We start from the raw sequence: 72,089 nt of genomic DNA, 5'->3' as shown, positions 1-72,089 counted from the left end.
TCACTAACATTAAAATGCTGTATGTTAGTTGATATATAGACTAGTGTGATCCTGTTTGTCCTAGAATATCACTTTCCATTATTAACCACACCTCAAAAGTAATGAATAGGACATTCCACTTCCCAGAGGCAGCAAATAGGGCAAAATATTTGAATTGGTAGTAACCAAGGATAATAGTAAAATTTGTATGTCAGTTTAGCATGGATAAAAATTGGTATATTTCAGGATGAAATAAGTTATATTATAACTGGTAATAATATTGGAAGAACATTAACTTTCTTCTACATAGACCAAACAAACGGTCAAATATTTGTCCGTCGAAGTCTGACTGGCACTCAAATCTCAGAGCAGTTTAATGTAAGTATATTTCATTGTTACTTATTTCTTATTTTGATGCAGGTAGTATCATATCTTATACTAAAATGGACATTATCTGTTCTAGAAAAAGGCAGAGAATCTTTAATTAGACTTACATGGCTTACTAAAAAGCTAGAATTTTCTCTCAGAATTTACACTCTGTATTGTACTGTTGGGGATGTCAATGTTAAGAATATAATTTAGATAGTTTGCTGTAAGAAATACAAGCTTATGCCCTGCTGGAATTTAAAATTATGATTTTCAAATGTTTAAATTCTAAGAGATCATCAGAGATAATGTGAAACTGCGGGCTGTATCCTTGATTAGCAAGTTTTGGGGTTCTGTGCGGAGATAGAACCACATACAGCAGCTAAAGATAAAACAAATGGAGGTGTGTTTGTGTCACTGTCCTTACATCATTTCTTATTACATGGATGTCATATCTGAATGTAATCCATGCATGACAATTCCACGCAATTCCATTCTAATCAGATTGTTTAAATACAAGTCCACTTTATTTTATATTAGATTGCATGGAAGGGAGGGTTTTATTCTACCAAATATACAGGCCGAGGATAGAACAATTACTTCAATCAGAAATTGGAATTCATTCATCATTTGTTTGTTTTTCTACTGAAATATAAAACAAGGCTGAAATGTTTTTTTTAGTTCCAAGTACAAGCCACTGATAATGGACGACCTTCTAAATTTGCTGTGACTAATGTTAGGATAATAGTAACAAAATCATCTTTACCTGTGTTTAATGGTACACCATATAAGGCTGCAATTAAAGAAGATATTGGCAATAACACTAGCATCTATTCAGTTCAGGCCTCAGACAGCGATGCCACGGTAAATATCAGTTTAGCTTGTTTAATAATATTATTGAATAAATGGGCTAAAAATGAAGTATGAAAATCTTGAAAGTGAAGTGTGGAAAGCATCACATTGAAGTAAATTAGATATCTGTGAAATTTTTCTTAAATGTTGTATTTTAATTTTTGTAATAAAAAAAAGTTCAGTTTCCCTTGAAAACAATGGTCTTGTTTTTTTTTTCTATTTTTAGAGACCAATGGCTTATGAGATCGTTGGAATCAATACAGCTCCAGATTATTTCTACTTGGGATCAAATGGTCAATTATTTGTTCGCAGTACTATCAAGAATGATAACATACTTCAGTATATTGTAAGTACTTTTTGTTAATATTTTGTAGTTGTCAATGTATCTTGTAGAACGTGTCCTATACCACATGATGCATCCAGTCTGTTTGATTGAAATGAATTTCTTTTGTGATATTACAGCTACGTATTAGATCGTATGATCCAGACACACCTAACCAGTGGGTAGAAGAGAATGTGATTATTGATGTTGAAAGAAATGTGTATGAGCCAGTATTCACTAGAGAGGACTACTCTGTCAGGATCAGCGAACGAACACTAGTAGGACAGTCTGTTATTTCAGTACCTGCTTCCGATGCTGATAATGTAAGTCAAAAGTGACAAATTTTATTGCTTTAACATTTATCATTGTCTAAAAGTTGACTTTTCTTAGATGATCAATATCAGCTATCCATAATGCTTTTCAAATAGAAATTATGAAGTCTTGTTTGTCTGTAATTAAGTAAAGCAAGTGATGACTATAACAAAAAACTCAAGTGATGACTATCTTAGTTTGCATGAGTATCTCATACAGATAATTCACTAATATGATATTATTGGTTATGGATTGCTGAAATTGAATTTTCTCGCATTACAAATATTTAGCCGTCTGTATCAATTATTGATCTTTCAATGAAACTAGCTATGGCATATTTTGATTAAAGAGAGGTTTGAGGTTTATGTTTGAGGCAATATGCAAAACAAATTATTGTTAGACCTTTGATATGAAGATGTAAATTGTGTCTGCTGTGTTACATTATTTCCTCAGTTTATTTCTCTTGCAATGATATTACCATTATATTCTACAGGATGTTTTATTGTATTCTATAACTGGTGATTTAAGATGTCAAGAGTTTTTCTTTATGAAAACAGATAATGATTCAACAATATATCTAAAACAGTCTGTTTTAAACACTCAAGATATATCATTTAATGTAAGTATATTTTCAATCTAATCAAAATAGATGTCTAGAATTTTCATTTAGTTTCTATGAGTTACTTCTCACTCAGGATTCAATGATATTTATAAAGGTCTGTTCTGGCTTCTCAAATGATTGATACAGTCAGCTGTGTTGTTTATGATGTTAGTGTGTACATAGGACGTACCCGGGTGTAAAATTACACCAAGAATTACAATGTTAGAGTCATTATGCATGCATGTAATATATCAAACAGTTCCAATTAATTTCCATTATTATGATGTAAGATGTCACATGGCAGGAGGGAAGTTGAATACCTTGACGATAGCATTATTTTAAATACTGCTAAAAGTATGGGAACCTGCAGTGATCTAAGTGAATATTTAACATTTTAGTGTAGAGTAGAAGTAAATGACAATGGATATCCAGTAGTAAGACGAGATCAAGCTAACGTATTGATACAGATTACTCGAGGTGGAGTTAGACCAGTATTTCAACCTACTTCCTATGCTCAAAACATTAATGAGAACCTTGGCACTGGAACATCAATAGAGCAAGTATCAGCTACAAGAACTGGTCAGGTAATTATTTCATATATATTATATGTATATTAGTAATGATGGGTTCCCTTATTTTCATTTATAAAAATGAAAATTCTAGTACTTATATGAATAGAAAGTAGAGGTGTCTTATGACTTGGAAAAATACCAGTTTGTCTCAGATGTCCATAATAAATTCATAATGAACTAAATTCGGAAAGAATTATCAACAAAATTCAAATGAGTGACAGATAAATATCAGATTATTAAAGCTGGTACAAACATGTGGTTTGTATAATCTCTGTAACTATTTATTTTACCCCTATTAAGTTAGACACCCTTTTTAAGTCAAAATATGTTTGCCCAATTCTAAAACATCTGATACAAGTTACATATTGTTTGTACAGTTTCTATCCTCTTATATTTAGTTAAACTTATGTTTTTTTAAGTTTGAGAATATCCTGGTTGTATAATGATATCTTTATGTATTTATAAAATAATAATACTAATATTATCAAAAGGGTAAAAAATAAAAACATATAATAGTGATGAGCATCAAGATGAGGTCCTGAGTAGCCAACTAATAGGCCTGTGTAAACATCTGTGTTACACAGGGTTACATTAGGATGTTAGGCATTGAGATAGTATTAAAATTTTGTCTATATTGTAGACTAGAATGGTATATGAAGCAATAGGGGATTATCCAGCCAGAAATTTCTTTAGTGTAAACAGTTCAACTGGTATTGTTACAGTGAAGGATGATTTACGCAAAGATGCCTTTAGATTAGCTCTATATCAAGTAAGTGAATACAGATACCCTTCATGTTCCAGACTTACAGCAGTTACAAGTCAAGTATGGTGTTGAAAATTGATTGAAGGGGGATTGTGTTCCACTTTCATAAAAACAATTAGAAAAATTATGACAGGAATTCTTTCTCAGAGTGTTCCACAATAGTATTAACATTGTGAAGTTAACTTTGGTTTTTCTTTAATGGAAAACATAATTTGGTTATTTTAGATATCAAATGATTTAGTCTGTCGCTGATATTTTCATCTTATAACATGAGCAAGCCATTCTCTGTATGGTTTAGTGACTAAAATAATGTTGTTGTATTTATTATAGTTCCGAATACAAGCATACGACACTGGAGCACCATATTTTACAGCAACAGCTGTAGTTAGTATAACTGTAGGTCGTAACCTCAATAATCCTGTATTCAATCCAACACGCTATGAAGTGGAAGTAAATGAGAATGTTGCTGTTAATACGTATCTGGTTAGATTAAATGTCACTGATAGAGATGGGGTATGTTAAAAATAATATTATTCAGTCAAAAACTTAAAGAAATACTACCTCTTAGGTTGGTCTTGCAAGTTAAAATCTCAAATTGGACCAATATGAGTATATATCCATCACTGGACTTACCTGGTGCCATCAATTAATAGCATAATCCCTGTATAGGATGTTCGTCCAACAAAGTAATTATTGAAACGCTTCATAATTATTTAGCATTTTTACAGATTTATCGTCATTTACAGGTATTATTTTAATCTGTTGTATATTTATGACACCAGATAAGTCCACTGATGAATATAGATTCAGTTTGGCCCAGTCTAAAAAATTAATTTTTTGGTCATCCTAAAAGTTCAGTCTCCCTCAGATAACTGTTCTATGTATCTTGTTTCCTATATTTTCTGTGACTTAGCTCTTGAATTATAGTTTTCACATTGACAATAAGTTTTAATCACCAGATTTTATTTCTAATGTTGTTTTTCTAATTATTTTTAGTCTAAAATCACCTGCAGTATTAATAGTGGAAACCAAATTGTTAATGATTTCTTCCAAATTGATGCTGAGACTTGCCTCTTATCTACACGTGGCAATTTATCTCAAACACCTGACCAGGCTTTAATCTACACGGTAAAACTTCTTATGAATGTTCTAAAATCAAATGTACTAAAACTTGGGCAACTAACCTTCGACTCAAAGAACAAAAACTAGGAACGTATCATATTGATCTGTTACGGCATTGGCCACTATCCTATGATCCAATCAACAATAATTGGCCACATAGCCTATTGGAAAAACTTGTGTGATGACATCAGCAACTATCCTATGGTCAAATCAACAAAAAACTAGGAACACAGCATAGGGAGAATCTCTTGAATAGAAACTCAATTTTGAAAAGAACACAACCTCTGTTCTCAAGTTGAAAGTTTGATAGATCATTTTGCTAATCTGTTGATTTAATCTTACTTGTAGTTCAATGTGATAGCCAGAGATAGTGTACCAACTGAACGTACTGCCCAAGCTCAAGTTGAAGTGAAAGTATTAAGAGATCTGTTTGCTCCAACCTTCACAAATCTTGATGATGAAACTACTCTGTCTGAAAACATTCCTATCAATACAGTAGTCTTCACTGCCTCTACTGTAGATCAAGACTTAAAGGTAGGTTAGAAATCAATGATTATGTACCATTGTGAATGAGATTTAAAAGCTAATTCTTTCCTATAGACTGATTTATTTTTGTACGGCCACATGAAGGGTATATTGGTATCTGTCTGGCAATTGCTCGTAAACACTCTAGAAGGCATGATCAGTAGGGTATTTAGGGAGAGGACCATTAGGCCATGCTCCCCCATCCCCAGACCTGTGAAAGGTCTTATTTTAAAGCCTCTTAATGCTTAAAATTTATCTCTGGCCTTCTGAAATCTATTGGCTTCTGAAAAATAAAGATTGATGTTAACTTGTATTCCAACAAAAGCACGTTAAAAAAGTGGTGTTGAATATAGCAGTATGTATGGGAGATAACTCTATAATAATCTAAACAAAATAAAATTTTTGTTTTACTGCTCTACATTGCTTTACTGCTCTACATTCTCTTTTCAGCTCAGTTTAAATTGTGATTATTTAGAATTTTTATGTATAGAATACTGATGCCACTCACATTTTTTATTATCCCACCACCTTTTCAGAGAACTGTCTCAACTATAGATGTTCATTGAATTAGACACTGTATATTCCTATTGTTTTTATATAATAAATAAATTTAATTACAGGGCCAGTTCAGATATATGATGATAGGAGATTTTCCTGCCAGTAGTTATTTTACTGTCAACTCTAGCAATGGACAGATTAGTGTACAGAATACTTTACGATCAGATTTCACAGCCCGCCTCAGATACACTGTAAGTTTGTTATTAAATGTAATTTTGAAAAAAAAAAACATAGTGATTTTGAGATAAAAGTTAGGACAATATTCCGCAGGTGATTGTGTGTATTATTACTATTATTATTATTATTATTGTCTTTATATCTTTGATTTTGATATTGGTTAATTGTGAAGTTTAATGTACTGGTCTGGTTATTCTATTCCCATCTATTGATGACTTATCCGCAATATAAAAAATATTTGGTATGCAAAGCAGTTAAAATCTTATGCTGCCCAATTCTATGATTAATAGTTTCTTGGTACCATGGGATAGTCATTGCTATACATCTCGGTCATGAGGGGGATTTTAAATTCTCCTAGATTTTAGTTTCTACTGTGACATATATATACCTTTATTATATGTGTTTTTTAGATTCGACTACAGGTCTATGACACAGCCTACCCTGATAATAGAGACACAAACAACCTCATTATTAACGTACAGAGAAACCAGAATGGTCCTGTGTTTAATCGTACTAGATATGAACAAACTATATCAAGTAATTTTGTTGTTGGACAACAAGTACTAGATACAGAAGCTACTGATAATGATGAGGTAATGTATTTATTTTTCAATTGTTTGTGATTCTATCAAGTTGCGTGACATTTAACCATTTGAACACTGAGCATAGATTAATAAAATGTAATATACTCCGAACATCAAGTACTATATTTCAGAGCATATGAGGTTTAACTTTATGTGCCATACTTGGTAATAGAAGTTTCACTGGTTTCTCAGATATTATTTCACAAAACAAATGTGGCTGGGAGAACGGCTGCTAATGTTAAAAGGGTTAACCCGGATTTTTATACTAGTAGCAGCTCTTCTTTCACATTATATTATAATTCTGAAGCGACTTTTAGAGATCACATTAAATATTGAACACAATATTATGGTATACCACTCCTTTTTTTTTAATAGTAAAGAGTTGTATGCCATAAAATTGTGTATATTGTTTTAATAATATCATGGATATTTCCAGACCAATATATGTTTAATTTGAAATATTTCAATATAGGATAAGATAACCTATATGCATACTGGAGACATCACTGCACAGAAATATTTCTATGTTCAACCAGATACAGGTTCTATTATACTACAAGAGGCATTACCAGCTACTCAAGGACAATATAGTGTAAGTTACCATTTTCTCTGCCAATTGGCAATTCGAAAAACAGATTTCAAGGGGTAATGCTCAGAAGATGCAACATCTACCAAATTTTATTGTTCTGCATTGTTAATCATTTGAATCCTCAAATCTATAGGCTAGCTCCAGGACTAACTTTGTAGTTTCATTTTGAATGACAAGTATATTTCAATTCATATTCTTAAAATATAAATATATTTTATACAGTGTGCTAAAGCAGAATGTATATAAAGACAGCACAAAAAGAATCAGTGAATATGTTTAAATATAGAATAATGATGGATATTTAATTGTTATATTTTAGTTTAATGTGATAGCTGTAGATGACAGACCAGCAAGCATACAACGAACTGGTACAACAGAAGTTAGGATAACTGTACAAAGTGTCTCAGCTCCATCCTTCACTCAAACTTCCTACCAATTTAATGTAGACTATAACCAAGGCTTAAATACCAACTTTAACTCTGTTCAATGTACCTATGCTATAACCAATGTAAGTTCTGAATTTCATCATCTTAAAATTAAACTTGCTTCACGACATTTTTAGCTTAGCTGGTTAAAACACTTGTATGTTAACATTACAGTATACTCTGTGTAATCGGACATACATTAGGACCGGGAAACAATGTTGGATTAGCAAGAGTGTCGGAGTCTCAAATTTTCGAAATCGCATGAAGCTCAGGCATTCTTATTAAAAAGCTAGCTTGAGAATTGTGATAAAACACTTAACAAACCATGGCCAAGCTGTATATACGGTGTAATGAATGACGAGTACCTAGAATCTTGAAGCGAGGTCATTGGCAGTGATAAATCAGCAGAATTTAAATCAGCTATCTTTTGTTTTCGTGTGATTTATCAATAGTACAAGTCATTTAGATGACAAGATGTCGGATTATACAGATTTTTTTGATTACGCAGAATGTTGGAGTGCTCAGATGTCAGATATCACAGAGTACACTGTATTTTTAAAAGTAGCAATAAGATTGTGTGTGTTTACTAATTTGAAATAGACTGGAGTTAGACCAAACCAGAGATCTATTACATTCAGGCTTAAACTTAGCCTAGAATTACCCAGACAGTCCACTGATATGTGTTCATATTAACAGTGAGAGAATCCATATGCCTATTCAAGTCTAATAATTTTGTTTGTAATTTATAGAGTCAAATACAGTACAGTTTATTAGGCTATCCTCCAGGATCCAACTATTTTGGTTTGGATGTTAATACTGGCGGTATATTTGTGAAGTCCACTTTACCAATGGTCAATGTTGCACAGACTAGAGTTTACAACGTAAGTAAATTGTCTTGTGAAGGGGTATTCTCGATTCTCGGGAATATTTGTCAGACTGGGACAGAAAATGATCAGATATTTTATCATTTTAAGATGAAATTTATTGCTTCTGAGGACCCTTTTTACGCCTGTCACCCACACAAATTTTGAGTGTACATTGTCATCTACATCCTTTTTGGCTTGTACATATTCTAAGATGATCCCTAGCTTTTTAGTTTTGATTTGACTTCCACAAAACAAATGAAGTATGGTCTGGTACCATCATGTGCTAACTCTGCTGTTTTACTGATCTGAATAGCATCTTTATTTTTTCCCTAAATTTGGTGTGTATGTCAAGTCATATGACCAATAATATGCTGATCAAGTTAGAGAGACACTTGTTTCACTAACAGTATGCCAAAGTGAGCATATTTGAACTTGTTCCACAATTTATACAATGATCATAAAATTATTTTTTCAGTTACAAATTTCCTGTTATGAGGTGAACACACCAAGTATATTATCATCTGTTATTGTTCAACTTGTTGTTAATTATAACCTGTATGATCCTGTATTTAGTGGCACACCTTATTCCGCTTCTGTGCATAATTATGAACCACTTGGCTACAGTATTCTTCAATTGATTGCAACAGATAGTGACACTACAGTTAGTTTCATTTTAATTTATTTATATTTCATGTCAATTATCTAACATGTATTTTCAATTTGAATTTTTGCAACCTTTAGAATGGCTTAACAGAATGACCCTCTAGTAATTGTGTATTTTCCTTTATTTTCAATTAATTAAAAACTATGTCTGTGCTCATTGCAGAGCTGTTGATATTTCTTTTTTACCTATTAGACATCTAACTGCTTGTGAATTCTGTCCACAAAGTAAAAATTCAATATCATCCTATATTTTTAAAAGCCTCCTAGGTAAACGATATTTTACTTTATATATATTGAACTCTTTATTATTTATAGATATATTCTGTATCGTATATTATAACATTGATCTACATCTATAATACTTGATATTTTCAGACCACAGTAAACTAATATATTGTATATTTGTAGGTACAAGAGAGCAGTATTGTCTATAGTTTAACCAGTGATTCCTCAACTGATGGTTTTATTGGAGTTTATCCTGCAACAGGTGTAGTTTTTATCAAGAAAAGGCTTACAGAAGATCCTCAACAGAGAAGGCAATTCCAGGTTTGTTGAAAATGAACACTGAACAATCTGCAAACATTATGATGTATAGGTTCAATGATGCGATACCTGAAAAATTCAATATAAATCGTGTAAATCCCTGTTCTGTATTCACTGTTACACATTAATTAAATCACAATATTATTCCTAGAGGATAACAATAACATTACTACCAATATACAAACAAACTTTATTCAATAATCATGGTAAATTGAAACTGTAATAAAATATCTGTCCTTCTTCAACAAACTTTAAGATAAAACTATGAGTAACATGTTGGATTAATGTATACAAGGTTCCATAGACTTGAACTCTTCTTCAATTGAAAGTTTCACACCATTTCCAATGACGTCAATGGTTCTCTGTCAGTTTCTGGACAATCTGCACAATTAGTAAAGGTTGTATTCACAGATAAATAATTAAAATTTGTAACAGATCATTGGTTTTTTTTTTTCAGTTCAATGTTATAGCAGAAGATATAGGCACTCCAAGACGAAGATCACAGGAAGCAAGAGTTACAGTTACTGTTTTAATGAATGATGGTCAACCAAGATTTATTGATAATGGTGACTATACAGTGGAGGTATCAGAGACCAGACCTATTAATGATATCTTGATTGATGTCAATGCTACAGATTCAGATACACAGGTAAAAATATCAACCATAACTTGATATATTAGTTACTGTAAAACAATGGTGGCACAACTAGTTAGTCACTTGTTAGACACTTGCTACATCAAGAGTTATCGCAGCTGTTCAGACAAAGTTTCCATCATTGCACACCCAGTATGTCAAGTTCCAATTCAATACTTCATAAGCTGAAGAGTGAAAAGCAATTCATTTTCTTTGTATCTTGGTGAGACAGAGAGAATCATGAAAATAGTGACAATCTAGTCACCTAGTAATTGAGGGCAGAATTGGAACAGACAGAACCTTTTCTGAATTCTCCATTCCAGTGCCACCATTGTTTGACAAGTAAAGTTGTGAAGTTATTGTAACAGAATGGTAATGACTAATAATGAATAATGATTATTATATTTTGTAGGGTACACTACATTCACAACTTCTATATATATTGATTGGAGAAGATTCTACATCATTCAGAATTGATGGAAATGGTGCTATAAGATCTCGTTTTGATCTACGTACATTGTCTAAAGATAGCTATACAGTAAGTTGTTCTTGTATTTTTTTCTCATGAGCCAGGGATCAATACATGAAGATTTGTATATCAAATTATATAAAATTTTCGTTGTGCATCGCACGAATTTATTTGGTCTTCTATCCATCAGAGAGTAAAGTCGTTCAGGTAATGTTATTCAGTGTACAATAAGGGGCATTTTGTCTTCAATGTCTACAAGCAAGAGTGTTTAGTGTATACATATTTCTTTTAATATTATAGTTTACTGTCAGAGTAGAAGATAGAGGTACACCAAGTAAAAATGTCGAGGCTCCAGTTAATATTAGAATTTTACGAGCTGGATTCCCTAGTTTTATTGATGAGGATATCAGTGTAACACTAGATGATAATACCGTCATTAATACCTTCTTACAACCTGCATTACAACCACAAGATCCTTTAAATGTGAGTTTTATTTGTTTTTATGAACTGTACAAACTGTTGAGACTTACATGTAATGGTCTTTTAACAATAAATATTATTATATTAGTCAGTGATTTTTGTTTTGACACCTTTATCAGCTAAAGTTTGATATGTTTTTTTTATGTCCATGGCTTTATTTGAAGTTTAAATCTTTTATATGAATGTTTGAATATTACATATTTTCATAAGGCCTTATCCTGTAATTTTACATTTGACTGCAGAAAAGAAATTATATGTTTCAATATTTAAAAAATTTACAGAAAGCTTTGTTAGTTGAAACAATTAACAACATTGTGTTTTCTTCCTAAAACTTAAATTTCTCTTAAGTGATTTCTTTTGTGTTTGTAGGAAAAACTAGTATTTGAAATAACTGGAGGTGATAATGCAGCAGAAGTGTTTACTATTGATAAAGATACAGCACAAATACGTCTCACTAAATCTCTTTTAACAACAACTGAAAACTCTTACTTGGTAGGTATTCTAAGTTATGGGAGCGCATCTCATATTGTCTACACATGTTTTAGATACTCAATCGTTAATAAAATGAAGCTAACTTTATTTGAAATGTAACAATACATTTCCTATGTTAAATGATACAAACTTTATTCTAATGATGTGTTGGAGGATACAGACCATGGTAATGTGTATTGTTATTATTTAGATACGTGTTGGAGGATACAGACCATGTTAATGTGTATTGTTATTATTTAGATACGTGTTGGAGGATACAGACCATGGTAATGTGTATTGTTATTATTTAGATACGTGTTGGAGGATACAGACCATGGTAATGTGTATTGTTATTATTTAGATACGTGTTGAAGGATACAGATCATGGTAATGTGTATTGTTATTATTTAGATACGTGTTGGAGGATACAGACCATGGTAATGTGTATTGTTATTATTTAGATACGTGTTGAAGGATACAGACCATGGTAATGTGTATTGTTATTATTTAGATACGTGTTGGAGGATACAGACCATGTTAATGTGTATTGTTATGTGTATTGTTATTATTTATTATTTAGATATGTGTTGGAGGATACAGACCATGTTAATGTGTATTGTTATTATTTAGATACGCGTTACAGGATACAGAATAAAGACTATGTTATGATTTTATTATTTAGATTCGTGTAAGAGGATACAGATTAAGCAATAGTAATATTCAAGCTACAGCAATTGTACGTGTCACAGTTATCAGAAATAGAAACACACCAAGATTCTTACATGATAATATTACTATAACCATTGATGAGAGCCAAATGCTTGGTGTAGCAATAGCTAATGTGAATGCTACAGATGATGATAGTGTAAGTCTGTATTCATTTATTATAACTTACCAATCTTGATAATGATTACATACCCTACCCTGAAAATTGGTACTGTGTTCATGTGATTTCCTATCAGAACAACTGGTGTCATTTTGTAACTGGGTTTGTCAACTTGACATCTGTTTCAGTCTGCACAATTACATGTTTCTCTAAAAGAAACAAAAAATACATATTGAAAAACACAACTAGGATCACAAGGAAACTATCTACCAGCTCGTTCTTGGCCAAACCACATGGCATTGATCTTTCCTTGATTATTTGTACCCATTGACAGATGTTTTGACTGCAATAATGAGGAAAGGTCACCAGACTTTCACTCATAACAATTGTATGCATAGGAATATACCATGTCTTATGATATCATAGCCATGGAAAGGGCATTAAATATTTGATAAAAAGAAAACAAACAGTTTGAGTCTATGTGTTTTAAATATACAATAATAAAATATTTTCACTGTTAAAATAGTGCTCAATATATCAATTGTTTTTTAGATCCATATGAATTTGTATTTTAGGGTGATAATGGAAGAATAGAATATTCTATCAGTTCTCTAACGACAGAACCAACATCCTCCTATTTCTATGTTAATCCTGATAATGGTGTTTTATCTGTGAAACGAGTTCTGACTTCTAACAGTGAAACTGTATATTATGTAAGTTTTGTTGTTACTGAATTTTAAGAATTTTAGAGCAAAATATTTTGATGACTGAAAGCCAGAATCTCTGCTAATCTATTAAACATAAAGTAATAAGTTGGCTAATTATTTTTTTGAAAGTAATTTCTGATTTCAATCCATTTTCGTAGCACCTTTCCTGGTGGTTGAAATTTGTTGAATTTTAATGTGACCACAATCATGATGTAGTGGATGTAGGTCTACAGATGTGGTGGATTGGATGTAATAAAGCAACTAAATCCAATCCTTTGGAGCTGCAGAAGATCCCCTAAAAATGGCTGCTGTTTCTGACTACACAAGTCGCCAAACTTTTTTGTCAAAGTTTCAAACTTCTCACTAGTTTTGTTTTATAAAATCTCTATTTTAGATGCAACATCAGTCATCAGAAAAAATGATTATAATTATTATCTGATTTTATTTAGGTATTTGTTACTGCTACTGATTTTGGAATAGAAAGAAAATCAGCGTCTGTTTTAGTGACAGTCAATGTGAATCGTAACAGAGCTGGACCAGTATTTGAACGTGATTATAATATAACTATCAATGAAAACAGACCAATAAATTCTGTTGTTTTAACAGTAACAGCTACTGAAGCAACCAATGTAAGTAATAAGCTGATTGCTAAATAGGATATTTTAAGGAATATTACCTCTTAGAATGAACATAAAAGTAATGTCTCGAACTGTGTAAATTTTATGGATTTATCTGATTATACAGGGATACTGTTGTATATTTATAACACCCAGTAAGTCCACTGATGAATATAGATAATTGACCAAGACAAGAGAATCAAACGTTTTGGATTCAAAGTGATACCATTCCTTTAAATATATCCTGTATATTGTTGTTATTATAATTATAATTTATAATGTTTACAGATATCCATATACAATACCTTATTAAATGATCTAGTTTTTTTAGTTACATTAAGCATGGCATTTTTATCAGATTTGATTTAACTTATCTCTGAGTTATTTGCCTGATTAATTAAAGTGATCAAGGGGATTTCTGGTAAAATAATATTTTTTTGGTAAAATCATCTGATGATGACCTTGAATAAATCCTCTATATAATTGTTTCTAAATGATCAAGATACCCAGTTCAAGACCTGCTAGTAGACAGAAATAAGAATCTTAATATTATTTATAGATAATAACGTATTAGATGTATTACTGAATTGTAAAGGTGCATAGATTGTAAATATAATACAAGTTATATATTGATGTTAATATTTGTTATATTGTATGTTACAGGAACCAATAGAATATTCTATATTGGAATCTCTACCAGGATCTTTATATTTTAATATTGATAGAACCAGTGGTGAAATATCTATTAAAACCAGATTAACTTTAGACAGCTCCCCTTTTTATCTGGTAATGTATTTATAATAATGAATCAAATTGATATGTATAATATTCTTTCTAGGTCGTATGTTTCAGCATGTTGACCAGTATGTTTTCATTAACTTCTTTTATTTTGATCCTTCAATACAAGTAAAAAATTTCTTATTTTATAGATATTTTATAATTGAACTAGATATAATAAACAAAAAACAGTTTATTACTTTATCAATCATTTAACAGACATTTTTCATTGAGCATCTTAGACTCTATTTCTATTAAATATTAAAGAATTACATAACCATAATGATGTTTTCACTGTTTTTCAGTTAAATGTACAAGCATCTGATGTACCGCGTCAATCCTCCATTCCACGCAGTCAGATATCACAAGTGTATATCTATGTAACACGAAATCCCAATGCTCCAAGGTTTACTATCAACCCAATCAATATAACCATATCAGAATACAGAAGAGTTTTGGACAAAATAGCTCAAGTTAACGCTACTGATGCAGATCCTATAGATGTAAGTTAAATAACAATAAACAGGGATGTTGTTTTCACTGTTTGCCGTCAATTTGACAATGGCTTTTACTTGTGAGTTATATTCAAAAGTTATATGACTTTGTTTACATTAAAGACAGAATAGAAAATCTTAACATTTAGTATCGTTTTATAAATCATCATGTACCTTGAGCTCCAAGCAAATGAGATTATTAAGCGTCACTCAGTTACAGTCTTTTCACAGACCACTCATATAGCATATATATGATGAGACGCTGAACTTGATGAGATTCTGAATTTGATGAGACGCTGAACTTGATGAGATTCTGAATTTGATGAGATGCTGAACTGCATGAGGTTCTGAATTTGATGAGATACTGAACTTGATGAGATTCTGAACTTGATGAGATTTCTTTGTTATTTTTAGACACCAAGTGGTAACTTAACATATGATATTTTAAGTATTACAACCAGCAATAGTAATCCATTCAACTTCAATCTACGTGACTATTTCGTTCAGAGTCCTACAACTGGTGACGTTTATATAGCACAGGCTTTGATTAATGAAGGTGTACCAAGTAACTATAATGTAGGTTTATACTGACAAAATCTTTACATTCGATATTCAAATATTATTTAAGTGTGTTAAAAATTCAGATGGAAAGCCTTAATAGTTTGCAATGATTTTCATGCAACTTGGTGAAAGTATGTAGTTTTACCACCTGCATTCGGAAGTAGTGAGAAGCAGCTTCATGAAAATGAATATATTTTTTGATTATAGTTGACGTTACGTGTACGAGATCAAGCTGTGCCACCTAAATCTGACATAGGAACAATGTTAATAACATTAGTACGTAATATCAACCCACCAAGATTTGCTGCTTTAAACTATAATGGAACAGTAGATACAACATGGCAGATTGGTCGAGTCATTTTCAACGTTTCTGCTTTCGATGAGGATAGAAATGTTCCCCTCAATCGAGATGTAAGTTTTATATTCTTTTTTTTTTTAGTAAAAATTTGATAGCAGTAATTATAGGTCTAGTTTCTCAAAATATCCTTACATTTTGTCTGAATTTTAATATGGAATTAAATAAAATGATTGTAAGACTCTTTGAGAAACAGACGACAATCGTTTACAATGAATTTTTATTCGCCCACATCGGCCTATCCGTCCGTCTGTCCACAATTGGCTTGTGAACGCGATAGAGACTACAGTTTTCATCTGATTTGAATGAAATTTGGTATGATCATTTATAATGATAAGATCTTAGTCAAGATTAAATTTGACAATTTTTCGATCATTGCCCATGACTTAGTAAAAACGCATCAAAATTTGTTAGCGTTAGAGGTGACAGTTTATGTCAGAATTTTATTGAATAATGTGTGTTTGTTTAAATCAACAATATCTTGCACAAATTAAATTTTTGGTATGATTTGACACAGATAGGTGACTGCCCATGATATACAGAAAATGTATCAAGAAAGTAGGCGTATCTTGCTAGGCAACCACTTCTTTGAGTCTAACAGATCCGTTCAAACAAATATTTTTGAAGGTTCAGGTTCAAACAAATATTTTTGAAGGTTCAGCAAGAGGCAACTGATATATTAGCAAATTGAATAAGTTATAGTGGTAAAATTTTCTGTCCTTTGCATCAAAATGAATTGAAAATTTAACGAAAATATCAACATTTTATAGCTAATAATATTTAAGAACAATATATAATTGACAATTTAAATTTCTTTCCTTTTTCAGACCCTAAATGCTCTGTTTGATTATTATATTGATCCAAATGATGCTAAAGCTAATCAATATTTTGGTGTAAATGAGAATGGTATAGTATATGTAAAAGATAGTTTATTGAATATAGATCAGTCAGAATTTCAGGTAAAAAACATATTATTACTATCTATACATATAATGTATTGTAAACCATTCATTGGTGGATTTGATTGTTGATCTTTTCAATTTAAGCAGTATCACATTACATTGTTGATCTATGAATAGTACAAGCTTACTGAGCTCATTACATGCTGTTGTACACAAGTTTACTAGGACAGTTGAAAATAGGGAGTTAGAATATAGGCTAAACTTCTTTTAATTTCATTTTCAGTTTTATATTGTGGCAACTGATAGGAGTTGGGCTCCATTAAGTAGTAGAGTGCCAGTAACAATCAGTGTGGTACCAGTCAAACTTCCAGCTAATAAACTTGGTTTTATACAACCAATCAAATTGTAAGTTATTCCATATTACAGCATCCTTCAGTGTTTTTAAAACCTGTGTCTCACTAGACAGAATTCTAATTCACAAGAAAAGTGTTGAAGCTTTAATGGTCACTTTCATTGGAACAATCTATTTTGCAATTTTGGACAAATTATTTACATATTTTGTTATGATTGTTTTTGCGGCATATTGATTACTTCTTAGCCCCATACATTATAATGATCTATGAATCAAAAGGTTTGGAAATAATAGATTACCAATTCGCATTCAATTAATACCAATATTTTGGAATTATATTTCAGTGTTGAAGTTCCTGAGACAATAGCTGTATCTACCAATCCTGATGATTATCCTCTACTAACTACAATAGAAATAGCTAATAATAATAAGCAGTCAATACAATGTGTTATACTTACTATTAATGGTATTGAGAACTACCCTAATAGTCCCTTCTTAGTACGACCAAATCAACAGAATACAGCTTGTAATTTATATCTGACCAGAAATCTGGATAGAGAAACAGTATCTAAATATAATGTATCAGTTGGTATACGATTTGCACCCATTACTAAACGTGATGTTATTATTAGTAAGTATATTCTATTTATCTATAATGATTTTATGTGAGTCGCCTCTATAAACCCATACTTACTAAGCTGAAGGTCAATCTTACAATTCATTTTAAGTATGATATTTCTCAATGTAAAATTGTCCTTTTAAAATGGATTTACAATCCAGATGTGTGTTGAAAATGCAGGTAAAAATCAAATTCAAAAATATTAGATGTTTCTTTTAAAGTTGAAACTTGATTTTCAGATCCCAATACATGGGAAATAGTGAATGTTATTGTCACGGTGAATGATGTCAATGATGAAACACCAACCTTTAATGTAACCAAACCACCATCAGTAGTCGCTGATAGACGTGTTATACTACTAGCTGTGGACTATTTTACCAAACCGTTTACTAAGATTGGTGAACTCCAGGTAATATTGGTGTCACATTGTTTTAAAATCGACAGACATATAGAACAGTCATGTCTTGCTTAACTCTGCATGACTCTACTATGACTTGATAATAGGCAATATGTTTCATTAGAAGTGATATGAAAATATTTCTCCTCATACAATCCTTTGATTATTTATCAAAACTACTAACAATATGGATATGATGACTTGCTCGAATATTTTGATAATAATGTTCAAGATATGATTTATTAACTATAGGCAATGGATGGAGATAGTGGTCCAAATGGTGAAATAGAATATGAAATGGTGTCAACAGAAGGAATGCCATTATCAGTTAATCCTACAGATGGAACATTGATCACAACCCGTCATTTTGTCAATGCACCAAATAATCGACAGTATAGATTTAACGTTATAGCCAGAGATAAACCAGTTAATGCCAGCCTCTCTCGTTCCTCAACTGTTTTAGTTGTGGTAAGATTTCTGCCTTTTGCTCATATCTGCACAGGATACGAGCATAGCCTAAGATATTTCAGATGGTTTCAATAATGATTTTATCATTCAAAAAGACCAGGATTCTTGAAAATTATCATGCTATGAATTTTTGTAGTTATTTTCCTGAGTATTTCCTACAAAATTGGAAAAAGGATATTTTTTATTAGACACCCAATTGCAAAAGACAATCTTCCCTTAGATCTTACTGATGCTGTATGAAATTATCTCTAAATTTAAACTTTTAACATGAATTGATCACGTGTTTTGTGCTCTATTCTAGCCTTAATAAATTGCCATGCCCTAATTAATGGAAATTTAAAATTAAGTTGAATTTTTTTTTTATATTTCAGGTGAATTTGATTGAGAGTAAAAATCGGTTTGTTTTTACAGTCATGAATAAAGCACCTACTGTGGTTCAAGAACAGTTAGATGAAATGATAACAACTATGCAAGAAGCTTTAAATGCATTTGTATTTGTTGAGAAAGTACAACCTAGAGAATTTTTGACTTCTGCAAATGAAGTAGATGTAGACTATGAAAGGTAAATAGTGTGCTATTGTAATCTTTTGATTTGTATATTTCTGCATCTTCACAATGTCAAGCTATTACAAACTTATACCTAGACTACAATAGGGAATAAAGTAATTCAGAATCCTAAACAGGAAGTATAATAAGTCATAATGTTTACAGTGTGTCTGTAAATTGCAGTCAAGGTATAAAACAAAGTTTGTAATGGCATAACACTGTGAAGATGTGGCTTCTGTAACTTACATGATACAAATGTGAGTGCCTATTGTTAAACTATGATTTTTACTGGGTACATTTGATATCAGAAGGAAACAGATAGATTGAACTAGATAATACATCTAATGCATTTTATATAACAAAAAAAAAACCAGCAGTTATATATTAATGTGATATTTTCAGTACTGATATTGTACTAGTGGTAGCTAGAAGTGATGATTTAGTACTCTATGATAACGCTAATCTTAAAATGTAAGTAGAATATCTATTTGTTGATTTTTAAGTTCATATTGTCAATATAGGATTGTCCAGAAACTTCAATTATACAAAATGTTAAAAAACATTGTATCTGAAATGATAGAAAGAAAGAACAAAGATAACAACTTAGGTTCACAAAGAACCTGTTTACCAGATGGTCCTTGGTCTGGTCTGGTTACTGATCTTTCCAAGATAATCTGTACCCATTTTCTTGATCGACTACAAAGGAAAGATTACGTATTCAAGGTCACCAGACTTTAAAGTGTAAAGTTTTTTATTTCACCTGTATTCTTTGCATTCCAGTTTAACAGCAGAAGATACTGATGAATCAAGAGATATATTAGATAAACTAAGTAATATACAGGGATTGAAGGTTGAAAGTGTTAAAAAACCTATTGATGAAACAGTTATCACTGGATACTCTGATAGATTTGTACGAAATAGAGTGGCATTTACTAAACAGAAATCACATGTATGGTGGCAGGATAACCCATGGATAGGTTTGATAGCTATAGCTGGTGTCATTATTGTGTTTGGAATTGGTGCTGTTATTTTATTCAATACTAAATGGAAAAAGTGAGTTGTCTTTTTTTCTGACATTATGTGGAACTGGTAGACAACCTACATCCTGGCAGAATGATTTGGAATTTTTTGAATGGGAATTCCACACTGTATAGTCTAGCAGACAACAAAATAATTCAATACAATTAGATAGAAAAGAATCAGAAAAAAAAGACACAAAAATTGTAATCTAATTTTAATAAAATTGGTGTCAATCCAGCCATTTTTAGCAGTCTGGTTATAATCTAAACAAGGACAATAGATCATCTTATTGTTTGGTATGTTTTAGTATAGTGCTCTCAAATTACAACAAATAACATGATCAATATTATTCTGCAAAATGCTATTTGTTGACATGTTTTTGTATGACTTGTGTTTATTTGTCCAGGTATATTGGTTACCTTCAAAGATACCAACTGTACCAAGCTGCCATGTCCAGACCTCATTTCCATGAACAGCCAAGTTATATGAGAGATTATGAGAACCAGAGTATGAGTATGTTTTTACCACCAGATGAAAATGTGCAGGAACTAGGGGAGATAAATATGGGTTTTGACAGTACGATAAATAGAGGACCACAACGGAGACCACCTGTAGATGACCCTGTCTTTGCACCGTAATTAACTCTAATTAATTCTCTAAATTTCTCTTTTTATGTATATTGCTGCCATTTATAGCTTCTAGTTGCATCATTCCAATTCCAAGTTTAATGCCTGTGGCTCCTGAAGTGTAAGAAATGCTAAGCCAAGTATGACAGCAATATCACAATAGCGCCTTATATTATCAGTTATATTTTCTAAAGGCTTTCCGCTTAGTTTTAGTGAAATTGCCAGACCTGCAGATGTCCTTCTGAAAATTGGAATGGTGTAAGAACTTTTTTACAAACCTTTTCATGTGACAATGTCTATTTTCCTGCCATATTCAGTGAAAAACAGTTGGTTTATCACTTCTTAGACTAACTCTGAATAAAATAAACTGAACTGTTTGTGTTTTGAATCAATTTCAGAGCTGAGCCAACAGAACCATCAACCGAGGCTACTGAAATAAATACAGCAACTGAACAATAGATACCTTCTCTAACAGTATCTTCTACTTACATTATATATTTTACACTAACATAATTGCTCATTTTGTATTTTTTGATAAATTTTCCATTTTTTTTTTCTATTTTTGTCACATCTTCCCAAAATATTACAATTTTACATTTTTGAATTTAAATTGTTTTTTGTTTTGTTTTGAATCTCAAATATGTGTATTTTCTATAAATGTTGCATTTTCAAATTGTTATATCTCTGTTGAATTTAGAATATATATATTTTTATTTGTTAATTTGTTCAAATATTTATGTATATTTTATTGTATTGCAATAGTTAAAAATCAAAATCATATTTTTTTAAATAAATCTGAACACTTATTTTTCAAACAGAACTTCTTTTTTGATAATTGGTTTTCGTATTGGAGTTTGAAATCTGTTATTGCAAAATCAATATCAATATATTTTTTGTAAAAATTAAATCTAGTGATCAATGAGTCCGAATCAAAATCAATTAAATTTGTTATGAAATAATTTTATTATAGTCTATTGTTATTAAAGTTGAAATTTCATACATTCCAAATATTTTATTGTTAGTTATACAATTTTTACACAAATTCTACAAATTAGGTTGTTATATTATATTCATATCATATATTTTTTTTTAACAAGATACTATCATAATCCTTTTTCTAATAAAATTTATTTCTTTAAACTTTTTTTTTACCTCTGATATCTTCTATATGAGTGTTCTGAAATGTGATTTAAACTAATGTTTCAAAAACAAAATCACTGCAAATTATTTTATTTTATTATTATAAATCCTGTCATGGAAGTCAATCTTTCTGGTGGCTACATATCAATATTTCTATCAAGGAAAATACCCCAAACCCTACAAAATACCCCACAGCCCACAAAATACCCCACAGCCCACAAGACATCTTATGAATCCACCTCACTTTGTCCCCATATGCTAAAGATAGAAGAATTGTTCATGTGGACAAAAGGTCATTTAAAGTTGCTTATTTTATCAGCAAAATATAGATACTAGCTACTTATTACTAAATTTCTGTCTCTTATTGAGCTAATGAAGTCTATACTGGGTATTAGCCAAGATAATTTATAGTTTAATTAGTGTAGGGTCTATAAGATTATAATTAGTATATAAAGTAATTATTAGTATATAAAATATTACTGGTAACAATTACATAATTGATATTTTGATCATTTTGCTGTATGTTCTGATGTAACTTGTTCAAATTACTTGATTACACAACTACACACATTCTTATACAATTCAATCAACTTGTTTTGAATTAAACTTCAAAGTGAATTTCATCTACACACAAATAGAACACTAAACAATTCCAATAAAATGCTGATATTATTGCAATGTGTAATTTGATTTCTGAGTTCTGGTTTGATTTAGATTATTATATCTAAACTTCATCATTGCCATTTTGTAGATTATATCAGACATGACTGGTAAATACAGCAAAATGAAAAGTCCTGCAGGTCTTTCGTATCGTATCAATCGTCGAATCAGTAATAGTGTTCACAGTCAGAAATTTGTTCTCTAGTACTTCAGAAGACTATTTACATCCAAGACTCAAATAACCCCCCTCCCCCCCAAAATGGTGCACCTGGCCCTTTAAACTGTCAAAATGTGTTTCCCCTGGACTACCAGGTAATTGAAAGTAGATACACATGGTAATTGCTATTGTATGAAGTTAATGATAGAGAGAAATAAGTATGAAATTTTCACAAGGGAACCTAACTGTTTAATATAACATTTCTAAACTAGTTCACCTTTACAATTATAGGTCTATATCAGTTCCTATCTGTATACTGTTGGTAAAGGAACATGAGATCTATTTAGAATGAAGAGGGTTTGACTCAGTCATTCACAAACTCATTTGTATTCACACGTACTCACATGTATTTCAATTTCTGGTTAGCAATCATTTCTGTAGAGGGATCAGATCACACATCTGAGAATATATTCAATCAGACACACTAAAAATAAAATTTTGGTGAAATGTGCAAGAAAATAATATAAATTTTTGAACTGTAATGCTTTTCTTATTCATCTTAATGACCAAAACTTAAAGGGACAGATGCGCCATTTTGGGGGTTGATTTGAGTCTTGAATATATGTAAATAGTCTTCAAAAGTACTAGAAATGTACAAATTTCACATAATTCCTTAAAAATACTTCAAACTAGGAATTTAACTAACTATTTCTATATATATGTCTTTTCTATCACAGAGTATCTTAAAATGACAACTCACAAGTCGTTGTGTTAACTTTCAAACAAGGATAATTCTGGATACACATGGATTTAATGGCTCAAATTTCGACAGTGAGCTGTGAGCACTAATATTAGCTAAAAAAAAATTCTTACTTCTGAGACTAAGGTAGGATTGCTCAAAAAAATGGAGCATCTGTCCCTTTAAGTAACAACTAACTATATCAAACCAATCATAATCACTAGACTAGGCCTATAAACAAATATTTATCTTACTTAGCTAGAATAATCTGGATTAATAGATTACAAGTTTATCAGATATTACTAGGTTATTTATCAAAGTTTACCTTACTTCTTGATAATAATTGTTGAAATGTAGGCCTAATTGTAGCTAATGGTAGGCCTACCGGTACGGTATCGTACTTAAAAAATAAATATTTTGGAAATTGTGGTACAGTATCCCTTTTAAGTCGAATTGGCAAACAGAAACCTTAAATAGGGGCAGATTAATAATTTATCACATTCATTCATGTAATCAGGGATTTAAATAACTACGAAAATATGTTTAATGAGTTGAAAGCATAGATGTATAATAACTCTATGGTGGACAGCAGCTGTCAATGTCACGTGATGTCCTAAAATAGTAACATTATCACATGGTTTCTACTACGTCAGTGATGATTCCACAACAAGACGTAACAGAGCGGAACGATTTAATTGATTACTTGTAATCTGCCTACCAGCTCGTTACATTTTAACAACCTTATATAGCGGTTGACTGTTGTAGGTCATATAAACCATAATTACATATTTTTGTGACTTGGTGTTTTGGAAGGTTGCCGAGTTTTGTCTTTGTTGACATTGGAATTGCCAGCTAATTATCTCTATCCTCAGTCAACTTTCGATTTATATGGTACTGCTCAGTTATTGCATGCAGTCATTTACTGCATAATTACTGTTGCATTCACTGCCAAACTCCTATTATATTGAGTGATGGAGGGATTAACCAAGAATGAAACCATAGACTTGAGACGGATGCATATTGGGTAAGTTTATACTGAAATAAAAACAAGTTAACAAGTGAACCATTTGATTGGCATTAAGTATCAATGGTTTTATTGTATCTTAGATATATAGGCATAGGTTATATAATGCACATAGGTTATATTATATTGGCACGCTCATTTACACTGATATCCCCAAATAAGCTTTTGGATTAGAGAAGAATGCTCTTAACAGATTGTTCAGGTCATTTTCTATTTCCACTGTGCAATCATATGATCAAAAGTCCATTACCAGGGAGTCTATAATGCATCAAGACACTCTCACTCTCAGAACATGTAAGGCATTATTGTCACCTTGGTAGATTGATTTCTAGAAAAATTCAGAATCATGTTTTATTATCTAGTCTGATAAAATTGCTCTATTCTACCTTCTGTGAGATAAAGGCTGGAGTAAAGTTATATGTTTTATTTTTCACACCCGAAGATGCGTTTTTTCTTACTTAATATTATTTTACTTTTATGATGACTTTAAATTAATGTTACCATAGCTCACCTTTGTTAGTATTACATGAATCTTAAACTTTTTGCTGCACTGTTGGAGAGACCATTTTCATTAAAGAAAAAGTTGATGGAACTGCAGACGTGACATAAACGGTGTAGGGGGATTATAATGGTATGACTGAACTAAGAAAATATCCATCTTTTTTCCATCTTAAATAAATATGTTTAAATATACCCATAAGACAGGGCTTAGTTTTTCTGTCTCTACACCAGTCTACTATTTTCACAATAGAGGGAAATGTTTCTGTCTAGCAAGCATCTAGCTTACTGGTTCAAGGTGGAAGTTGAGTTTGTTTCTTTTTGCGAAGTGTTACTATTTCAAAAATTGTATTCATGCAAAATAATGAATTGACATAAAAAAAATGAAAGCTACTTTAGTACTTTATAGTACAGTACATATTGTCAAGATCTTTCAAGAAAAAGTTTTTAAGTCAGTCTGTTAGGGATTTTTTTAGCAAATCACGTCTTAGCCCTGTACGCTAAATTAAGATTCATATATTGCTGAATGAATGGTAAAGGTGTAGATGTCTAACATACAGGTATCCTAAAAAATTTTTTTGTTTAGAAAGAAAAAACTTATCAACTTGTTTTGTTAAACTCCAGAATAATAGCCATTGATATTTCTATACAGAGGTTATTTATTCTGAAACATGACAATTTTATTATTATTATCATTATATAGGAAAATATAGTATTTTGGTAGGTCTTATTACTTTTAGTATATAAGCTTACATAAATCTACCACAATGTAATGTTCAAACCAATGAATAGGCCTACATGTATTTTGAGAACTCAACTGTCACTGACCTGACATTTCTCATTTAAAACTGTCAAAATATTTACATTATTGTCCTTTAAAGGGCGAGTTTGTGTGAATACTGTTTCCCAATTGCTGTCTCCAAATCTTTTAATAAAAAAAAGGTTCTTTATGAAATTCATAAAGCAGTTACCGTATTTGATTATATCAAATGTCAGATTCAAATTATATAAAATGTATCAGATTCAAATTATATCAATTATATCAGATAATAATAATATTTTTTTCACTGTTGAATAGTGCTCAATACATCAAATGTAGATCAATACAAAAATACATTAACAGATTCAGTTTATATCAAAAATATTATATTCAGATTATATAGATATATCAAATTCAGATGGTATAATAATATCAGTTTCAGGTTGTATCAAATATATCAGATTCAGATTATATTAAATGTATCGGATTCAGATTATATAAATATTAACAGATTCAGATTATATCAAATATATCAGATTGTATATCAGATTATTCCCCTAAAATGGGATTCAGATTATTTCAAATATGAAATTATTCCAAATAAACAGAAGATGTAGGATATAAATCAGATTCAGATTATATAAAATATAACAGATTAAAAAATATATATCAGTTTAGCCCTATATCAAATAAATCAGATTATACAGCAAATATGAGATTAAATCAAATATAAGCTAAATCAAGTTTTGTGTTTCTATTAGAAATCAGATATACAGAGAAGTAAAATAAAACATGTGAAAGATAAAGTTACTATAATTAAATTGTAAGGAAATTATCTGGTCACACTGACATCTTGAAATAATTGAAATCTTAAAATAGACAATAGTTATCTTAGATCTTTTCTCTTCCAATTATTTTGATATCATTTTAAATCTTCCTTTTAATAATCTGTAATAAAACTTATGATCTGTAACAATCTTACTTTTTATACGTGTGATCTCTTTAAGCAGTGGTTCCCAACCTCTTTCATTTATTCTCAAATCAAATCATTAAAACCCCTCTCACACAAAAAACATTGGGCTTTCAAAACATTGTAAATTTTGTTATTTCTCATTTAAGCTAAACAGAATACTGCCAAATTTCCCAACTGTGCTAGGTTCCGTTGTCATGTCTGTTATACTTCCATCAATTGAAAAACATCGCATTTCCTGAAACCATATTGATCCTCAAAGATAAATTCTTCTCCTACAACAGTTGGACACACCCCAGACACCTCAGTACCCAGGGGGTGAAAAGGAGACATATTGTCTGCACCCATGTCTGTCCATCTGTTCGTTCACATTTCCATGTTAACACTCTAGAATCTACAGTTATTATCCAATTTTGATCAAACTTGACGTATGTATACTTAAACATTATTTTTCAAGTTCAAAATTGAGCTGTCTCTCAATATCAAGCCAAGAGTTAGTTACCCCTGAAATATCTGACTCATATTGAAAACACTACAGTTCCTGCTCTAGCATTTTGCAAGTGATTTTCATGTAGGTATTTATCAAAAAATGTTATTTGAACTTATCCACTATCTTAAAATTTGTTATTCCTTAGTGTTAGTAATGCTCTATTTTGTTTTGGTTTTTGTGACATTTGATTTTATTGAAAAAAGGGTTTTCACCCCCCTGGCTTGTTTCATATTTATTACTATGAAAAATGTGCTGCAATATAAATATATATATCATTGAATTCCTAAATCAATAAATCATTTAGAAAGGTAGTTTTTTTTTTGGAAGTAAAAAGTGAAAGACAAATAAATGAACATGCTTTAGCAGAAAACAAAATAAGATAAAATTATAATATAAGAGATGGAATTTTATTGATTATTAAGGAATAAAGATGAGAATATTTAATCTTCTTAAAGAGAGATATTAATATTTTATTGGTAGATGGAATGTATATGTATAATGATTTTAATCTCTGTGTGATATCAATAGAATCACGTCTTGTTGACTCCAGTGTTTGACCATGTATTATCTGGATAAATATGAAAAGACAGTAGAAACGTTGACAATTATTATATTCTTGTTAATTATATCTGTACCTGTATAATTCTTGCTATGTTGTTAACTTGTGGTTGTTGATGTGTAAGTTAGCTAGCTGTGGTGTCAGAGTGTGTTTTGTGAAAATCTTCATTTGATTGAGTTATTCTGCTACATATTGAACAGTGCTGCAAATTACAGTTTTTGTGTTTGATTCCTTTTTTGTTCCTTATGACGTAGATAGAATTGTTTTTACATAAGACATCTGCAACTTTCTCGACATGTATTTTCAAGACAAGTAAGGAATTTGCTTTTTCAAACTGTGAATTATCACGTCTTTTGTTTGTGTTGAATGTATAATTTCAGTATTATAACTTGATATAGATGTATATTTTATGTGACAGATTAGGAAATTATTCTGATAGTTTTTGTCTGCAGAATATTTTATTTTGTCTTATTATATTTTACAAGATTGAGTTCATTGATTTTAAATATACACTTGTCTTTTTAAAGTCTGTCTAAAATGTAATTAAATATCAGTATCAGAATAGTCTACCTTTAGGCGTAGAGATCATTAAATAATGAACACAATAATATTATATGCTACTCCTGGTTTTTATTGTGCACAAAATGTGGGTATTTTCCACACTGCCAAATATTGAATTACCTTTACGCTGACTGTTAAAATAAGTGTTTGGATTACCTGATGGGAGATCAGTTTTGTTTAAAAAAAATCTGATGGAGCCAGTGACATAAATGGTGTAGGGAGAAAATGATGGTTTGACTGAATTACAAAAATGTGCGTCTTTCTAAATGTATCTTGGTTTTGCAGATCTGAGGTATCTGAATAGGTTTAAAACCCCCGCACCTGTAGATGCAAAAAGTCCTCATTTAACAGGCCTATTTTTTCTGTCTCTACACTACCTGACATCTGTCCAAATAGGTATAAGAGGCTGGAATAGAGACAGATATTTTGGTCTCACTGATGACCTGAGCTAGATGAGACACTATAACTATAACATTTGTGGACACAAACCTTTGGTTGGAAATTAGTTTAAAGAAATAATAATAGAAAGTGGTAGAAGCAATAAAAACTTTGATTCCAAATGTATCTTGTAAACTTTAGTAATCTGATTTTATTATCAAGATTTAGATGTTGAGTTTCATTGACAGTAGCTTTATCATGATTTGAAACTTTTAACCATTAAAAAATGGTGAGTTAACAGTGAGTTGACAAAATTGTATATCCTTGACATGTAACAGATATATTGTTTTCAACATATTGTTTGATTGAATATTTGAATGACCTAAAACATTTGTGCATATATTTGCAGTTTGATAACATTAAAACAAAAAATACGAAATATGTTACATGTAATGCGTGAGAGGAAAATTTTATTACCACTACAACAACATGTTTAATACAAACAAATTTGTATCTCATTAGGAAGTTGACTGTTTTCTGATTTCTGATAGTTAAGGGTTGTTGTTTGGGTGTATTGAGACAAGGCTCAATAAAAGCACTGGGCTAGGTCACAGAGCAATAGATACGCTTATTAATTATGTGAAAATTGGTTATTCCTTGGTATGATTTTAGTTGAAAAGACACACACACAAACATACACTGCATGTTATATAATATACTGTATATAGCCATGGCACCAGTCCTGAATTAAGTATTCCCTGAAATCTAACTTAGAAATCGATCAATCTATTGATATAACATGATACATTTATATAAAGAAATATCCGTTCCTAGGATAAATGAGCATTGTTCAATGGTTCAAGTCTACTGTGAAAGAAAATTACTAGTTTTAGACTATTACAGGCTTAGCCGAAAAAAAAAAACAAACATTAGGTCAATGCTTATAAAAGAAATAATATTCTTAGTAAAGTGATTAGATCCCCTTTCATCAAGTCATTGAAGAAATTACATCAGATATTTTCAAGAATCATTTGTTTCAAAATCTCACCAGAAGTAATTATATCATGTATACTTTTCAGTAAAAAGTGTTCCTACAGGAGAGCAGGCTATCTCCTTTAACACCGTATGTTTTGACTTTTTTTTGACATTTATATTTCAGGAAATCATGTGCATTATTTTTTGCCCATGACCCTATAAAAATAGTACGAGCTAAAGGCCAATATATGTATGATGAAGAAGATAATGAATATTTAGATTGTATAAATAATGTTTGTCACGGTTAGTAAACATTTTCAAAATATATTTTAAACTCATTGCATTATATTACACAGTAGTAATTGGTATGTTTTTTCTGTAATGTGACAGTCAAAAGCTACAGACCTGTATGTTCAAGTGTTCAGAGCATCAGTTCTCAACAACTTCATTTCTCACAGGTATTACAGTTGGTTACAATATATCTGGCCAGTAGATATTGATATTGATAATGAAGTCCCCAATTCACCAAGGATTGTTTTTGCCAATCAGCTTGATCTGGACCAGATTGTCCCTGATGAACCAATTTTTTTGATCAACCCAAATGGCCTCCAATTGTCCCTATGTTTGATCTGATTAAGTCACTACCAATGGACGATGGCACAGACAAGGTGCAATATTGTGGATCTTCCTCTTGCGATGTGCATGTCTCAAGTGCTTGCAACTACTGCACAGGCCTGGTATAGACCAACTTCTTGATAAAATGATTTTCCTATGTTCTTCTGCCTACCAAATTTGCCTAGACATTTTTGATCCACTAATGCTTTTCAACTTGTTTTAAAACTACAGGTGATTACTATTATAAGTAGTGCTTGATTGTGCTCGCAGGGTCCTGATTATATTCACAAAAATACCCCAGATCAACAAGAGGATTGGGCACTATCTGTACCAAAAGATTCCTTGGTAAAATCGGCCTATATGATTTGGTTAATATATATTTCAGTTGGACATTGTCATCCCCATGTTGTTGAAGCTGGATCAAAACAGATGCAGATTTTAAATACTAACTCAAGATTTCTTCATGATAATATTGTTAAACTCGCCAAACGATTAACTGAAACTCTGCCTTCTGAATTATCAGTAGTATATTTCACTAACTCAGGGTAAGATATCTAGTTCATTACTATATAAGCTTATTGTTATTAAATAATTGAGACCAGCGCTTGATATGGCTTTACTGTGGAATCTCAAGTGAAAAAGGGACTCTTTTTCTCTAAAAAACCAGTTCCCAACCAATGTATTGATTACACTCCTGACAGAGACCACATTGAAGCTTGGTTCTTTCCAATTAACAAATAAGCAATTTGCTTACTTACATTTGTACATGAACGTATAGGTGATTTAAAGTGCATAATAGGCAGTAAATTTATTTTCTAAGATTATTACTATGTTCATGTCAATGAAGGTTATAATATGAAACATTTCTCTACAGATCTGAAGCTAATGACCTTGCCTTAAGACTTGCTAAACATCATACGAAACAATCTGATATGATAGTTTTAGAAGGGTAAGTAATTATCATATTGAGTATATATATCAAGAAGGACAATGATATCTTATGATCTCTTTTGTTATTCAATATTCAGTTTAATCTTTGAAATCTTCATTAACTTTATAATGTGACAATTTTTTTTAGAAAGACTATCTTTGAAATCTGAAAGTATTTTGTCAAGAGTTAACTCTTTGTTGACAATATAGTATGTGAAAGAGTACATAAGGTTTTCAGCCAAACCTCACCACAGATACTATAAAATTTCAGCTCATCTTCTTAATATCAGACATTTTGAAACCAAAAAATTGTAATGGGTTACCAGATTTTGATTACAAACTCAAAAAGACACCACTAAGTTATGAATTTTATTGTGAATGTCAGTGACATTATGTCACTGCCATGGTTCCACAAAATATAGAAAGGTATCATCCTAGTGCACAATCAAGGTGTGTACTTGAAGTCTACAGAAATTTATACAAAAAATGAAATGAAATTTATTTTTTCAATTGTACATACTTTTATAATGGTTACCTTAAATATAACTGACAATAATATATATTTGCAATTTCAGAGCATACCATGGTCATGTGATATCTTTAATAGATTTAAGTACATATAAACTTGATGATATGAAAGATGGTGTTCATAATAAACCTAAATCTGTTCATATGGTAGGTATATCTATGCTAATCTGTGCCATCATAAAGTTTAATGTTATAAGATTGTAATTATGTGATGATCTCATTGAGCATTGGTTTAATTATTGAGGAAAATTACAGTACTGGTATTTAATTTCGACATCATATTTTTTGACAAGGAATTTTAAAATGGTTGCTATTTCAAAATGGTTCAACCTATAAAGCTGTAATTTGCTGAATATCTAATATATAAGGTCAAATTATCATGATCTGAAAAATATCTGAAAGTGTTGTCATTTTTCTGGGTCACCCAATATAGTCCTGATGGTACCTGTTGATATACAATTGTCTTATTATATTATATTTGTTATATCAGAGTCTATATTTTTGATCTGATGTGGTTTGTAAGAATTGCGTAGATCTTGGACGAGTTTGATGTTCTATTAGTTTTGTAGTTGCTATCCTCTGCTGAGTAATAATGATTCAAATTGTTACATTATAGTTCTTCAGGTAATCCAAAAGTATCCAGACCACTATTTGTACCTTCATGATAAAGGATGTTTATTTATAGCATATTGAGCCATATGACAGATAGGTTAATCAGGTAATTTGTTCAGTTAACAAAGTTAATTTGTTAGTAATTACATATTTATCATTGAAATATTTATCAATTGTATAGGTTGCCTGTCCTGATATCTACCGTGGTAAATATAGAGATGATGAACATCCAAAAGAAGATCTAGCTAAGTTATATGCTGATGATGTTAAGGAACTGATAGATGTGATACACAATCATGGTGATACAGTTAGTGGTTTTATAGCTGAATCCATGCAGAGTTGTGGTGGACAAATCATATATCCTGATGGATATTTACAAAAAGTTTTCAAGTATGTTTATTTTCTTATTTCCAAACGAATAGTTAATTGTCCAGTTAATTGTAATTGCTTATTATTTATATAACTCAATTACACCTTTTATTTCTATTTGCATATGTGCAGCTTTTGGGACACATTTGCATGATGACTGATTGACAAGTCCAAAAAATTGTTATGAAATTTGTCCACATGTATATTGGTCAAAAAAATGGTGCATCTATTCCTTTAACAAAGCATCAAATTGTAATAACTTATGATTAATATTTTTTAAATGAAATTTAAAAAGTAAGTGAAAATTGTGGGATTAAAATAAAGTGATAAATACTATATTCTTAAGACATGTTCATGATGCTGGTGGAGTTACTATTATGGATGAGGTTCAAGTTGGTTTTGGAAGAGTTGGAAATCATATGTGGTCTTTTCAAGATCAAGGTATTAGAACAGAATTATTTTTAACATTTTGTACAAATCAGAATTTGGCATTGCTGTATTACAATTTAAACAAGTTAGAAAGGGTGGGTTGAATTTGTAGAGTAGGTTGCTAGGTGCCTTCAGTGTGGACTCTCTCTAACTTCCATGAATTGGCTCTGGACTGATAAGCAGTGATGAATCAGGAAAATTGCCATGTGATTATGAATATCATCAAATTGACAATGATCTTAGTTGATTTTGAGATTGTTTCTAGTAGTTTAATCTTATTTTTTTCTGTTAATGATAGGTGTGATACCAGATATTGTGACCATGGGTAAACCAATGGGTAATGGTCATCCTATTGCTGCTGTGGTCACAACTAAAGAGATCTCTGCTAGTTTTGCTTCTTGTGGTGCTGAATATTTCAATACTGTAAGTTATTGCATATTTCCCTTTTTTATGAGAATAAGCTTTGCTTTGAGAAATCTTTTTATACATCCTCATAAAATGTGGAATGTACATTGGCGTCACCCTTGTCCAATTTTGTAATTAAAGAGTTTCTATCAATCTTTCCAACCTTGGATATCATTTCATTGATGTAGATCACTGGAGCTGATATCTCAGTAACATCTGAAGTTTGAATTAAAAGGAAACACGGTTTGTGTGCTTTAGACTGTTAAAGGTCGGAAAGCATTTGGAAACTAATAAAGAGTTAATTGGCAAAACTAATTCAATTCTAAGTAGGTAAGAAAGATGTAAACAATATTGTACTATTTCAGTATGGTGGAAACCCAGTGTCTTGTGCTATAGGTCTAGCAGTATTAGATGTTATTGAGCTTGAAAAACTAAAAGAAAATGCTTTAAAAGTAGGAAACTATGTGTTGGTAAAATTTCGACAATTGATGGATAAACATCAGATAATAGGTGATGTCAGGTGCGTGTCATGCAGTAAATATTTTACTTTTCTTTGCAAATTATATACCTAAAGCTAAAGGCTACCATTTCAGCTGACCATAGGCAGTACTAGTCAGATGAAGATGCACTTGGAGAATCTGACTATTTATGAATAAGTTATAACCAAATAGAGTTTATAAAAAAAAGATTACTCCACATATATAACCTTCATATAAAAAAAAATGTTAAAACAATTCATGAATTATTCTAGATAATAATGTATACAGTGGTGTAAAAACTATTTTCGTGGATATAAGGATTCAACACCGAATTTCGTCAAAGTTAAAAAAACGAATTTTTTTTTTATGTCTTAGATGTTTCCTCAGATATTCTACAAAATAATTAAAATTGGTTTATTTCAATTTTCTTTATGAATCCTTCACTTTGACCCATATTTCATGAGCAACCAACTCAGCAACGGCAGCAGAATGTGTCACCTATTTTCGTGTACAGTGTTTGATCTATAAATAAGTCTAGAAAGACACGTTGTATAGATACCGGGTGGTATAATTAACTTCTCTTAGTATTTATCTTTAATATCAACTATATTAATCAATTATCAATTATCAATTATAACTAGTGACAATTCCTTCAAAGAACCACAATTTAAAAAAAAATAGCGACTGACAAACTAAGATACGTAGCGTGATTTATTGCTAAAAGTCAGTGAAACAACATAAGAATATGGTCCACTTTGTGTTCCATAAAAATTTTCTGCCGACATGGAATCCGCTAGTTGATCGCGTGACTTCATTCGTTGGAATACATTCTAGCAGACGACACTTGGAATTCCGATTGCAGCTTCGGATTAAAAGGAAATTCGGCCGATAAAAAATGGTGACGTTTGGTAATAAGTGAAATCCGCCATTTTGTATTTGTCAAAGTATACATTAATACATTTTACCTTGCTTGAAACTACTGAATTCATTCTGCTAGCTGATATTGTACAGAAAACCCATGTTTATCAAAACAAGCAAATGCAGAGGTCACGAGAATTTGCACATGTAGATTATTAATCATTTCCGGAAATCCATGAAAAATAGGTTACCACGAAATTATGTTACTTGACTGTAGTATTATTCTGAATAATGATGAAGTTTTTTCTACATCTAATTAATTTGTGATTGTAATTTATCTAATCTAGATTTCAACTAAAAACATTCTTTATTGATGTGACCTTTCTTTATAATTTTCCTACCAGAAGTTCTCAGAAGATATTTGCAATGAAATTATAATTTTTAGTAATAATTAGTATTTATACCTATGTGGATAGGAATTTTATCTGATATATATATATTATTATAGAGGTAAAGGATTATTTGTGGGACTGGATCTAGTAAAAGATAGAAAAACACGAGAACCAGCATCTGAAGAAGCCAAGTATGTTATAGCAAGGTAAAGAAATTAATTGTTATGATTTTTGTTCTTTTCAATTGCAAAGTGTAGGCAGACAAAGATAAGCATAACTTGAATCGTAAATGAAAGAAAACTGCTTTAGCTATGTTAAGATATATCCTTAGATATCATGGAAAGCTTGTTTGACAGTACTTTACAATAGTTCAAAGAAAAAGTTATCTCTCTGCTGCCTGAGTGAGATTGGGTTTGTCTAAGATTAATGCGAAACTAGCTATATGAGGCTATGAAAATTGTGGAAAGCAGCACATCAAATGGAAAGTTTGATGGTATTTCAGATTAAAAGAAGAACATATATTATACAGTAGAGATGGTCCACACAGAAATGTTTTAAAAATGAAACCACCAATGTGCTTCACAGAACAGAATGTAGATCATTTATGTGAGAAATTAGATATGATATTTAAAGAAATTAAAAGTGGACAGGTTAAACTAGATGCCAACAACAGTAGTAGTGCTATTGAAGAACCTCCATTGAAAAAACTGTGTACTGGAATAGGTATTGATACTTCTGTTTTAAATGGTACCAAACAGTCTTAAAGAATACCAAAATTTATTTTATATTTGTTTCCACAGAAGCATTAAATTATGCTAAAACACAATTTAATGTCACAAAATGAATAACTTGTGTGATTAGAGTAGTAACCATGGTGATCTATTTGCTGCTATAAAAGTAGCTGTTTTTATTGTCAGGAATGAAAGTCATAAGCTGTTTGTTTTGTTACAGTAATTATAATTGGATATGGGATATATCAAGACCTATAATTAATTATTATCGTTATGGATTGATTTTACTGATCAATTGAGTTTTAATTATTTACAAGTTTGCATTAATGAATTATTATATTTGACATAAATTTTTGAAGTTTGAATTGAAATTTTATTTCATAAGCGAGGTATTTAATCTATTTATACATGTACCAAATGTTCTTGTACATGATGATTTATATTCAGTTCAGAAATATCAGTGGCACGTTTTTGCAGCGTTCTTTATTAAGTGTATCAGATTGCCAAACCTTGGAGTTTGTTTTAAACATGTCCAAAAAAAACACTGTGGCTCAATGGCGTGTCTGGTGTGTCTTACATAACGCTTATAGCAACTTTAACAGGCTCTGAACTAATTTTCAGTTGCTTTAGCAGTGCAGTAGGAATGCCTTTCAGGTGTGGTGGGTCATTAAGTGACTTATACTGGGTGTATTTCACAATAAGAGATTGTAATATTTGATGTTCAAAAGCTGAATTCATTGTACTCTTTATATAGACCCACCTCAATATACTGTTATAAGAAAGATAATTCATTTTAAAGATTTTAAAGTTCAAATTTTATGATCCCTATATTTTGATGAAACAATAATTGTAAATAATTTGGATGTCAATTCCCTTTAAATTATCTTATAATATTTATTAGATATACTATAATATATAAAATAGTTTTTATATATTCCATATGCTTTAAGACACTAATGTCATAGCATCACAGTTAACCAATTGTTGTAAGATTATTGTGAATGTATTTTGGACTACAGCATGATTTTGTTTTGTCAGTATTAAGATCTGTTGTTAAATGGGACATAGTCATCTAACTATTCACTGATCTAGTTCAATTTTAGCTGTTATTAGTCATTTCAGGTTTAAAATCTCTTTGTCAACCAAATATCCCTTTAATCTCATCATATTGTCATTAAGTGGACCTTTCTCATTATTGTTATATTATGTAATAGTCATTTTTTTCTCTGTTTTAAAACTTTAGTTTATTGATAATGAATTTTAAAGCTTGCTTTACAAAATTTGTTATAATTTTGAATTGTTTTTTTTCTTTGAGAAATTTTTTTGTAAGTCAAGTCAAATGCATCCATTGTTTTAGATGTGCTGCTTTGAGGTTGTTTAATGTTTCATATGTTTTATCAAATGCTTTAAGTTTTTCATATTTTGCTTTAAATTTTTAATTGTGATGCTTTTAGGTTTTATGCTAAATATTATTTATGTTATTATATGCTTGATTTTAGTAATTGTCTGCATTGAGATTGTAACACTATATTTTAAATTTGCCATGCTTTAACTTTATGTTATACATGTATATTTGTTTTAAATACCAGTTAGATCTTATCACAATATTTTTGTTTTCTTCTTTACATTTTTACTGTTAATATATGAGATATGTCTGTAGACTCTCTGTGTCAAACCTGTTCAGTTTTCAAAACTGGAAACTGTTGACATTGTGGTTTGGAAGGATTTCTGTTTTCTAATTCTGAATGGTGTTGTCCCTATGCCAGGCATATCTTGGATATTTCAGAATTAAGCCCCACATCTCTCAGAGTGATGCACCCAAATTTCAAAGTGCAATGACCAAAACAGCCTCAGCGATACCTCTGTATTGAGTGTTGCTCAAATGTCAGGTCTATGCTCGTATATGTGAAAATGATACCCCTTTCGGTTACAGTGGTGCAAATACATATTTAATTTCTGCCAGTGATGCCAATATCTGTCAAAGTGATACCCATCAAACTTTGGTGCAAATTCAAAGTTGTTGGCTGAAGACACTAGAGAATATTCTATTTCAAGAAATACCAAAAGTATACGGTTCTTGAGGTTAAAGTTTACTCGTTCGGGACTCTGAAAGACCATCAGGGTAACTATTTTGATAAATCGGGTAATATTTGTAAAAAGTGTTGCCTAATTAAACGACCGACCCACAAATGGTTGCAATTGCAACGTCAAGAATATGTTTGTAAATAAATTACATTGGGGAATAGTCTTTTTGGTGTTGCTGAGCTTCACAATATCAGATAATATTGATTTCGAGGATTTAAAACTGTGTCAAGGGGAATAACTCTCTTGAAAGAGTTAAGTCCCTTTTCAAAATGGCCACCTTACAAGTTTTGTGTCCGAATGGGAGAAGACAAAATGTGAAAATTACACCAAATTCAAAGCTTTTACAAGTAAGTAATGAGTATTTTAAGTAATGGCCACAATCGGCCTATATCAATGTATTCCTTGATTGAATATACAAGAGATGACACATTAAAGAGAGATATATCTTCGCTTAGTCTAAGACCTTCACTCAGCTATTATTTATTATTTGTTGATGATATTTCACTTTTGTCATGTTACTTTCACTGTCATGTTCGTGTTTGTTCTTTTAAAATTTGATGTTTTTTCATTTTGACGAAATTGGAGTTGAATCCTAATACATGTATTCACGAATATAGGTTACACATGGTCGGGAGTCGCACATGTCAATTATTTATCATTTTCGGAGCTAGGTTAGCACGAAATTAGGTTATTTGACTGTATATCATATCAGTATTGGCATGATGTTTGGCAAAAGAGAGGTCAGCTGTTTTACCAACAGTTCTACTTTTCCACTCATTATCTTTACAAATCCACAGCCTTGGTAAGTAGGCATATCAATTTAGTCCTACCCTAACTCAGTCTTTTAAGGGTTACAATCTCTCAGTTTTCGAAATTGAATCATATATGTATTCTGTTGTAATCTGAATTCAGTTCATTATTTCAGGTGCTTGAGGAAGTTTGTAAGAAACAAGGATATCTGCCCCCTGAAGACTATAACTTGATGTACGTATCAATCAGTATGGTAACTCTATAAACTTAGCTTAAAGGTTTTGTTAAATCTATTTCATTTTAACAGTCTCTTCAAAACTTTAGATAAAGGTTGATACATATCCTGAGATAACGGTACATGATCTTATATTCCATTATTCCATTATCTTATATTCCATGCCATCATATCAGTTAACATTGTTCACTTTGTCAATAGAAGATTGTATTTATGTGGAAATGATACTTAATGAAGCTCATTTTTTTAAGCCACTTCATATGATTATATCTTTATTATTTGAAGTGCAATACTGTAGAAATAGGCAACATTTATGTACATGTTGGAGATAATTCATAGAAAAAAGTCAATAAAATAAATCAATAGATTTGAACGCTATCTAGTAGTGACTGCCTGTAGTTTTATGAGATATATCATATTTCAGACAGGGCAGAAAGACCCTAGATCTAACACTAGCCTTTAGATACTGTGGTTTGGTGAATAACAGTAAGTTAGAATTAGTCAAGTCATCAAGTTCCAGGGCAGAAGAAGATGTGCTGATAGCTTTACAATTAGAAGATGGAAGTCGACAACAAGCTTCATTTAAACCTTCTATTACATTATGGGATATTTTATTACACTGGGAAAATCAACCTAATAGGTATTAATTATTAAATTAGACACAGAACTCACACTATATCATACATGGATGTTCTCTTAAAACAAGTCATTAAATATCCTCGAATAGGCCTGTTTTAAATTAATATTCAAATTTTGTTAATCTCTTATGTTCATGATTATTATATTTTGATGTTGATGCATGCCATATTTTGAACTGGAAATGTGATGCATTTCATATTTTTCAGGAACTGTTTCAGCCCTTTTTTAATTCGATTGTTTAAATTAAAACTCATTTCATTTGATAATGGATTTTCATTTCATTTGATAATGGATTTTCATTTCATTTGATAATGGATTTTCATTTCATTTGATAATGGATTTTTCATTTGCAGCCCATATAAAGATAAGCTGACCACTATAAATGACAGTGAAGCTAGTGTTAAACATCCTGTGTGCATTTACATGAGAGAAGAGGTATATAACTTTAGATTAATAAGATAGATTAAGAGGCAAATTTCTGATGTAGAACCCAGTAATTTAGGAAGTTGATTTATACTGCATGTAAAATAATATAAGTTATCATTGCAAAGTTTTCTTATAAAGCTCAATAAAAAAAAAATGATCTTTTAATTTTAGGTTATAGGTGAAACAGCACTAAGAAATACAACTTTAAAACAGTTAGGTCTTACTGGTGGAAAAGCTGTTATCAGGTATTTTTAATGCTATTTTTTTCAAATAGTGAAGGCATAATCTGGTCAATTTTATCAGGATTTACAGAAATGGTATAAGAAATTATGATATGCAAATAGAAAAAATAAACAAAGAATGGGAAAGATCTATTAAACCAACTTATTCTGGCACAGCATCTTTTATCAGCAATATGTCATAGGTTTTTTTCTCAAAGTTGGGAACAGAAAATGTTTCTAATGGTACCAGGGTGAGAGAATTTGGTATTACTTTGAAATTTTAAACTTGGAAGAGGTAGTATGTATGACTAACCTGTGTGGCAATTCTATATTTCAGAATGGTACATAGAGCAGTTGATGATCATACTTTAGCTAAAATCATTCAAGACGTGGAAAAATCTAATGCTAAAAAAGTAAAATTAGAGGATATAGCCAGTCAAAAATACCTTGAACAACAGAATCAACTAGTTACACAGTTAACTAGTAGTGGTGACAAGACAACCGATACTAGTAGTGAAACTAGAGTCACTCAAAACATGGACACTACATCTCATAGTGAAGCTAGGCCTAATATTGGTAGTGAAAATCTAGAACCAATGGAGGTTGATTCTATGACTAGTAACCGATCTGGGTCGAGTTTGTCCATGACTAATCAACCAGATAGTACTATTAGTACAACCAGCACTACCACTGATAATAGTATCAATAGACTAAGGGAAATGAATATACCTGGTGTAGACATTTTTACTCCTCAGGATTTTGCTGATTTATCTCCTCAAGAACAAGCTGTAAGTTTTTATAACATTATTCTTTAAAACATTTGCCAGTCATTCACTGATAAAACTCAGTTAGTGTATACTCTGTCCTTAGTGTCTTTGATCATCTGATGAATATTGGAGGGGCTAAACATTAAAAGTTTCTTGCTATTTCTATTAGAAAAAAGGTACGTACTGGTCGTTAGATTAAATTTTTTTTATTTTTTATTTTGGTTGGTATATTTCAGATAGCTACTAGATTAGCTCATAGATTTGTACCAGGTTTGATGAGAAGTAATCATCAGACAGCAGTATCTTCCTCTACCCAATCACGACACCAGCCTAGACAGATAGCTCCTAATTTGACTGAATTCAAGGTATTTTTTTCTTTCTTGAAATGAATGATTTCGATTTTGCATGGAATTTCACAAAAATCATCTTGACAAATTTAACTGACTTTCAGGTATTTTTTATTTGAACTTAAAGAAATATTGGATTTGCTACATGACAGTTCAGATCCATTACAAAAATCGTTTTGACAAATAACAGATTTAATTTTAATTTTGCTTTGGATTTCTAAGTAATTTTTGTGTTTATAGCAACCTTAATTGACCTTCATGAAGTATTTGTTCTCTTTTTTCTCTAACTGAAAATTAAAAATCTTCAATTTTTCATTCTCTGTTAATTCCCAGTTTATTTCCTTCTGCAATCATTTGATTCGTTCCATAGATGTTGGTCTCTTCTACATTTCCACTTCAATGTATGTTATCTATTTCTAGTTTCCTGAAGAAACCAAGGGTAAAGATGTCTATCACAATGAATTGAGGTAAGTACAGTTTTATTACCTTCAGTATAGATTTACAGATAGAATATTACTGTTGAATTAAATCACTATATTTGAAGCTGGAAAAACATAAATTGATTCTTGGATGATAGAAATTGAAATAGAGATTATGCCTCAATGTAAGAAATTCTGTTGTTCTTTGAGTAATTGGAAATAGGGACAGGTGCACCATTCTTTTTCACCAATTATAATTTAATCTCAGAAACTGGAAATCTTTAACTTAGCCAATCAGTAATAATCTTCACAGCTCACCTTTAAAATTTGAACCTTCAAATCCATGTGTTTCCAGAATTATCCGCGTTTCAATGTTAAAATGATTTTAAGATACTCTGTGATATATATGACAGACAAATATAGAAATAGTGAATGAAATTCCCAGTTTCAGATGTTTTTGAAGGAATTATGTGTTTTTCGTACATTTTTAGTACTTCTGAAACCAATTTACACATTTTCAATTAAACCTCTAAAATGGCGCATCTGTCCTTTTAAGTTATTTTAAAGTTCTGTGATATTTATTTTTGTATTGTTATAGCTGCATGACTTTAGATTACAACCATCCTTATTGGAATGTTTTAAATTATCCAGTAAGTTATAATTTAGTAGATATCTTTATATTTATCCTCTTTATTTCATTCTGTTTTTATTTCTATATTGTAGTGCTGTCAATAGAGAGGAATTTAAGGTACAATATTTATCTTTACTTTATTTTAACACATTGTTTCTATTCTGTGAAGTCTGAACTTTGAGGTACACAGATTTTATAACTTTGGTTGGAATTTTTTATATAGAAAACTATCTCGTCACATCGAATAACCAATCGAGGCTCCGTGTATAACAGACTGTCCATGTCAAAGCACATTTATGAGGAACTTGTAAAAAAGGAAGCCAATCCAGCTGCCTTGGTAGCTATTAACATGCCTCTCTCTGTCAGTATTTATTAGTTTACAATAAACACGTTGTACAATAAGGGATCCAAGTTGAATTTAAATATTTGCTTACAGTATTGTGCATTGTTTATTTATTATAGCCATGTGATAGAGAGAGTATCTTATATTCATTAGAAGAAACATTGATAACATCCAAGGCTGCAGCAGAAGGTATTAATATTATATGTTGACCAAGTGTAATAAGGGGGAAAAAAACAATTATTTTGAGAGGGATTCGATGTTAAAGGCAATGACCATAATATTAGATGGCATACATTCAACCTCCTAGCATCTTAATGCCTTGCCAACAAACCAATTTAAGGCTGATGTACAGAGAACTGATACAAAAACTTGTTTACAAACATATAATTTCAAACATTTTTTTGTTCTTTCAGAATTGTCTGATGATTTTTTTGAATTAAATGAGAATGATTTAAGAATAATGATGACAGATTTACAGAAAAAAGTGTAAGTCTCATCTTTTACTACAGGGTCTTCCCTACGTCTACAAGTCTACAAGCATAGAAAATGGTGCAAGCAGACTGACCATGTATCCAATGTTTGATCTAGTTTAGTTTGAGCTAAGATCTTTAGTCTATGGTTTCCAGTTTTATGGTTTTTCATGTTTAACTATAAAAGTTAATAGTGTATAACACAAACGATCATTTGGCTTGAATGGTTTATGTGATAATTTACGAATCTCATCAAGTTTGACAGTATTTCAAAAGGAATACTGTCTCTTTAACATGCATAATCTAAGGAAATTGTCTTCAAGGCAGACATTTGTGAGCTATTGAGCCAGCACAAAGTATATTGTCCATTAAGTGAAGGTGTACAGGGAGCGTCACAGGGCATTTAATAATGCAGTCCTGATATTTTTATTTTTGAAAATATTATATTTATAGTGAATCCATGGATAATGAAATGTTGATGACGAAAGCTTTAAGACAAGCTGCTTTAGAAGAAAAATATAATAAATATGAAAAAGTTATAATTAGAATACAGTTTCCAAATAAATTAGTTTTACAAGGTTTATTCCGACCCAGAGAAACAGGTGAGACTTACTGCATGTTATTTAATTGAATTACAGCGAGCAACCTTAAGACTGGCATAATCTTATGTATTATGGCCCTGTCACACCAGTAGGGTGTTCTTACTAGGCTGCTATCAAGATTGAAAATTGACTCAAAGCGTGTTAAGGTTGCCATTAGTGTGTCATAGGTGTGCAGGCTATTCCAGACAGCATTCAATCATCGCCATTGTCGCCACTACTCTCAAAGTCACAGCATTTATTTTGGACATGTTCAAATCAAATACCAAGGTTAGACTATCTGTTCCTAGACTTGTTGAGAACTCTATGGGATGGAGAATGTCATGAGACAAGCGTTGTAACATCTCCTTGAGTGGTATAAAAGAGCATTACAAGTGAAGCAAGACACTGCAAAAACATAAGAATGCAATGTCAATTTTCCTAACAAACATGTAGGTCTATAGAGACAGTACCTTTAAACTGTAATAGTAAACAATAAAGAATTTTCCAACAGATGTCCCTTTGATAATTGTAAGGTCTGACATGGGAAAAACCTACATTGTATGGAGCAATTGGTTTCCAATTCAGTTTTGATGAATATGAAAATTTATATTTTAATAAATTGTATTTTAGTGTTTGCAATAAATAAATATGTGAAAGAAAACTTAGAAGATAAAAATATGTCATTTTATCTGTGTAAGTCCTTAATTTTCTATTATTAGTGTCCTAAAGTCATTTATAATGTTTATAATTGTAATCATCTCTCTATGAAAAAAAAGTTTTGGTGAAAAAGGCCTCCAGAGTATTTATACTATCAAAGAAAATCATGTCACATGTGGCATCTTTTAAACAGATCTCATATAAATATTTTACTAAGAAATTTTTAATACATTTTGTCAGTACTTTGACCTGAACCTAACAATTCAGATGATTGACATTTGATGATAGAAAATAATGTAATAAATATTATTTGAATTTTTATTGTTTTCTTTACAGATACTACCCCTCCTAAAACTGTTTTAAAAGATCAAAGTCAAACTTTATTAGAGGTAACAATGTATTTTATATTAAGCTAACTGTCTGTTTTTTATACAATTTTTATCCATGCACACCATACATAAATATTATTGGCTATGGCAAGTATATATAGTACTATTTTGTTGGACCTGTTGGACATTTGTTGTATAATTTTTGCACACCAATAGGCCTATCAATCTCTTAGTGAATAATAATGTTCTTGATTCATTCTTCAACCCATGCTCCACTTCTATAACAGGTGTAAAGCAAGGTAATGTTTTGAAGTTTACAAACTCAGCTTCCCTTTAGGTGATATTTGGTATAATTATTTAATATTACTTGTGTTGCTTAGGCTGACAAAATACATAACATTCTATTTCAGGCTAATTTAGTACCAGCATCTTTAATACATTTTGGTTCTGATATGGAGCATGGTAAGTCTATTATTATCAAAACTCTTTGGATTTATTTATTACAGCTAAAAAATTCTTTTTTCAAACACAAATTTGATTTTTGTGATTGATTATCACAGCTCAAATTTTACTGTAGTGATCATTTATTATTGAGCACAAAATGAGTGTGCAATATTTTTATTCACATTTTTTGTAGCCAGTCTATTATTTTTGTGATCTATTTTACCATTAAGGAATGTAGGATCAGGCTGTCCTCATATTAAACATCTGTAATAGTTTACATCAGTTAATAAACAAGACTTACACTTAAAATGATAATTTCTTATTATAATTGTAGATAGCTATGTTACTTTACCATTAATAAGTTCTATATCACCAAGGTTAAAAGCTGAAGAATTGGTAGCTAAATGGTAATGTAGTGTTTTATATTCTTGATTAAAGACTTGTAGAATGTATTAAGGAATTTCAATACACAGCCTTGTATTTTCCTTGCCTTATTGTTATATTTACACTTTATTTTTTTAGTTACATTTGACATTGAATCAGCTGAAAACTTATTATTTGTTGATTTTGGCTGGAATGTTTTAATCTAGCTGGTATTTAGTAAAGATTTTTTTTAGCTCATTCTTGTATATGAGTAGATTAAATATTTCTATAATTTTGACCCAGGTGCAAATTATATTTTGTTCACTTTATTTTGACACTTTCTTTATAATTATAGTTTCTGCTGCTGTAAAACTTAAATATAAATGTTTATTTTGTATAATTTTAGTTTAAAATCTGATGAAATTTCCTCTGCATGCAGTGATAATAAAAAATCTCAAACATCTAGAATTTCAAATATAGCTGGATCTTCTTCTAGCAGCTCAAGTGAACCAAAGGTTCCAAAATGGTTGAAATTAGGTTTGTTTCTTTAAAAAATATTGGTATTTAATTAACCTTGAGAAAATATTTTACGGTTTAATTTCATTTGGTGCTCTGATGTTGTGTACTTATTAAGTTAAGATAAAATAAAAGTGTTGTCAACTATAAGCACCACTCATGAATCCTCACTTATAATGAGACTTTTAAACATTGTTTCATATTTTGTGCAAAAGTATGAAAACGAAAAACATCTTTCTACAAATCTGGTCCAATCATTTTAGAAAACTTTTAAAATATTCAAGATGAGTTTGTTGATTTGTTGATGTTGCACACTTCTTGTCTTCATCCGACCCATCTCATATCAACTTAGAAAATGTTTGAACATTAATGTAACAGTAGTGGTGAGGTGATAAATTGCCATCCTATTTTTTGCAGGGAAGAAATAAAGTTACTAGTCTTTGAACAGAAGGTTTTGATGGGCTTTCATATTCATAGTTCTTCTTCAGTATGTGCTACATAATCAATTTGTGAATATAGGAAATACTTATGGATCAAGACAGCTTTGTTTTCTATTGGAGCTTAAACAGTAGCTTATTGTCTGTGTCAGCTGTATCATTGTCTGTATTGGTTGTTCTGATCTGATTATCTAAAGTACTGTTGCAGTCACTGGTGGATTGTTTGAGCATTATCAAGTGATGAAGGAGAAATAAGATAATAATACAGCCAGGTGTATTTTGTATGTTTAACTGAAACTGTGCTTGGTATAACCTACCAATATGTCCTGACCTGTAGTAATTATGTGTATGTTATAGTGTAGACTACTGACTTTATTTGTTTCCATCTTCCACATTATAAAGTGTGGGTCTGACAGAGATGTGAGATAAGGGGTCAGTTAATATTCACTAAATACTGTTAAATTAAAATAACCAATACGCCTAAACTTTGCGATTTTTTATTAATATTATTTAATAGAGAAAATGTGAATAAGATTATGTATTTATAACTATAGGGAAGGTTGCCTTGTTATATGATTTATATTGTTAAATTAAACATAGAAAAGACAACACGTCTTTGGTTCTGTACGTATGTATGTGGAATTTTTGCTGTGGAGAGGATAAACAGTTTACATAACAGAATAGCATCTCAAAAATTTGATATTGGCACTAAATTAATGAAAAGTTCCTTAGGGGCACTCAATTGGTGAGTTTGGGATTTCCTGAAATTAACCAATGGTTCATTAAACAAGAGACCAGAACATTTTCCACCTGTGCCAAAAAACAGAACTTACCAATCAGCGCCTTAATTGAAAGACAATAGGTATAGGGGTATAATGAAAGGGAGAGTTTATTTCACAAGAGTTCATTTTTATTTTTTTTGGTCTTTAAAGCAGGTCTTTCGAAAATGGGACAAGAACAGAAGTGAAGTGTAAGTGAAATATCTTTAATCCAACATGAAATAATTTCATAATATATTTAATTGTAACCAATTTCAGAAAAATATGGATTTTAAAAACAATTTGTGACACCACATAAATTTTTGTATCTAAACTATTGCATAAATCATATTAAATTATAAATAAATTAAAATAAATAAACAAAAAACATAAATATTTCTTAGAAATAACGACTAGAACTATAAACAATCTCTGCAATTAAATTGAACAGTGGAAAAACCTCTGTCAATGTTATTAACGATTTCTAAATTTTTTTAGAATCTCTGCAATTAAATTAGATTTAACAGTGAAAAAACCTATATAAATTTTATTTTCTTTTGCACACAGAGCGTTGGAAAGATAAATGGTAAAATAGTTAAATGTAAATGCACAATTATATTGAATGCAAAGTTTGAGCTTATAAAACAAAACATAGATTCTTCTGTTCTGCACTTCTCTAAAGCCACTCCTTGTGTAACTTATTACGGAAAATTGGTTTTCATTTATTATTTGTTTAAATTATTGTTAACAATTTGTGGAACTTGTAATCTGCTCCAAAATTAAAAATCAAATTTTGGTCACCTTTTCAAATGAGCAAATAAACTTCCTATTTAAGTAAAGTTTGGTGTTAGGGTGTATTGAGACGAGTCTCAATGAAAGCACTGGCCTAGGTCACAGAGCAATAGATAAGTCTATTGAATCTTACAATCATATATTTGTAAAATGCAATTCGATAAATCTTCAAAAATTTTAATTATTTACAAGAATAAAATACATCTGTGACTAATGTTTGAAACTTATAATAAGTATTTCTTAGTCAATTGATATAAATCAACGAAAACAAAACAGTAAAAAAAATATGAACATTGAATACTTGGGAATGACACCAGAGATCAAAGATAAAAAAGGCATAAAATATTTAAAACTAACAATTTCACAAAAATTATAACAAACATGTAAAAACATATATGGAATTGTAAGATTGGTCCATAAAATATAAAACAAAAACTTGGACATCATCTAAACAAAGTGCTGAAATAATGACATATACAATATCCATAAAAATTTATAATATATTCCTTTTAAAAGACTTGATTGAAAAGTGAATTTAATTGACTTATTTCCTAAAGTGTAATATATCAAAACAACAACGAGAGTTAACTTTAATTTATGAATGGGGAGCAGAACATATTACCCTTCTATATATTGATAATTTGTATCCAAATTGAAAAGATTCAGAACCATTCAGGCAATATTTAACTACTGAGTACTGTAATAACTGTATTTTATCTTATATATGACCAGTTTAATACGAAAATAAATAAACATAATATTATGGCCACCCCATTTAATATCTAACATATGTAATTAAACATCACTTAAAATGCAATTTTTCTTTTAAATCTTAAACTATCAAACAATAATTATAGTGGAGCCCTATTAATTATACATTTTCGTTCTGATAATGCAACAAAAATCTTGGAACAAGTCTAATGAAACATATGTACTATAACAATATTTATTGGAGCAAGATTTGTGATTCAAGGCAATTATATAACAATAGTAACCCTGTTAAATTTATGGTATAGAAGAGGCAGCTTGGTCATGAACCTTGTTCCGTTTCTTAACAAAATCTTGAGCATCTTTATCCCAGCTTCTTCTTCCCAATATTTCTAAAGCGGCATGATCTGAAAATAGAATCTTAGTAGCATCACAAAACCAACACATGAAGCACAGTATAGTAGGGTATTAATAATCTAAGATAAACTATTGCCCAAACCCAGGCTGCATTTTCTAAAAACGATCTTAGTGCTAGATATGAGACCAGCTTCTCTTTGGTTGCTTGGTTGGTTGTTTGGTATAATATGATTATTTTATGGCAGGATCCTCAGTATCCTTAGAAGTTATGATATACTAAAATATTACTGTTCTCCTTTCATTCCACAAAATATAATTCACAAATATGAATAAAAAAAAAATTGGTTTATTAAAAAATGATACATTTCATCAAAGCAAGGAAATAATATGACGGTAGATTTCTAAAAAGCCAAATTTCTTTTTATATATTTATGTTCACTAACCTTTATGTTTTGGATGCATTAAAGGTAGAGCTACAATACTTAAAGCTTCATATCCTGATACCTCTACTCCATCTACTCCAGGAATCTCTGCCATAGATAAATACGCCTCACCAGCAAAATCATTTTGAAATACTAGATCATGGTCCATAACAGTAAATAATAAGGTGGCACCATGGCGCTGGCACTGGATAGGGTTTATGGTACTGCAAAACAAAAACTTATGTATATACAGTATAGATGCATAGACACACACACCTTTTAATCACCTCAATGATTCATGATCTCTTAAATACTAGCTATGTTAATTTACAAGGAGAGCAGAAACTGAAAGTACAACAAGACATATTATTCTCTGGTGCACTGTCAAACAAAATAGGCCTATTTTAAATTTGTTGTCTGAATTCCATTGAAAATGCGAAAAAAAAAAAAAGCAACAGCCCTGGCCATGAAACAACTAATTAGGTGACATCACTTATGCAGTTCTTTGTCAATCAAGAACTAAATAGCACAGTAGCCAAAATTCTTAATTAAGACCCTAGGTAGATTATAACTTAGAAGACTACCAATAGGCTAAATACAATACAGGCACTCAGTTTAGCCTTTCAATTAATTTGGGAATATGCTGTTTGATACTTTTAATAAGTACTGCTTGTTCTGCTTTTCCATATACTGGTAATAACATGTTGGTGCTCTACCTTGATACTTACAATTCAAAAGTTTCTTCAAACAATGGGTTTAATGTTTTTTTGATAACTTTAGTACTTTGAACTGATACATTTGGAAACACATGTTCTGGTAATAACTGGACTAATACAAATGGGTCACTTAAACCTATAATAAATAATATGATACTTAATATACTGTTAACATCGCAGCTTTTGTTTTCAAATTATCACAGCTCCACATTCAAAAGGTGGAAATGAAACATCTATATTTTAGAAGGATACTTAGGTTCACAAAAGAGCCTTTCTGCCAGCTGGTCCTTGGTCAAACCTCATGGCATTGAACTTTCTCAGATTATCTATACCCATTTACAGCTGGGTCGACTGGAATTATGAGTGAAGATGACTTATTCAAGGTCATCGGACTATCACAGGCATGATTGCTTGGTTAGAGCATATCATGACTGTAAAGTACCATTAACAGACTGTGCTACGAAGGAAAAAGACTGTGCATTTATCAAAGTCAGGTTAACATTTGAAAATGAGCATAATAAGGTGAACCTACCATTGGCATCAAGTGGAATAACATCCTTTGCACTTAGAACTGAAATATAACATCATTCATATTATCATTTACATGTTAAAGGAAAATTCCAAGAGACCATGGGTATAACTCTCTTTATGTTATTCATAGTTTCATATCTAAATAAATAAATACTAATTTGATATGGACATAATGTTTTATGGAAAAGATTTTGTTCCATTATAATAAAAGTCTATAATATATTAGACATACCTTCTACAAGTAAGGTATGAGCATCCATTCTATAACATACTCTAACATTTAATATACCATATTCACTATTGTCTAACTGAGACTATAATTATAAAATACACGACACATGATGAGAATATTACGGCTTGAAATTGATTCAGATATTTGAACATGTCATAACATTGGCCTGTATTATTACAGTGTATATTGGTTAAATAATATACATATCATAAGTTGAAAACATAATAATTTCTCACCTGATCTTGACATTTACTATTAAAAAAAGTTTCTATTAAAGTTGGGGTGTCCATCTTATGTAATGATAATCTTTCTCTCAGGCTCTGTAATAGTACATTAAAAACTATATTTTCAAAAACCTCTGCTTGTTGCCTGCGTCCCTAATGGACAAGCTTAGAAATCTACGTGGCTACTGAATTATATAATTTAAATATATTATTGTATGTATATCAATGTAGATTTTAAGATTTCACTTGGTAATAAGTTATCTAAAGAAGTGAGTAAGCCAACCTGAAATTGATCTGTTATAATATCATCCATTGATAAACCTTTACCATTAGCATGGAAAAAATCTACCAGTACACCTAATGCATCAAACATTCTCTGATAGAATACTGGTGGTCTCTATAATAAAATACATAAATTATATTTCAATGGTTGTCTAATAGTAAGAATGTACAAAAGAAGGAACACAGCAAAAATTTAAAAAAAGCAGAGTAGTTAACTGTTCAACTATCTACAAATTGATTATTAATAAATATTGGCTATGATAATTAGCTACTCTTATTGACTGAGCCATTATATAATATTATTTAGTATAAAGCTCTGATATCTTGTATAGAAAATAATTTCAGACTATATCCTTTAATCAAATCATATTAATTAATTTTACTTACTACTTCTTCTTTCTCCATAACTTCTTGAAATTCTTCCATCACCTCTACCCAGATAGACTCTAATATTCTATCAAAGTTAGTTTTTAATAGATTATTATTTAATGTTAGAAGATTGGTATCTAGATATTCTAATAAATCACCTATAGCCTGAAATACAGTATAAATACACAACTGATGATCTATTTGGAGATTAGGAATTTTAGGTTGTAACATTGCGGTTAAGCAATGTTACGAAAGCACAGGCACAGGCATGTAGGCGTAACCTCTAGTGATAGAGCAATGTTTGTGAAGTTAGTTTAAAAGAATGATATAGAATATTTGAAATGCAAATCCATTATCTTCCGAATCTGAAATATATAAGAAGAATACTGGTTCCAACAGGAACATTAATAACCATGGAAATCATAATAAACATTTTTACTGGTGAAACTGAGGAATTGTCCTATATTAAATGAAAAGGAAAATGCTTATTTTATTTAAAAAATATATATAATTTATTAAGTGAAAATAGTATACATGTATGATATTTTTGCGAGGAAACTCTTCAATGGTAAGTTATCATAAATAAGAAATATTAATTAAAGGAAATGTACTAAACCTATGGAAGGGGGATGGGGGGTAATCTACCGCGGACTAAGAAATCATTTAGATTTTTATTACAGGTATAGGCAATAACTAAATCATTTGTAAAGACTGTTGGAATTTTTTCCTGCAATTCTAGAGGGATAATTATTCGGGGAACTTGACTAGCTGTGTTGTTGAATTGAATAACAAAAGGTATAATTTGGAAATCAACTTGGATGTTCATTCCTAAAGGATGCATGGTTTGTAATTTGTTTATCCAATAATTTTCGCGAATGAGTCGAATTTTCTTTGTATCAATGCCAGGTTGTTCGTATATCTGTTCAATGGGAATAATTTTCAGGTCTGTTAATTAGTGATCGGGTTGATTGAAGTGTTATGAAACGGTTTTATTGTGATTGTAGAGTAACAAGTTACTATTCAATATAAAGCACTGGAACAGGGTTAAAGTTATGTTTCCAATAATTGTGATGCTAATATGCAATGAACTAAATCAAAGAAGATCATAATGGTTATCATATAGATCTAAATCTAATTTTAAACAGATCTTAATATAATCTTTAAATGACATTTAGTAGTTGGTGTTAGGGTGTATTGAGACGAGTGATATCATTAACTAAATAAGAACACTATTAGCAATATACTATTCCTTTCTTTAATTTTTGCAACATTTCAATTCACATACAGGAATCTTTATCAAGCACAACTAATAATGATCTTAAGATTTTAGTGGTACTGGGCCCTTGATCTTGAAAAAGGTGATAAATCAGCAGAATTGAGATCAGAAAGTTATATTTTAGTCACACCTCCCTGCTTCTATTTTTTAACTTTATCTTTCTCTGTCTCTGAGCACTCATCACACAAGACTTACTAATTTTGAACTCTCTTAATAAGTGTTTCTGGTCTGACTTACTTGTTCTCATCAATTTTATACTATTATACTTTAAACTGTAAGGTCAGCTTTCTGTCAATTGGATAAGGTATTTTGGATATTGAATTTTCTTCAATATAGAATAGACTTGTGTATTTAGAATTTGAATATTATATTGCGTCTATTAATTCTGGAAAATGTGGATATTCTTATAGAAGGTATGTTATTGTTTAGGCTTCTTCTTTTTGTTTGCTGTAGTTACTAGGTTTCAGCCATTTTGTAATTTTATTGCTCATAGTTGAAGTTTACAGTTTTAGATTTATTAAATTCAATTTTTATCTTCAGCATTAAGCTGCATTACCCTACATTTTTAAATATCCTATAATTCTTTTTATATCATAATCCTTCTTTTTGCATGGCAAGGAATTAAATTTTTTTTTTTTTTGCAATGCCCCACCATACTTTACAAATACACACTGAATATTTTCTTCTCTCTTAAAGAACATGTCTTTGAATAAGCTAAATTCCCTATCAAATTTTCTTCTGAATAAAGAAACAACAGTGGATAATGAGCAGTGAAATAGCGAAAAAAAACAACTTGACCAGTTCACAGCTTAATATCCACTGCGTAAAGAAAATAATAATAGCTTACATCATCTGCAGGAACTGATTCAGGCGCCCAGTTTAAATGGAAGACATCTTTTTTAATATCAGGTCTCATCTGTAATGATATTAAAATTAACTACTTTTAGATCATTTTGAAGAAAGACAAGAATTAGATATATAGAAACATTATGAGATACTGTTGTTAATTAATACTACTAAGAAACTGTTTGTGCTATAAAAATAATTAACATGATTTTTTGCTGATGGTGTTTGTGTTTTGCCATCTTCTTCATTTGGTTGGGTATTATTTATGGTGAGATTAACTGGGGGAAAGAAAGGGTAAACATACTTTTAGCAATTATACTGTACTGATGTGAATAGTTCAGACTTACCTTATCTGCTACTCTCTCTACAACTTGTTTTATTTTTCTCACCATCATATCATCAGCTTTCTTTATCAGATTATTTAATGTTTGACCTTGTGTCTTGTGTTCTCCATTAGATACTTCCACAGCTTTCTTTATTTCGTGAAAATTTAACGTTTCTGGTAAGGGTTTTAAAGCTCTTCGTACTTGTTCGATATTGTTGATTGTAATACACAGCTGTAAAGGAATATTTTGAACTTAAATATCAAGAAAAACTAAACATTTATACCCAACACACCACAATTCACAGAACAAAGTTTACTACCTCTCTTTAAGGTATAACAACTTTCGAACTGTGTAAACTTCAATACTTCTCACTAACACTAGGTTGGAACACTGTCTTTTTGTGGCAGTAGAATAGCTCAGGGTGCTGTGCTGTGCTCAAGGTAAGATGCCAGTCAGTGCTTCAAAAAATCCATGTCAGCTTTGAACCACTGAATCCAGTTTTGTTTGACCAAACCTAGATAGAATATAGTTGTAAAATACTGACCTGTTCTGTGACATCAAACTGACCCTCTTCATCATAATAACCAGCTTTTATTAACTTCTCATGTACTAAATCAGCATACAGTTCAGCTCCTTCACAGATATCCTATAACAACATTCATACATCAATATCAAAACAATACTATTGATAATCCCTTTCTTCTTCAACAATATATTATTTCAGTACACTTTATCACATTAAAAAGATAGCTTGCCAGGGAAGGTAGCATACACCCACTACCAGCTGTCAGAAATGATAACAAAATCTTTAGTGGCTTAATAATGAATTAAAAATAATCTTAAAATCATCTATAAGTCAAATATGAACAATATCTCATCGCTGTACACACAAGGGCATTAACTCTGAAACTGTTCATCTGATTATTACCAATAATCACATCAATATATACATACATACCAAGTTTTATCAATATTGGATAAAAACTGTAGCCTCTACGCGCAAGAAATGTGAACGGACCGACAGGCACAGGGGTGACGGCAATATACGTCCACATTCCCATGTAGGTGTATAAAAACATTCTTGTATATAGACCGAAACATCTGCCTATGTTTTATGGGGATTTTGTCGCACTTTTAAAGGTGTATCATAGTACAGTTTGATATTGAGATATCATAATTTCTTCACAGAATGAATTTTAAACTCTATTTTTACTAGTACCTACTGATAAACAATGTACCACCAGAATGCTCACTTTTGTGTCCTCTACTTATTCATTGTACTTGACTGTTTTTGTTAACAGAGCTATTAACTTTCCTATATTTATAGCAATTACATATCTGATAGTGACGTAAGACAATAACTCTCTATCATTCCAGGATTATTAACAGAAAGTATAAAAGCTAAGACTAAAACATTTATAAATCTTTTTAGAAATGATGTCTTATATCTACGCGAATATTAGGTTTATATATTATAGTCTTGGCTTCAATATTGTATGAATAATCCTGGAATGAAAAGGATCATCACACCTGATATATGATAAGACAATTGTTTCAGTCGAATTTGTCCAAATTGTTAAACAATTCTTCTGCAACTCACCTCTGTTAATTTAAGTACAAATGGAAATGCACCAACATAATCTGGCCACGACAACTGTTTCCAAAAATCTGTGATCTGAAAATGAAGAATAAAACACTGACATTCTCTTCTCTTTGTGGAAATTTACTTGTATCACACATTTTCTTCTCACATGTAACTGCTATGCAAACTCAAAATGCTACAAATTTTTCTTTTCAAGTAAAAGTTAGCAATTCAGTCAATTTATTCAATTCTTAACTTAACCTGTAATACTGCACAGCACCTTAGACATTTGGATAAGTAACATATAAGTATATTGATATACTGATATATCGATTATGTAAACTGTTTTCTGTTTTTGAACCAAATTAGCTTACCTGTACAAAACAACAACAAACATCTACAGCAGACGTACTATATTTAACTGACATGTCCATCTGGGCTACCTACAAATATTACAGTTTTAATAGCTCATAAATATAGTCGTCTACATTATACATGTTCAAAAAAATTTGTTATCTTTTTGTCAGTGATGCAAGTTGATAGAACAAAAATGCAAGGCACAATGGGTTCCAGTTTGTACATATGTTAATCAGTTATTCAAGTTTTTGTTGCAGTTTTTATAATATTTTCCTCATTACACTAAACAGTAAACATTCATATTGATAATTCATGTTGTCCATTTATAAAAAACTTACTTTATCTAATTCTACAGCTTTTCTGATTCGTTTAAATGATTTCTGTCTGGCAATACACAACCATCTACTGACAGCACATCTAAACCATTCAAAATACTGACTGATATTCAACCCATGACGATCTCTAGAAATATAAACATTATACTATATCTATCTATCTATCTATCTATCTATCTATCTATCTGATAAACATTCTACTTATATTTTTATTCAAACCATGAAAATCTTTAAGAATATAAACATTTATTTTATCTATCTCTGATAAACTTTCTTTCTACTTCCAAATATCTGTAAATTGATTAACAAATGCCAAACAGAACATTGTTTACAGTCTCACATTAAAACAGTTATTACAACTTTATAGGTTCCTCTGAAGAGAAAGTCACTATAGTCTAAGCTGGCTCTGCTTTGTTAAAGCAGAGACATCAAATTTCGATTCTGAAATGTGCTTTAGATAGCCCATTATGAGCTATGGTAAATATTGTCATAACTTACTTATGTGGTAGATGTGAACTGTACTTAGTAAATTCTTGTATAGCTAAATATAGTTCAAATAAAGATGTACCAGAAGCATTAGCATCATCAAGTTCATTAGGTAGAATTTCTTTATCACATCCAGACTTTTTCAATATTGTCTTTAAATCTTGGTGAAGCTCATCACCTAACTAAAAATAGAATGTAATAGATAAGTATAAAGGAGCACCTGTTTACCAACATCAATATCAGCAATAATGATAAATACTTTTTTATATTAACATATACAATTTAATAGTATAAATATAGCAGTATTAGGCAATATTAATCGAATTTCTGTGAAATTTCCTGAAATAATGTGAAAAATATTTGAATTCTAGCAAAGTCTTGATAACAGTAAAATATATGGGTAAATATTAGACATGAGGCCCATCTCTTCCAGTATTCTCATGCTCATCCTCTATATGGCTGGCCTTGAAACTGTACATAGTTCCAATGTATCCAAGGAGTGTGTATACCTCCACTAATGCAGTCACTAATGCAAACAAGTTATATAAACCCATCTTATATACCCATATATATATACATGGTAAATTAGTAGGTTTTAAGTGCCTGTGCTTATTTTCATGTGCATAGTTTTATCATACCATTACCTAAATATGTGGCCAAAGAATAAATCACATTGAAAATTCTACAAAAATAATATTCAAGCAGTGGTGAAAACAAATAATATAAAATTTGTATTTGACTATACTATGCATGCAGTGTTTTTGGGATTACACATTTGTCCTTTAATAGTCACATAAAACAAAATATGGTAAAACCATTTCCTTATATATAGTTAGATCTTTCACATTTGAAATTGTGCATAACAATCAAGCAGTTTAAAATAAAAACAAATATCGTGGACTCTCCGAAAAAGGAGATGCAGTTGTGATAAGGCTCAGTCATAGTGTCCTGAAAATTGTCCTGCCAACACCAGAACCAATACTATTTTAATAATGGCCTTTAGACTGACCCTAACTCTTCAACTGTGCTGAACTGTTGGTAATATTATAAGACAGAGACAGAGAGAGAAAGTTAAGTAAGTGAAATTGAGTGAGTAGTGAGTGATTCACAACATTTTAAACCAAATAAGTGATGGAAGGTTTTTCTTTAGAAACACAAACCTCATCCTCCAAGGCTTTACCAACATCTCCTGCAAACTATAGTGAGTTTTTAATTAATAAATGGTATTTTCATAAATGAATATTCATACAGAATAATTTCATTAATAAATGGAAGGAATTTATTTCCATATAAATTGATACACTAAGACTTCTAAAGTATTAAAATTAAAACATTGAAAGTTTATCCACATAAATATCAAAGATGCCTCTACACATGGTTGTTTTCTCCTTTCTAATAAGATTTTTTATGCTTTGTTAGATCAGGAGATGGACAAAAAGTAAAACTGAACTGTAAGTAAAATGTTGTCGGGAAAATAACTTAAGGTTTTTCAACCTGGTTTCCCTTGTCAGTGATACAGGTAAGAGGGGCTGACATGGTAAAAGTCATGTGACTATGCACGTTAAAGATCCCTTGACAGTTGGAAATCGATAAAAAGCAGGCTTATTATGCCGCTGTCCTAGAAAAATTTCCCTCATTGCACCCTGCATGGCATTGCCTTCATTAGCCCACATGGTACAGAAAAGCAGGACATATAACTCCACTCATTTCATTTCATTATAATTGTCAAGATTATCATTTGACATGATGTATAATTAGATCTATTGTATAATTAGACTTATTCATAAATAATGTATAGTCCATTAGAGATATTTTAGCTCATCTGAGTATGATTCATAACAACCACATGAATAAAAATCTTTGAATAATACTCAGATGAACACACAAATCTTTGCTAGTGTTTCTTGACAACAATGTACAAAATTTTATTAAAGCTCAAAAAAGGTTGCATGTAAAATATCTTTATCTTGCTATATTAAGAACTATATTCCTATAAAGACTACAAGAAGCATGAAACAGTTTGTATAGCACTAAGAAATGATTATACAGAATCATGCTGGGAAGGGTTTAGCTACTATCACATTTTGAGAAAAAACTATAAGGCTAGAGCATCTTGTACTCAGTATAAAACAAACTGTCATTGTATGTTAAGACAATTTGTAAATGATGTATGAATACTTACTAGTTTATCAAGATGACGATAAACAATATGAAAATAATCAACACTGACATGCCTGAAAACAATACAATAATGTATAAATAAGAAATCAATCAATTGTTTTTCCAGTTTCAAGAATTAGAATTGGATTGCCAATTGATCATTTCCCACAGACATAACAGAAAAGTTTTTAGAATACTTTATTGTAATAATGTAAAGCTATGTGTATCATATAATATCACTAACTCTTGGAATATTTTATTGTAATAATGTAAAGCTATGTGTATAATATAATATCACTTACTCTTGGAATACTTTATTGTAATAATGTAAAGCCATGTGTATAATATAATATCACTTACTCTTGGAATACTTTATTGTAATAATGTAAAGCCATGTGTATAATATAATATCACTTACTCTTGGAATACTTTATTGTAATAATGTAAAGCCATGTGTATAATATAATATCACTTACTCTTGGAATACTTTATTGTAATAATATAAAGCCATGTGTATAATATAATATCACTAACCCTAGGAATACTTTATTGTAATAATGTAAAGCTATGTGTATAATATAATATCACTTACTCTTGGAATACTTTATTGTAATAATATAAAGCCATGTGTATAATATAATATCACTAACCCTAGGAATACTTTATTGTAATAATGTAAAGCCATGTGTATAATATAATATCACTTACTCTTGGAATACTTTATTGTAATAATGTAAAGCCATGTGTATAATATAATATCACTAACCCTAGGAATACTTTATTATAATAATGTAAAGCCATGTGTATAATATAATATCACTAACCCTAGGAATACTTTATTGTAATAATGTAAAGCTATGTGTATAATATAATATCACTTACTCTTGGAATACTTTATTGTAATAATATAAAGCCATGTGTATAATATAATATCACTAACCCTAGGAATACTTTATTGTAATAATGTAAAGCCGTGCGTATCATATAATATCACTTACTCTTGGAATACTTTATTGTTATAATGTAAAGCCATGTGTATCATATATCACTTACTCTTGGAATACTTTATTGTAATAATGTAAAGCCATGCGTATCATATATATCACTTACTCTTGGAATACTTCATTGTTATAATGTAAAGCCATGTGTATCATATAATATCACTTACTCTTGGAATACTTTATTGTAATAATGTAAAGCCATGTGTATGTCAGAATTCAATGTATTGGTTAAATCTAGTAAGCTCTGAAGGTTATCATCTTCTCTCTGAAATATAATATAAAACTACTTATACAGAAGTCTGTCAAGTAATAAAAATTTTAGTTATACTGAAAAGTTCTAAGTCTAACTGTGGAAGATTCGTACCAAGTCAAGTTTCATTCATTAAAAAAAAAAAAAATTAGATTAGGAATTAATTTCAGAAACCTCTTGTATTTCATCCAATTGAAATCATAAACAAGCGACGTTCAAACACCCTAAAAAAGCTTGGAAATGATGAAATCATTACTCAGATACTGGCAACCATCTAGCTCCTTTTTTATTTTGGGACACCCGATTAATCTATGTAAAAGATATGGAGTCAGTTTAAGTGTTTGTTGCAGGTGCAGGATTATAGATACAGCTTCTTTTATTTTCTATGGTGCAGAAAAGTAGGACATAAAACTCCATTCATTTCATTTCATTTCATTTCTTTTATTTTCTACTGTATCAATAATCTCACACCATACTGGACACCTTACTTATCTATTCACACATTTTAGACATTGGTATTAACATTGATTAGTACAAGTAGTGTTAAAACAGAAATTCATATTTAAGAAAAGTTAATTTTGTTATTACCTTAGCTTGTGACCTACATGTAGTAGCTTGTCTTTCATACCATTCTAAGGTTCCTTTCTGTAAAACATGATATATATAATAAATATAACAGAACAACAGTGAAGCACAAGTTGAGTGAATTGTCTCACATTTCCTCTTCACAGAAAATCTTTTTGTTGCATCGCATTTAATTACTTAAGCAAAAGAATACAAAACAAAAATGACCTTTAACCTCAAAATTGTCAATTTAATTATATTTGTACTGCTTTAACTAAGTTGATATAATCTAATTCAAAATAAATAACTCCAATCACAAAAGGTTATAAAGTATTTAAAGAAAGTTTTACCTTTATAACATGTGTAATTTCTGGATGCAAATCTTTTATAAATGGACAACATTTCTTAAAAACTTTCATATCATAAATCTTTACTAAACATCTGAAAAATCATTAATGTATAATTTCATATTCAACAAATGAATATTGAGAGTCAATTATAGAAACAACTTGTGTAGTATCTTTGGGGTGATTCAATTAGGTAAATCATTCTGAATAAATCAAGACTACCAAATGATATGTCCTTAAACAAAATATGATATGTTTGAAAGCTAGTTGTTGGTTATTCCTGTCAGTATTTCCTTCATTGCGCACAGCATGATGTTACGCCTCTTCATTAAACCATTAAATGCAGAAAAGTAGGTCATTCACTATATTAAAGTCACAGTTAAAAATTCAGGTTTTTACCACTAACCTTAACATGCCTTCTAAACGTACAAAAGCTGCTTTATTTGAGGGTGGAAAAATCTCACGATGGCGTCTTAATAAATTTAAACTATATTCGATGAAAATATTAAAAGATTCTGCTAAACATTCCTCCTGTAAAGAAATGAACGCATGATTAATATAAACAATACCTTTTAAAAAGATTGAAGTTAATTTAAGTTTTGTTTTTAGAATAAAACAAAGGTGATCCATGCTAGTCAGTTATACTTTACTTTGATCTCAGCCAAAAGGTTAATTCATTTTGTTTCTAACATATGAATTTAGTTTCAGATACTTCACTGATATCTTCTACATCATATACATTGTTTTATATATTGTTTCAAGTGGTGATAAATAGTGAATTTATAATGCAGAAAGAAAGGTGTTATTGAGAGCTTGTAAGACAGAAATTGTACAATATCATCTGTTTTATTAAGAACTTGCCAGGCAAAGTAATATACGCCCACTGGCAGCTTTGATTTTGAATAAAAGTATTTAGCAGTACAGTAACAATCACCAGTATGAAATATTCATCCTTCAGTCATAGAAGGTTTTTCAAGAACAAGGGCAATAACTTATACTAAATATTTTTCGATTCTTCTGATTTTCAATAGGGTTCATCCTTGGGTGATTACGAACACTCATACCAAGTTTTGTCAAATCTGTCAAGAATTGTGTCTAGTAGAGTGTTTACGAACAATTGCTGACGGACAGACGGACATGGGTGACAGCAATATACGCCCCCATTTCATGTGGGCGTATAAAAATTCAATCATTTTCTGTCAGTATATGTAATACTTGATGCAGAGATTGAAAATAAAATCAATGTTCATCAAGAAAATAAATTTTTGTTTTCCAAGAAAATAAATTTATGTTCACCAAGAAAATAAATCTATGTTCACCAAGAAAATAAAATCTATGTTCACCAAGAAAATAAAATCTATATTCACCAAGAAAATAAAATCTATATTCACCAAGAAAATAAATCTATGTTCACCAAGAAAATAAATTTATGTTCACCAAGAAAATAAATCTATGTTCACCAAGAAAATAAAATCTATATTCACCAAGAAAATAAAATCTATATTCACCAAGAAAATAAAATCTATGTTCACCAAGAAAATAAAATCACACCTGTATATTCTAATGTACTAATAATTAGCTCTTGTGAAAATACAGACTCATATATCAGTAAAGTTTTCCTTTGATTTGTCAGTAAAGACAGTTTTCTCAGGAATACATGTATCTCTATGACATGTGGCAGACGCCTCATCATGTCAATGAATGTCTTTGAGTTTTAATTAACCAGCCTGCATAGACTATGAGGACACAATATGTAACTTCTTTGATTTTTTCAGTCAAAGAAAATACTGATATCTTGTAATGAAACAACGACCTGAACTCTATAGTTATCTGGTCTTTCACTAGAAATGATAACTTAACAAAATATATCTAAATAATTGTTTAAGCCTTGTTTCACAGATAATTAGCTGAGAAAACATTCAGACTTTAGAGATTCAGTGATCAGATTAAATTTGATATCAGTGACAGAACAGTACATAAATATTATTATAAAGTAATGATTGGACACAAGAAGTCATCTGATAAGTAAACTGAGATCAAGTGTCAACGTGAACGTGTTAATGTGATGCCCAAATATTTACAAGCAGTTTGCAATAAAGGATACAATGAACATGAACACATAGATCTGTTTTATTCTATAATTTCTACTTGACCCACAATCAATGCTGATTGGAATTAAATAGAAAAGGCAAATGAAGTCATATAACCAGCCATGACATACCCATAATGCTACAACATTTGTGCATTTTGTCTTTTATCTAAAAACATCAAACTAGAAACGAACTTGGAAATATAAATTAAGTTTAAATTATTTGATTGTGTCTTCAAACTATAGTGCAAAATTTGGCTAAAATTATAGAAAGCATAACCTAAACTAGTTTCAATGTGTTCAAATGGTGATCAAGTTGCATGAGAAAAAAATTTAGTGTTGTTTAATACACAAGTGAAAATATCCTTAAATATTCTGATCGTGGCTAATATTGTAAAAAAAAAACATTACCGTTGAGCCATAAAACTGAAAAATTAGCATAAAAGAAAATATAGCTCTACTCTAAAAATATGGGGAAGCAACATACCATTATGCATAGTAATAATACCGCCTAATTATAGATTAGTACTAACAAGAATCTTCTAATTATTCAAAAAAGAAATGGCTTGAAGAATGTCCAATAATCCACTGGTAAAACGGTTAACTTTTGAACCAAGACTCATATTGAACAACCTGAACCTTATCACTTCAGGACCGGTTTAGCCCACATATTTCAACCTCTTTTAGCCCAATGAAGAGCAGAAAGTAACATAGCACTCATAAATCATCCTGTTCAATTTAGCAGTTATTTTGGAACATTCTTAAGCAAAGTAGAAAATCTAATTTACTTACTTCTTCTCTAGATAATGTGCCAGGTTTCCAAATTTTATCCAATTCAAACAATAATTTTAATAATAACTCATAATCTAGGGAATATTCTGTATGTTTTCTACTGTAAGCCATCCAACGACTGAAATATTAACGTGTAATGAATATGTAATTACATAAAGGAGCATTTGAAAATATAGATATCTATTTCTTACATTCACAAGATGTTTCTCTTGCTACTCAATATAGTTAATATTGTATTGTTTTTAAACAGAAACATTTCTATGGATGGCTCATAAACATTCAACATTCAAGCAATTTAACATTTAACAACTACCAAGGAAAGTGAAATTTAAATTCCAACTGACATTTCATGTGTATCTATCCCTGTGGAAGGAGCCATTGTGTTCTTGAAAAAGTTAAGTAGATCATATTTTTTGATTGTTTAACCATTTATTGTGCCTTAGGGCAAAGTTAAAAACTTTGTGAATCAAATTGTGTCTTTGGTTTTATTGCACATTTCCATGTGGGTGTATAAAATTAGATTTGGTGAAAATTCAAAATAGAAATATAGAATAAATAACTAACCACATGGCTCTTTGAACATCAGTTATATCACCCTGGATAGCGTGTTGGTGTAGAATAGTTTTAGCTGCTTGAGGTAATTCACCATTCCATAAATAGGACGCAGTCTACAATAGAACACAGTTTAATCAATAAAGGTTTTACTATTGTGACAGGAAACGTTCTACTGTTTCAATAGAGCTCTAAATATCAAAACATTAACTGAAATTTAAAATGAAACATGAACATTTTGCATAAAATCAGCGTCAAAGCGTGTTCCTTAAGCTTGTTTAAAGGACATCACGTCAATGGTACAATCAAAAACATTCATTGATACAAAAAATTGCTGGAAGATTCAACAAATAATTAACATATTTGAGCTGATATGAGCAAATGCTTGCTCCGAACTTTCTTTCCCTTTATTCATTGCTTACTAGAGACTTCAAGTTGAAACTCAAATAAATTCAGTAATATTATTTAATAAGAATAGTGTCCCTTCAGCCCAAGCAAACAGAATTAATCCCAAAGATAATCATAGCAGGTAGATTTATTTCATCAGAATGTTTTATTTTAGATCACTGGGAATAATGTTTTAGGTAATTGAGGGCTCTAATTCTCAAAAAGATTTTCAAGGGAGGGTCTCAGATTGTTGAAAAGAACACTTACAGGCTTTACAGCCAAATTACATCATAATTTGAAATAGAATATCAAACTAGTTTGGAATCATCGCAAATGTATTTTCCAAGAAAATATTTAAAATTGAATTGTGGTGGTTGACCAGAGTTTTCAAAGATTTGAAATGCCCACTCCACCTCGACACAAATTTGAGCAGCAGCTCAAATTGACTTCTGGTGATGGGGCTGAATCCCTTGTTGCGTTATCAAAGGCTAGACTTGAAGGATAACGATAATCTAACCTTGGAATTTCGTATTTCATGTTCAATCATAATTCTCATCAAATCTTCATGTTGTAAAATATCAGTCCAGTTATCATCTTCTGGTATCCCACGATCCTCTCTTGTTGCTAGGTTACACTTTAAATGTATTTCACCTTGAATATTTGACCTTGCAGAACGACCTTCAAGTTTATACCATTTATCGTGCCCAATAGATGGAATATCCTATAATGAAAATTGAAATTTATACACTTAATAGACCTCAAAACTATATACGACCAATTGATAATACATCTAGGTATAGTTTGAAACTTGCTGACTGTGTATCTAGTCTCTGATAGTTATTATTGACAGTCAGAGAGAAGATCCATGAAAAAGTAATTTCACGCAATATTAATGATATTTTTATAAAGTTCTGCGTTACAAATTTATATGCAGAAAACTGATGTATGTAGAAGACAAAACCATATACTATTGATATTTCTGAATGTCAATAAGGACTGTCCTTCAGGGACTTCAATATATTACCCTCAGAATAGTAGAGCACTTAGCACTTTCATGTCGTGTCATTTATTTTTTTATGGACATATATACAATATTGAAACGTCATCAAAGAATTAAAAAAAAATACTTCCACTACATTATTTTGTACAGGAAATGCTGTTGAAGGTTTGTTGATATAATAAAAGAGAATACTGATAAATCAATATGATAATTATGCAATATCAACTCTCAATATATATATCACTATATTTCTACATCATAAAGTTCTAATATGACACATTCGTTGAATATCAATATGACTTGTTGAAATGTGTAATAACAGATTATTATAGTCCATTATAGTATTATTATACAGCTATGAATCAGAATTATTGCTTTTAACGGATATTACAGTTCCTTAATTCACTTTTATTACCAAATTTCATCATATAGAATCAAGTGTCCACAACCATGTCGGTATGAATTGATATTACTGTCCTTTTATTTTTAGTAAATACATCCAAAGAAGAATTATCAACACTCGTTGACAGATGTCTTGACCATTATTTTATTAATCAATATACAAGTATATAGAGTTTCAGTAAAATCATTTGAAAAATTCTGCATCATTTGTGAACAGATAGATAAGATCACATTTCAAAGGTATCCATAAATCCTACATTAATATATATATGAGAATGCAAAAATCCACAAAAGTGGCTATCAACATCATAGTCAGTCATTCTCAGGCTCTAATCAGACTTGATTGGCAAATACAGTCAATATTAACAGCTCTTATAATATGACATGTTGGTATAGTTCATTAATAGATTATCTTTTTCCATTATAGCATTAGTCTGAAGCTTTGAATCTGTTTTCTCTCACTTACAGAAATTCATCAACATGCTTTAATGAGAAAATCTGTTAAAGTTCAGGAAATGTAAAAATCAAAGAATATAGCTGTCTAGGTATCATATCTCAAAGATGAAAGACCTTCAACAGTCAATTGTTTACATCCTCGAAGAGATAAGACAGGAATCACCCTACTTTCAATTCCAATAGACCTACTCAAAATTCAATCCTTATTTATTTACAAACCAACTGTTCTGATGTATTTTGATAATTTATCTATGGCAATCATTTTCAAATACGGTAATTGTGGATAAATTAGAAGTCGGTTTCTTTTTGGAAAGTGTCACCAAAGAGAGAGAAAGTTTCAAAAGATTTACTTACATCAAACTGTATATTGACACAACCTAGAAAATCATCAACATTAGTATCATCTTTAGTTCTAGCAGATTGAGCCACTTGTTTAAAAAATCTCCCTAATCCTTTAATTCCAGATACTTCATTCAATCTTTTAGCAGCATCTACTACTGAAAACTCATCATCATGGTCCCTGTAGTAAATATAATTAAACTTATACGTAACATTATAATCTTTAGATAATAAATATACCAAATAAACAATACACATATATAAGCATATCTTAAATGATGTTCAACTGACAACTACAGGACCTTGAACATCAATTTTCTTAGTTGTAATTCTTCCAAGGTCTCTTGCAGCTTGAGACTCAACTTTCTCATTTTCTGGATTCATATTGACCCTATGTTGGTTTGAAGGTCTCTCTCTGCTTGATAATCCAATACCTTTGGATGTTTGACATGCAAAAGAAACACAATAAGGCACACCATGATATATGGTTGTCTATGTCCAATAATTATCAGTTCAACTTTTTGACCAACCCTCATAATATTTACACCATCCTAGTAATCTGATGACTTTCAGATAGACGCTTTGAAGATTCCCCCCTGCCCCAAATATTTTTTTATAAATGATACTTACCATATATCAAGATGAAGTCTATCTGTATGAACATCATCTAAATCACTGTAAATATATTTACATAATAGGTAATACTTTTGAAATTTTGTGACATATAGATCTATAGTAGGTTTTTGTATTGAATATAATAGTGCAATTCTGGGGACTGGGGAACTGAGTGATAGATCGTTCTTTCTTCTAGCTTATAGAACTTGATCCCAATTACTTTTAATATTGCAGACAAACATCAAGTCAGTATTTTTTTAATTCTAATAGGTGAAACAAGTCACAAGGAAGTGATTAATTCAAGGACCATATTCCTGCAATCGATTCCCAATGTTAATCCATCTTGTTTTATTATTATGTAGTTATTAATTTCAAGTGAAAGCCCTGAACTATGTAAAAAGATTGAACACAAATGGACAAAGACATAAGTCAAGAAGCCTTACAGTCAAGATAGGCCTACAGGGTTTTGCTTGATCATATATATCAAGTTCTTTTGTTTGTACAAAAACAATTTTTCTCAATAATTTTAATATATCAATCAATATATACCCAGTGCTCTTACATTAAATTATTTTCAAAGTATGAGAACTTACAATCTGAATTTTTCATTCCATAAAGGATTTAAAGTGTTAGGTTTTACTGATGTAGTTCGGATTAACTTGGCTGGCACTAAATCTCGAACGGCTTGAGCTTTATCCTTCTTCTTCTTTAAACTAGAAGAGAATTTCTTTAATCCCATTCTATCTTTCTCCTTTGGTTTACTAAATTCATCATCTGAGGAGAAGAAGGCTGTGGGATCTTCTGTATTTCTGGCAGGCATAATACCCATCATACAATATGGATCACTGAATCCTACAAAAATCGTCAAATTTAATTAGAGGAAAGTTGAAAAAAATGAGATGCAAATAAATTTAAAAAAATTTTTATCTATAGGAGAAAAGAAGGGTCAATACTGATAAGAGGAATTTTTTTATTCAAAATCTCATATTTGTATGCACTGTCCATTATGCATTTACTAAAGTCTGTATTATAAATAAATTACATGGTACCATTCAACACTACAAATAGGAAGAAAAAGTCACTAAGCTGATGATCTGAAATACCAAGTAATAATTCTTAAAAATACCCCAGAGTTTAGAAATGCCTGTTGTTCCACATGGAATGACACAACTGCAGCTGTGATCAATATTAAAAGACAGAAAAGAAAACCTACCATCAGCATCTTTGGCCTCTAAACCACGAGCTTCTACAACGGTCAGGTTAAGTATAACAATAGGTGGCTGAAAAAATAGACATTAACAAGCAAACTTACTTCGACACAAACATTTTTGTATCACTAAATCAGTATTACAAAATACAGAATATCTTTATAAGGAATTTGAAACACACTTCTGTTCTGCAGGTCAGAGGAACTGACATGAAAAAGCATCTAGGGAAATTGGGTAAACAAAATTTCCTACGCTATGTTTACTCAATCTGATTAAAATACAGATCTGGATAATTTGTTTTCTCACTTGTCATTTATAATCCAATAAAAATTTTATTTAAATAGTGTTCAGTGGAATTTTGATCAAATAGTATCAATAATTTTTTGGGTAAAAGGGTATTGTAACAGACTGCTGTCTCAGAAAACTTGTAAACTGACCATCTTTAGTCGCTCAATAAGGCACAGAGTAGTTGAACTATTATTGTATTATTAATTCATTACAAATCTATTTACCACCATCTGAATTCTAAATAGTTTTCGATAATCCTAATCGCACATTCTGGAACATTATAATCTTTTATTTTCATATTAAATCATCTATTCATAATAATCATAATGCCGCAAATGATCAAAAAAGAGAGATAATATAAAACTAATGACATTGTTTTATGGTAACTAGTTGTAAATCGGTCAATGGTCTTTTTATAGATTACTATAGTGTTTTATTGTCCGGGAAATCCATTAATGGAATTCCACGCTATTATTTCTACTTGGTCTAATTCTTTTACTATACCACACATACAGTAACTACTAGATATCTAATAGTATGGAACATTTCAATGTCAAAAGCATTAAGCCAACTGATGACAAGACTAATACCAAACATTTAGAACCTGTGAAAGAATAAGTTTGTGTCAGCTTTTACTACAGCATCTCAAGATCTGAAAACAAGACTCAAAACTTTGCAAGTATGGATGACCCTTTCGTTATCCACTTTAGCTTCATAATTATTGGATATTCCAAGCTTAACAGTATTTTCAGACATTATGATTGTTGAATCAATATTAATTTCTAAAAGACCAGTACCGGTACTAGAACTTCAGACAACTTCAGATCTAATATAGTAGGCAAATATAGTAGCCATAAAGTTGTTTGTATTCTTCAGACAACTTCAGATCTAATATAGTAGCCATAAAGTTGTTTGTATTCTTCAGACAACTTCAGATCTAATATAGTAGCCATAAAGTTGTTTGTATTCTTCAGACAACTTCAGATCTAATATAGTAGCCATAAAGTTGTTTGTATTCTTCAGGATCTTTAATTTCAAGCAATTTAGTTGAGCTGCTTCAAATTACACATTCAGGAAAAACTTTCATAGCAAGATACTAGTAGAGTAAATTCCAATACTTCAGCTTAATTAAAGCAAAATTCTCAAAAATTCCACAACCACAGCTTATTTCAATAAAACCAAACCAATACGCAAGTCCCATCCCTCAAACAAAAATCAAATTCAGATGTTTCCGATAGAAGCAGGAATAAAAACTGGAAAGATGTTAAAATTCTGGTTTTTGATCTAATTTAAGCAAAGACCATGATTACCAGCTAGATATTTCAGTCTTTGAGTATGCATCAGAACCATTCATTTCCAACCATCAGCATCCCCATTGCTTACAGGGCAATTATATAATACTCACTACTCACCTTTTCTTCTGTAGCTTTAGCAAGAAGTCTGGCATGATCTTCAGGTGATACACCAAAAGCATACTGAGCATATTGGTATAAATCTTGTATATATGGTGTATGGGTACCACTAGTTGTACCTATCTTATGTTTTATAGTGTATAACACTTCAATATACAGCAGTTCAAACTGAAACAAATTTTACAATTATAACATTTTATACATTTTCGTCTGATGGTGTTAATAAGCTACTACTCTACATCTTTTTGAGCTTATCAGGATCACTTATGATCAAGATGAAGTGTGCAATAAGGGCTATTCATGTGCAGCTTGTCTTTCTCTTTTTTTTTGACACATAAGAACTTTTGATTTATCTCCCCATGCAAAAGTTCCATGCTAAGTAAGTTAGAAAAACGTTTGTTAGAAACTCTGAAGTAACATATTGTTCGATGCTAATATTGATAGCATATAATAAATAAAGACAAGCTTTCTTTCCAATCCCACCATTAGTTTTAGATAAGTAAATAGAAACTGTGAGTTTTGAAAGGTCAAGCAATATACATTAGGAATGTTTTAAGATATATTATTTT

At 30.6% G+C, this 72,089-nt stretch overlaps 4 protein-coding genes across 4 annotated transcripts; 3 read left to right on the top strand and 1 right to left on the bottom strand.

The window, feature by feature from the left end:
* Nucleotides 1-20,920: 20,920 nt before the first annotated feature.
* Nucleotides 20,921-22,361, top strand: LOTGIDRAFT_229311 (hypothetical protein). Its single transcript, XM_009063863.1, has 2 exons — nucleotides 20,921-21,148; nucleotides 21,539-22,361. Exons 1-2 carry the CDS (start codon nucleotides 20,964-20,966, stop codon nucleotides 21,597-21,599), a joined length of 246 nt encoding a protein of 81 aa, XP_009062111.1. The 5' UTR covers nucleotides 20,921-20,963; the 3' UTR covers nucleotides 21,600-22,361.
* Nucleotides 22,362-24,807: 2,446 nt separating this feature from the next.
* On the top strand, nucleotides 24,808-36,762 carry LOTGIDRAFT_210543 (hypothetical protein; the record flags this gene model as incomplete). Its single annotated transcript, XM_009063862.1, has 11 exons — nucleotides 24,808-24,860; nucleotides 30,236-30,354; nucleotides 31,052-31,211; nucleotides 31,541-31,615; nucleotides 32,172-32,271; nucleotides 32,918-33,126; nucleotides 33,452-33,546; nucleotides 33,833-33,957; nucleotides 34,305-34,459; nucleotides 35,785-35,874; nucleotides 36,171-36,762. 11 exons carry the CDS (start codon nucleotides 24,808-24,810, stop codon nucleotides 36,430-36,432), a joined length of 1,443 nt encoding a protein of 480 aa, XP_009062110.1. The 3' UTR covers nucleotides 36,433-36,762.
* Nucleotides 36,763-38,547: 1,785 nt separating this feature from the next.
* On the top strand, nucleotides 38,548-47,666 carry LOTGIDRAFT_183579 (hypothetical protein). Its single transcript, XM_009063861.1, has 18 exons — nucleotides 38,548-38,831; nucleotides 39,410-39,468; nucleotides 39,894-40,109; nucleotides 40,462-40,543; nucleotides 40,706-40,779; nucleotides 41,093-41,543; nucleotides 41,759-41,887; nucleotides 42,290-42,336; nucleotides 43,012-43,036; nucleotides 43,382-43,451; nucleotides 43,676-43,748; nucleotides 44,186-44,334; nucleotides 44,944-45,006; nucleotides 45,307-45,359; nucleotides 45,710-45,761; nucleotides 46,078-46,150; nucleotides 46,513-46,643; nucleotides 47,040-47,666. Exons 1-18 carry the CDS (start codon nucleotides 38,754-38,756, stop codon nucleotides 47,048-47,050), a joined length of 1,836 nt encoding a protein of 611 aa, XP_009062109.1. The 5' UTR covers nucleotides 38,548-38,753; the 3' UTR covers nucleotides 47,051-47,666.
* A 1,987-nt stretch (nucleotides 47,667-49,653) lies between these two features.
* On the bottom strand, nucleotides 49,654-71,685 carry LOTGIDRAFT_91451 (hypothetical protein; the record flags this gene model as incomplete). Its single annotated transcript, XM_009063860.1, has 28 exons — nucleotides 49,654-49,724; nucleotides 50,118-50,320; nucleotides 50,825-50,948; nucleotides 51,345-51,383; nucleotides 51,576-51,651; nucleotides 51,797-51,895; nucleotides 52,083-52,196; nucleotides 52,472-52,615; nucleotides 54,574-54,642; nucleotides 54,920-55,129; nucleotides 55,443-55,544; nucleotides 56,499-56,573; nucleotides 56,855-56,919; nucleotides 57,172-57,299; nucleotides 57,671-57,840; nucleotides 59,841-59,892; nucleotides 60,987-61,063; nucleotides 61,658-61,714; nucleotides 61,984-62,074; nucleotides 62,387-62,511; nucleotides 64,862-64,979; nucleotides 65,426-65,529; nucleotides 66,318-66,521; nucleotides 68,013-68,178; nucleotides 68,628-68,672; nucleotides 69,206-69,464; nucleotides 69,826-69,892; nucleotides 71,521-71,685. Coding segments are annotated over 28 exons (3,219 nt in total), but the record flags the coding sequence as incomplete, so codon positions are not given.
* Between the last annotated feature and the right edge of the window lie 404 nt (nucleotides 71,686-72,089).

The sequence above is a fragment of the Lottia gigantea genome, assembly GCF_000327385.1.
Source record: "Lottia gigantea unplaced genomic scaffold LOTGIsca_6, whole genome shotgun sequence".
In the NCBI taxonomy this organism is placed as follows: Eukaryota; Metazoa; Mollusca; class Gastropoda; family Lottiidae; genus Lottia; species Lottia gigantea.
This window is presented reverse-complemented; position numbering and strand designations above follow the sequence as displayed.

Excerpts from the sequence above, each read along its gene's own strand:
- LOTGIDRAFT_229311 (XM_009063863.1), top strand. The coding sequence starts at position 20,964 with ATGTCCAGACCTCATTTCCATGAACAGCCAAGTTATATGAGAGATTAT. Across the intron at positions 21,149-21,538 it reads GATGACCCTGTCTTTGCACC|AGCTGAGCCAACAGAACCAT; the intron begins GTAATTAACTCT and ends AATCAATTTCAG.
- LOTGIDRAFT_183579 (XM_009063861.1), top strand. The coding sequence starts at position 38,754 with ATGGCCACCTTACAAGTTTTGTGTCCGAATGGGAGAAGACAAAATGTG. Across the intron at positions 38,832-39,409 it reads CAAATTCAAAGCTTTTACAA|GTGCTTGAGGAAGTTTGTAA; the intron begins GTAAGTAATGAG and ends TCATTATTTCAG. Across the intron at positions 45,762-46,077 it reads TGGTTCTGATATGGAGCATG|ATAGCTATGTTACTTTACCA; the intron begins GTAAGTCTATTA and ends TTATAATTGTAG.